The 72,089-nt window shown below is 46.0% G+C and overlaps 3 protein-coding genes across 4 annotated transcripts; 2 read left to right on the top strand and 1 right to left on the bottom strand.

Moving 5' to 3' along the window:
* Positions 1-13,292: 13,292 nt before the first annotated feature.
* LOC123077171 (glutamine-dependent NAD(+) synthetase) lies at positions 13,293-22,992 on the top strand. Of its 2 annotated transcripts, XR_006436472.1 has the most exons (16): positions 13,293-13,750; positions 13,849-14,066; positions 14,831-15,136; positions 15,681-15,904; positions 16,345-16,448; positions 16,954-17,088; positions 18,154-18,322; positions 18,961-19,096; positions 19,632-19,770; positions 20,299-20,475; positions 20,665-20,832; positions 21,184-21,279; positions 22,043-22,171; positions 22,255-22,535; positions 22,669-22,691; positions 22,775-22,992. XR_006436472.1 is itself a non-coding variant. In XM_044499387.1 (15 exons), exons 2-14 carry the CDS (start codon positions 13,873-13,875, stop codon positions 22,489-22,491), a joined length of 2,214 nt encoding a protein of 737 aa, XP_044355322.1. In that variant the 5' UTR covers positions 13,294-13,750; positions 13,849-13,872; the 3' UTR covers positions 22,492-22,535; positions 22,669-22,992. The 2 variants fall into 2 exon arrangements, 1 of the variants encoding a protein (XP_044355322.1); XM_044499387.1 differs by having other exon boundaries at positions 13,294-13,750; positions 22,669-22,992.
* A 5,819-nt stretch (positions 22,993-28,811) lies between these two features.
* Positions 28,812-32,855, top strand: LOC123077170 (glutathione hydrolase 3). The gene is made up of 3 exons (XM_044499386.1): positions 28,812-29,423; positions 31,205-31,959; positions 32,075-32,855. Exons 1-3 carry the CDS (start codon positions 28,959-28,961, stop codon positions 32,742-32,744), a joined length of 1,890 nt encoding a protein of 629 aa, XP_044355321.1. The 5' UTR covers positions 28,812-28,958; the 3' UTR covers positions 32,745-32,855.
* Positions 32,856-36,004: 3,149 nt separating this feature from the next.
* Positions 36,005-37,009, bottom strand: LOC123077169 (BTB/POZ and MATH domain-containing protein 1-like). Its single transcript, XM_044499385.1, has one exon. It carries the CDS (start codon positions 37,007-37,009, stop codon positions 36,005-36,007), a length of 1,005 nt encoding a protein of 334 aa, XP_044355320.1.
* Between the last annotated feature and the right edge of the window lie 35,080 nt (positions 37,010-72,089).

The raw sequence follows: 72,089 nt of genomic DNA, 5'->3' as shown, positions 1-72,089 counted from the left end.
CCTCAACATGCAACAAAGAGTCACTCCAAAGTCACTAATAGCGGAGAACAAACGAAGAGATTATTGTAGGGTACGAAACCACCTCAAAGTTATTCTTTCGGATCAATCTATCATAGAGTTCGTACTAGAATAACACCTTAAGACACAAATCAACCAAAACCCTAATGTCACCTAGATACTCCAATGTCACCTCAAGTATCCGTGGGTATGATTATACGATATACATCAAACAATCTGAGATTCATCTATTCAACCAACACACAGAACTTCAAAGAGTGCCCCAAAGTTTCTACCAGAGAGTCAAGACGAAAATGTGTGCCAACCCCTATGCATAAGTTCACGAGCGGAACCCGCAAGTTGATCACCAAAACATACATCAAGTGGATCACGCGAATATCCCATTGTCACCACAGATAAGCACATGCAAGACATACATCAAGTGTTCTCAAATCCTTAAAGACTCAATCCGATAAGATCACTTCAAAGGGAAAACTCAATCCATTACAAGAGAGTAGAGGGGGTGAAACATCATAAGATCCAACTATAATAGCAAAGCTCGCGGTACATCAAGATCGTACCATCCCAAGAACACGAGAGAGAGAGAGAGAGAGAGATCAAACACATAGCTACTGGTACATACCCTCAGCCCCGAGGGTGAACTACTCCTTCCTCGTCATGGAGAGCGCCAGGATGATGAAGATGGCCACCAGTGAGGGTTCCCCCCTCCGGCAGGGTGCCGGAACAGGGTCCCGATTGGTTTTTTGTGGCTACAGAGGCTTGCGGCGGCGGAACTCCCGATCTATTCTGCTCTCCGATGTTTTTAGGGTATATGGATATATATATATAGGCGAAAGAAGTCGGTCAGGGGAGCCACGAGGGGCCCACGAGGGTGGGGGGCGCGCCTCCCTGCCTCGTGGCTTCCTCGAAGCTTCCCTGACGTCTACACCAAGTCTCCTGGATTGCTTCTGTTCCAAAAATAACTCTCCCGAAGGTTTCATTCCGTTTGGACTCCATTTGATATTCCTTTTCTTTTGAAACACTGAAATAGGCAAGAAAACAGCATTTTGGGCTGGGCCTCCGGTTAATAGGTTAGTCCCAAAAATAATATAAAAGTGTATAATAAAGCCCATAAACATCCAAAACGGGTAATATAATAGCATGTAACAATAAAAAATTATAGATACGTTGGAGACGTATCAAGCATCCCCAAGCTTAATTCCTGCTCGTCCTCAAGTAGGTAAATGATAAAAACAGAATTTTTGATGTGGAATGCTAGCTAGCATATTTATCAATGTAATATTCTTTATTGTGGCAAGAATATTCAGATCCATAAGATTCAAAATAAAAGTTTAATATTGACATGAAAACAATAATATTTCAAGCATACTAACAAAGCAATCATGTCTTCTCAAAATAACATGGCCAAAGCAAGCTATCCCTACAAAATCATATAGTCTGGCTATGCTCTATCTTCATCACACAAAATATTTAAATCATGCACAACCCCTATGACAAGCCAAGCAATTGTTTCATACTTTTGATGTTCTCAAACTTTTCCAACCTTCACGCAATACATGAGCGTGAGCCATGGACATAGCACTATAGGTGGAATATAATGGTGGTTGTGGAGAAGAGAAAAAGGAGAAGATAGTCTCACATCAACTAGGCGTATCGACGGTCTATGGAGATGCCCATCAATAGATATCAATGTAAGTGAGTAGGGATTGCCATGCAACGGATGCACTAGAGCTATAAGTGTATTGAAGCTCAACAAAAGAAACTAAGTGGGTGTGCATCCAACTCGCTTGCTCACGAAGACCTAGGGCATTTTGAGGAAGCCCATCATTGGAATATACAAGCCAAGTTATATAATGTAAAATTCCCACTAGTATATGTAAATGACAACATAGGAGACTCTCTATCATGAAGATCGTGGTGCTATTTTGAAGCACAAGTGTGGTAAAAGGATAGTAGCATTGCCCCTTCTCTCTTTTTCTCTCATCATTTTGTTTTTTTTTGTTTTTTTGGGCCTTCTCTTTTTTATGGCCTCGTTTTTCTCTTTTTTTTTTATTTGGGCTTCTTTGGCCTCTTTTATTTATTTATTTATTTTCGTCCGGAGTCTCATCCCGACTTGTGGGGGAATCGTAGTCTCCATCATCCTTTTCTCACTGGGACAATGCTCTAATAATGATGATCATCACACTTTTATTTACTTACAACTCAATACTTAGAACAAAAAAATAACTCTATGTGAATGCCTCCGGCGGTGTACCGGGATATGCAACGAATCAAGAGTGACATGTATGAATGATAAATGGTGGCCTTGCCACAAATACAATGTCAACTTCATGATCATGCAAAGCAATATGACAATGATGAAGCGTGTCATAATAAATGGAACAGTGGTAAGTTGCATGGCAATATATATCGGAATGGCTATGGAAATGCCATAATAGGTAGGTATGGTGGCTGTTTTGAGGAAGGTATATGGGTGATATATGATACCGGCGAAAGGTGCGCGGTATTAGAGAGGCTAGCAATGGTGGAAGGATGAGAGTGCGAATAATCCATGGACTCAACATTAGTCATAAAGAACTCATATAATTATTGCAAAAATCTATTAGTTATCAAAATGAAGTACTACGCGCATGCTCCTAGGGGGATAGATTGGTAGGAAAAGACCATCGCTCGTCCCCGACCGCCACTCATAAGGAATACAATCAATAAATAAATCATGCTCCGACTTCATCACATAACGGTTCACCATATGTGCATGCTACGGGAATCAAAAACTTTAACACAAGTATTTCTCAAATTCACACTACTCACTAGCATGACTCTAATATTACCATCCTCATATCTCAAAACAATCAAAAGGAATCAAACTTCACATAGTATTCAATGCACTTTATATGAAAGTTTTTATTATATCCCTCTTGGATACCCATCATATTAGGACTAAATTCATAACCAAAGCAAATTACCATGTTGTTTAGGACTCACAAAATAATATAAGTGAAGCATGAGAGTTCATCTATTTCTTCAAAATAATTCCACCGCCGTGCTCTAAAAGATATAAGTGAAGTACTAGAGAAAACAACAAACTACTCTGAAAGATATAAGTGAAGATCAATGAGTAGTCGAATAATTATGCAACTATGTGAAGACTCTCTAATAGTTAAGAATTTCAGATCTTGGTATTTTATTCAAACAACAAGCAAAAACAAAAGAAAATAAAATGACGCTCCAAGCAAAACACATATCATGTGGTGAATAAAAATATAGCTCCAAGTAAAGTTTACCGATGAACGAAGACGAAAGAGGGGATGCCATCCGGGGCATCCCCAAGCTTAGGCTCTTCGTTGTCCTTAAATATTACCTTGGGGTGCCTTGGTAATCCCCAAGCTTAGGCTCTTGCCACTCCTTATTCCATAGTCCATCGAATCTTTACCCAAAACATGAAAACTTCACAACACAAAACTCAACAGGAAACTCGTAAGCTCCGTTAGTATAAGAAAATAAATCACCACTTAGGTACTGTTGTGAACTCATTCTAAATTCATATTGGTGTAATATCTAATGTATTCCAACTTCTCTATGGTTCATACCCTCCGATACTACTCATAGATTCATCAAAATAAGCAAACAACACATAGAAAACAGAATCTGTCAAAAACAGAACAGTCTGTAGTAATCTGTATCAAACGTATACTTCTGGAACTCCACAAATTCTGAAATAAATTGTTGGACGTGAGGAATTTGTCTATTAATCATCTTCAAAAATAATCAACCTAAAAGCACTCTCCAGTAAAAAATGGCAGCACATCTCGTGAGCGCTAAAGTTTCTGTTTTTTACAGCAAGATCATAAAGACTTCACGCAAGTCTTCCCAAAGGTTCTACTTGGCACAAACACTAATTAAAACTTAAAACCACATCTAAACAGAGGCTATATAGATTATTTATTGCTAAACAGGAGCAAAAATCAAGGAACAAAAATAAAATTGGGTTGCCTCCCAACAAGCGATAACGTTTAACGCCCCTAGCTAGGCATGATGATTTCAATGATGCTCACATGAAGGATAAGAATTGAAACATAAAGAGAGAATCATGAAGAATATGACTATCACATTTAAGTCTAACCCGCTTCCTATGCATAGGGATTTTGTGAGCAAATAACTTATGGGAACAATAATCAACTAGCATAGGAAGGCAAAACAAGCATAACTTTAAAATTTTAAGCACATAGAGAGGAAACTTGATATTATTGCAATTCCTACAAGTATATATTCATCCATCATAATAATTTTCAGTAGCATCATGAATGAATTCAACAATATAACCATCACATAAAGCATTCTTTTCATGATCTACAAGCATAGAAATTTTATTACTCTCCACATATGCAAAATTCTTCTCTTTCGGAATATTGGGAGTATCATAAAAGACTCGAATACTATAAATTGTTTCCACATTAAAAGAGTAATGTTCAGAAAAAGGGTACTCATAATCATGAGAAGTTTTATAAATATAATCATCACTACCTTTTATAGCATAAGTATCATCACAATAATCATCATAAGTAGCAACTTTGTTCTCATCATAATCAATTGAAACCTCTTCCAAGATAGTGGAATCATTACTAAATAAAGTCATGACCTCTACAAATCCACTTCCATAATTATCACAAATAAGATTCAACACCCTCCAAAATAGTGGGATCATTACTTCCTAAAGTTGACACTCTTCCAAACCCACTTTCATCAATATAATCATCATAAGTAGGAGGCATGCTATCATCATAATAAATTTGCATATCAAAACTTGGGAGACTAAAAATATCATCTTCATTAAACATAGCATCCCCAAGCTTGGGACAAACATTAATTTCAGCAAATATATTCTCAAACATGTCATTCTCATCAAACATAGCATCCCCAAGCTTGGGCCTTTTCATATCATAAGCATAATCACTCTCATCATTAATAGTAATAGGAGCAACATCATTAGGGAGGGATACCTTTTCACCTTTGCTTCTTCGTCTTTTCTTTTTCTTCTTCACATCATGTGTGGGTTTAACCCTCTTTTTTGAGCTCCTTATTGATGAGATTGGTTGAATAGAAGGCTCCTCCTCGTTACCTGATTCATCATAAGAAATAATAGGAGGATATTGGGAAGTCTCTTCCCTTTCGTTAGTATTCTCTTCATATTCTATTTGTTTTCTTGTCTCTATGTAATTGGCAATATAAGCATTTTCAATGCAATTCACCGCACAATACATAAAAGATTCTTCTAGATCAATATCGAGGAATTTCTCAAGGTTATATTCTGGAATATGCTTAGTTATACATTTCATTTCTTCATAACCCAAAAGCAAACTAAGTTCATTATGATGTGCAAGGGAAATCAAGTCATCACAATTTTTGGACACGATTCGATCATGAAACAATTTGCATTGGAGATTTAAATGACCATGTTCATTGCAAAGTTCACAAGTATGGTGAAGAAATTTTAAATTTTTAGCACAAACATCTAGCCTTTCTTGCAACCATTTAGTTTCCAAATACTTATGCCTCTTGCAAAATCTATTTTCCCTAATTGGTGTGTACTTGCAAGCTCTATGTACTCCACAAAAGTTGACATGCTTATAAGAGACATTTTCATCATGACTGGTGCAATCATCATTAGTACTATGGATATTCAAGGAGTTCATACTAACAACATTGCAATCATGCTCATCATTCAAAGATTTAGTGCCAAACATTCTAATGCATTCTTCCTCTAGCAATTGAGCACAATTATCGGAATCCTTATTCTCACGAAAGATATTACAAAGATGAAGTGTATGAGGCAAACTCAATTCCATTTTTTTGTAGTTTTCTTTTATAAACTAAACTAGTGCTAAAACAAGAAACTAAAAAATTCGATTGCAAGATCTAAAGATATACCTTCAAGCACTCACCTCCCCGGCAACGGCACCAGAAAAGAGCTTGATGTCTACTACGCAACCTTCTTCTTGTAGACGTTGTTGGGCCTCCAAGTGCAGAGGTTTGTAGGACAGTAGCAAATTTCCCTCAAGTGGATGACCTAAGGTTTATCAATCCGTGGGAGGCATAGGATGAAGATGGTCTCTCTCAAACAACCCTGCAACCAAATAACAAAGAGTCTCTTGTGTCCCCAACACACCCAATACAATGGTAAATTGTATAGGTGCACTAGTTCGGCGAAGAGATGGTGATACAAGTGCAATATTGATGGTAGATATAGGTTTTTGTAATTTGAAAATATAAAAACAGCAAGGTAACAAGCGATAAAAATGAGCGTAAACGGTATTGCAATGCTAGGAAACAAGGCCTAGGGTTCATACTTTCACTAGTGCAAGTTCTCTCAACAATAATAACATAATTGAATCATATAACTATCCCTCAACATGCAACAAAGAGTCACTCCAAAGTCACTAATAGCGGAGAACAAACGAAGAGGTTATTGTAGGGTACGAAACCACCTCAAAGTTATTCTTTCGGATCGATCTATCATAGAGTTCGTACTAGAATAACACCTTAAGACACAAATCAACCAAAACCCTAATGTCACCTAGATACTCCAATGTCACCTCAAGTATCCGTGGGTATGATTATACGATATGCATCAAACAATCTCAGATTCATCTATTCAACCAACACATAGAACTTCAAAGAGTGCCCCAAAGTTTCTACCGGAGAGTCAAGACGAAAACGTGTGCCAACCCCTATGCATAAGTTCACGAGCGGAACCCGCAAGTTGATCACCAAAACATACATCAAGTGGATCACGTGAATATCCCATTGTCACCACAGATAAGCACATGCAAGACATACATCAAGTGTTCTCAAATCCTTAAAGACTCAATCCGATAAGATCACTTCAAAGGGAAAACTCAATCCATTACAAGAGAGTAGAGGGGGAGAAACATCATAAGATCCAACTATAATAGCAAAGCTCGCGGTACATCAAGATCGTACCATCTCAAGAACACGAGAGAGAGAGAGAGAGAGAGAGAGAGATCAAACACATAGCTATTGGTACATACCCTCAGCCCCGAGGGTGAACTACTCCCTCCTCGTCATGGAGAGCGCCGGGATGATGAAGATGGCCACCGGTGAGGGTTCCCCCCTCCGGCAGGGTGCCGGAACAGGGCCCCGATTGGTTTTTGGTGGCTACAGAGGCTTGCGGCGGCGGAACTCCCGATCTATTCTACTCTCCGATGTTTTTAGGGTATATGGATATATATAGGCGAAAGAAGTCGGTCAGGGGAGCCACGAGGGGCCCACGAGGGTGGGGGGCGCGCCTCCCTGCCTCGTGGCTTCCTCGAAGCTGCCCTGACGTCTACTCCAAGTCTCCTGGATTGCTTCCGTTCCAAAAATAACTCTCCCGAAGGTTTCATTCCGTTTGGACTCCATTTGATATTCCTTTTCTTCGAAACACTGAAATAGGCAAGAAAACAGCATTTTGGGCTGGGCCTCCGGTTAATAGGTTAGTCCCAAAAATAATATAAAAGTGTATAATAAAGCTCATAAACATCCAAAACGGGTAATATAATAGCATGGAACAATCAAAAATTATAGATACGTTGGAGACGTATCAGTGAAGGGTCAACGAATCAAACATCATATCACAGGTAATCCTATAAATGTTGAAACTAATGTTATTGAAACCGTAACCCCGGAGGAATACGTAAGAGACACTTTCCAGAATGTTTCAGACTCCGAAAAGGAATAGGTATGTGGTACGGTAAGTAAACCGACTCCAAAACAGTTCTAATGGCAATTTTTCTCCGTTTTGGAATATTTAAGAAAATAGGAAAATAAGAAGTAGTCCGGGAAGGACACGAGGCTTCCACGAGGGTGGAGGGCGCGCCCCCTTGCCTCGTGGGCACCCCGTGCGCTCTCCGGACTCCGTTTTCTTGCAGAATACTTCTTTTGGTCGGTAAAAATTCATTATATAATCTCCCGAAGGTTTTGACTACCGTACCATGCAAATATCCTCTGTTTTGTTTCGAGTTGTTTCTGTAGCAGGTTTGGAGCAAGATGTCATCTCAGGATTCCAACGGAGAGAGCTATGTCTCACATCTCGTTGCAGACCCAAAGACCTATGGGGATCTATCTCCTTGTGGTCGAACTACGAATGATGAGGAGGATGCTCATTTGTCGAGGATCAATGATTCGAGTTCGGAGGAGGAGGATGTCCCTCTACCTCAACCTGGGGATATGCACGTGAAGTTCAAAAAGTCTAGTCTTCCTAAGAGGGCTAAACTGTCTAACAACCGATCTATTCCTTCTCGTTTTCGGCAGAAAAGCAAAGGAGATTTATGTGAAAAAATCTTGAAGTTGGAATCGGAGGTCGATGATTTAAAGGAGGAAATTGCTCTTCTCAAGTATAATATTAAAAGGCTGAAGGCACAATTATCTTCATCATCACCATCCTCTTCACCTCCAAAGAAGGAGACATAATCACATGGGTATGGGCACTCCCCTTGGCAACTGCCAAGCTTGGGGGAGGTGCCCCGGTATCGTATCACCATCACACTCCTATCTTTACCGTTTTTCTTAGTTCGATCCTTTTGGTAATATCTTGATCTAGTAGAATAAAGTTTTAGTGTGATTTAGTTTTGAGTTTTGCCTTTTGATCCCTCTATGTAATCGAGTCCGTGAGCCATATATAATAAAGATTAGTGTTGAGTCAAGGGCTTGATTATCTTGCAATGATCTTGAGGAAATAAAAGAAAGGGAAAGAATAAAAAGAAATAAAGAGATCATATTGATCTTATGGAGAGTAATGACTTCACATATAAAGAGTATGATGAATAAAAGTTGTTGAGAGTGGACAAACATAGTTTTGGTCATTGTTGCAATTAATAGGAAGTAATAAAGAAAGAGAGGTTTTCACATATAAATATACTATCTTGGACATCTTTTATGATTGTGAGCACTCATTAAAATATGACATGCTAAAGAGTTGATGTTGGACAAGGAAGACAACGTAATGGGTTATGTTTTCTTATATCCGAAATAAAGTATATTGTCATGGATCATCCAACATGTTGAGCTTGCCTTTCTCCCTCATGCTAGCCAAATTCTTTGCACCAAGTAGAGATACTACTTGTGCTTCCGAATACCCTTAAACCCAGTTTTGCCATGAGAGTCCACCATATCTACCTATGGATTGAGTAAGATCCTTCAAGTAAGTTTTCATGTTGCTTGCAATAAAAATTGCTTTCTAAATATGTATGATCTATTAGTGTGGAGAAAATAAACTTTATACGATCTTGTGATGTGGAAGAAATAAAAGCGACGGACTGCATAATAAAGGTCCATATCACAAGTGGCAATATAAAGTTACGTTCTTTTGCATTAAGATTTCGTGCATCCAACCATAAAGCACATGACAACCTCTGCTTCCCTCTGCGAAGGGCCTATCTTTTACTCTTGTCTCTTACCTTATGCAAGAGTCTTGGTGATCTTCACCTTTCCTTTTTACATTTTATCCTTTGGCAAGCACCTTGTGTTGGAAAGATCTGATATATATATCCAATTGGATGTAAGTTAGCATGAATTATTATTGTTGACATTACCCTTGAGGTAAAAGGTTGGGAGGCAACACTATAAGCCCCTATCTTTCTCTGTGTCCGATTAAAACTCCATAGCCATAAGTATTGCATGAGTGTTAGCAATTGTGAAAGACTAAATAATAGTTGAGTATGTGGACTTGCTGAAAAGCTCTTATATTGACTCTTTCCGATGTTATGATAAATTGCAATTGCTTCAATGACTGAGATTATAGTTTGTTGGTTCTCAATGAAGTTTCTGATTCATACTTGACGTTGTGAATAGATTATTACTTGAGCATAAGAAATAATATGACAATATCCATATATGTTGTTGTTATAAGAATGATCATGATGCCCTCATGTCCGTATTTTATTTTTATCGACACCTCTATCTCTAAACATGTGGACATATTTATCGTTATCGGCTTCCGCTTGAGGACAAGCGAGGTCTAAGCTTGGGGGAGTTGATACGTCCATTTTGCATCATGCTTTTATATCGATATTTATTGCATTATGGGCTGTTATTACACGTTATGTCACAATACTTATGTCTATTCTCTCTTATTTTACAAGGTATACATGAAGAGGGAGAATGCCGGCAGCTGGAATTCTGGGCTGGAAAAGGAGCAAATATTAGAGACCTATTCTGCGCAGCTCCAAAAGTCCTGAAACTTCACGGAAGTTATTTTTGGAATTAATAAAAAATACTGGCGAAAGAATCCACTAGAGGGGGCCCACACCCTGGCCACGAGGGTGGGAGGCGCGCCCCCTGCCTCGTGGGCCCCCTGGCAGGCCTCCGGTGCCCATCTTCTGCTATATGAAGTCTTTCGTCCGAGAAAAAAATCATAAGCAAGCTTTCGGGAAGAAACTCCGCCGCCACGAGGCGGAACCAATCTAGGGCTTCGGCAGAGCTGTTCTGCCGGGGAAACTTCCCTTCGGGAGGGGGAAATCATCGCCATCGTCGTCACCAATGATCCTCTCATCGGGAGGGGGTCAATCTCCATCAACATCTTCACCAGCACCATCTCCTCTCAAACCCTAGTTCATCTCTTGTATCCAATCTTTGTCCCAAAGCCTCAGATTGGTACCTGTGGGTTGCTAGTAGTGTTGATTACTCCTTATAATTGATGCTAGTTGGTTTATTTGGTGGAAGATCATATGTTCAGATCCATTATGCATATTAATACCCCTCTGATTATGAACATGAATATGATTTGTGAGTACTTACGTTTGTTCCTGAGGACATGGGAAAAGTCTTGCTATAAGTAGTCATGTGAATTTGGTATTTGTTCAATATTTTGATGAGATGTATGTTGTCTCTCCTCTAGTGGTGTTATGTGAACGTCGACTACATGACACTTCACCATTATTTGGGCCTAGAGGAAGGCATTGGGAAGTAATAAGTAGATGATGGGTTGCTAGAGTGACAGAAGCTTAAACCCTAGTTTATGTGTTTCTTCGTAAGGGGCTGATTTGGACCCATATGTTTCATGCTATGGTTAGGTTTACCTTAATACTTCTTTTGTAGTTGCGGATGCTTGCAATAGGGGTTAATCATAAGTGGGATGCTTTTCCAAGTAAGGACAGCACCCAAGCACCGGTCCACCCACATACCAAATTATCAAAGTAACGAACGCGAATCATATGAGTGTGATGAAAACTAGCTTGACAATAATTCCCATGTGTCTTCGGGAGCACTTTTCTCTATATAAGAGTTTGTCCAGGCTTGTCCTTTGCTACAAAAAGGATTGGGCCATCTTGTTGCACCTTATTTACTTTCATTACTTGTTACCCGTTACAAATTACCTTATCACAAAACTATCTGTTACCGATAATTTCAGTGCTTTCAGAGAATACCTTGCTGAAAACTGCTTATCATTTCCTTCTGCTCCTCGTTGGGTTCGACACTCTTACTTATAAAAAGGACTATGATAGATACCCTATACTTGTGGGTCATCAGAGAGAAGAGGAGAGAGAAGAGAAGCGGGCTACTAATTAACAGCCGGTTGTAGCACGCACTCCTAGACACTATGTGAGAGAGGAAAGTGGGCCATGTTTCAACAAAGTAGTACATATTTGTATGTGATTATTGTACTTGCAGGCTATAAGGTAGATCCCGGCTATTAGAGTCTTGACTAGAGTTAATAGTACAAGGAAGCGGCTCGGGCGGAAACGCAAGCCGCCGCCGCCGCCCCCATCCTCTCCATCTGCTCCCCCGCCGCCGCCGGAGGACGCCAGCAGGCAAAGCCTGCTTGGCCGACCGCGGTGGCGGGGTTGTCTTCTCGCACTGAGATCCCTTGCGCGGGGAGCGCTCCAGCCGGCACGGCGCGGCGGCCCCGGACGAAGCGTCTAGGCGGCGGAGCTTGGGAGCTGGGGCGGCGGCCCCTGGTGCTGGTGGTGGTGCTGCCGAGGTGGCCGTGTGGGCGGCGCTGGGGCAGACCTGCGGCTGCGGCAAGCTCCTGCGATGGCGGATGGTGGCGACGGGGCAGATCGATCCCCTAGCTTGCTACGCGCGCCCCTGACCTCCTCCCCAAGATGGTGTACTGGTCTGCGGCAGCTGGTGTCGGATGGAGTCGCAGACTGGCAGTGGCCATGGTGGCAGCGGTCTATTTCCCCATGAGCTGCACCTGACGTCTTCCAAGATCCAACCTAGCTGCGGCCAGTCGCAAATATGCCTCATGCATGGCGGTCCTCATTTCTGGTAGCGCCCACCTCCCTCGATCTGTGTGGTCGCTCCGGCGTGGCGGTCGTTGAGGCAACGGTGGTCTTGGCATTGCTCCGGCCACGCGGTCTCTGGATTGTTGGGGCTGCGGTGATGTGCTGGATGGAGGAGGTGATTTAGATCCGATTGGCCGGATGGTGGCGTATGTAGATTGTTCGGCAGCGACTTCATACGGATCCACGACATCATCAAAAAGACTTCGGGAGGTTTTATCTCCTGATCCGGTGGATGACTTCAGTGGTGGGTTATAAATTATGGACAATGACTTGACGCAGAGGGTTGCTTGTGGAGTAGCGGCGATCCAATTGTAGCTGCTCGGATAGCGAAAAAGCGGTGGAGACAACACATGTGAGATTTGGATGGCGGTGCAATGTGCACCCGGTCTCGAGCTCCGGGGCGAAAGCCTAGGACAGACCCGAGTGGTTATTCCTGGCAATGGCGATGTTTTTTTTACGTCGTTACCTTGTTGGAGGCATTACTCGGATATGTTCGGACTGATTCTTCAGGGTGAAAACTTTGATACTGGCCTTTGTGGTTGGATCCGATGACGGTGTCGCTTCCTTCCTGAAGGCGTTGCTGTTGAAGATCCTTGTCATCCATGTGGTGTCAATGGTTGGTGCGGATATGGTCTTAGTTGTAGTTTGTCGATCGTTCATCTGATTGCTTTGGGGCTTATTTCTTATTTCTTTTTTTTTTGCACACCTGCACATAGCTTTTGGTCTTATGACTTCGCTAGTTACCGGTGTGTTTCTGTGTGTGTTGGGTTGGCTGTGTGCATCTTAGTTATGCAGAGGCCGGGTGTGTATTCAGTGTGATGTATCATCTTGATGCTCCTTTTAAGCCAATAAAATCCATCCTTTATTAAAAAAAAATATGACGTGGCAAAATCATATAGCCATCCGGCAGAGCAGCGCGGCCCTCTTTTTGGCGCCAGCGAATTTCCCGAGGGGCCGAACGGACCCGATGCCCAGAAAGCCTCTGGAATCCGATCCTCGGGAATCTCAGCGCCGCGATCCGTCCTGTTATCCAAACGCGACGATCCTGAGCACCGGAATCCCGTGAAAATTCCCCTCCAATGAACCCAAAGCCGGCCTGAATCCTTTCTTTCTTTCTTTACCCATATGTCCGTCAGAGGCCGGCCCTCTCTCTCCTTCCTCCTGCTCCGCCGCCGCCCCCCACCTCCACGCCAGCGGCCCCTCCCCCACAGGCCGGTCCTCGTCGCCCGGCCACCATCCTCGCGCCGCTCCACCTCACAACCGTAGGGTCGGGCCGTGCTCCACCGCCGACCCGCCTTCTCCTCCTCCTCCTCCTCCTGTCCAGGCCGCCGTCCGCCGGCCACTCCCTCCAGATCCGCCACTCGCCTTCTCCGGATCCAGGGGCCGCTTCACCCCTTTCCAGGTCGCCGGTGACCCACCCTCAGTATCCAATTCAACAGTGACTCAAGGTAAACTGCGATTCTCTGTAAATTCAGTTGCGATGTGTACTTCTTCAGTTAATCATATGGATTTGCTCTAGTGTTAACCTGCTTGTGCTTGTGTGTAGCCTGTTGGTTCGGGCGGCGGCAAGATGAGGCTTCTGCGGGTGGCCACATGCAACCTCAACCAGTGGGCCATGGACTTCGACACCAACCTCCGCAACGTCAAGGAGTCCATCACCCGGGCCAAGGCCGCCGGCGCCGTCGTCCGCATCGGCCCCGAGCTCGAGCTCACCGGATATGGCTGCGAGGACCATTTCCTCGAGCAGGACACCACCGCGCACGCGTGAGTGCTCCTTCCCCATAACCTACTTACTGATGATGAGTTGAAGAACCTGTGAGTTGTGCAAAACCTGTACTGCCATAACGGTGCTAGGAAACTGAATGAACTGTTAAACGTTAAGTCATACTCCTTAACACAGAATTCAGCTAGGAAGTTATGGCTCTCCACTGCTAGTTAACTTAATCTATGTATGGAAATCACTTGTAAATTATAATTGAGGTGGTTGGAGTTATATTTAGTCAATCACTAATTGGAAGCTTTTGTAAGGTTTTTATTTTCTCCCATAAACAGTATTTTCTTTAGCTTAATCTATGTATGGAAATCACTTGTAGATTATAATTGAAGTGGTTGGAGTTATATTTATTATATCACTAGTTAGTAGCTTCTTTAGGGAGTCTGTGGAAATCACCTGTGAACAGTAATTTCATTAATCTGTTTAGCTTTATTTATGTGTTTCATGCAAATTTTACCATATGCATACGGAGCTTGAATTTGTATGTCAACTCTTTTAGTGCTCATTGCGTACCAATTGGTAGTATTTAGTGCATCACTAGTTAGTAGCTTCTTTAAGGAGTGTGTGGAAATCACCTGTAAAGTAATTTCATTAATCTGTTTACCAATTGGTAGTTCTAAAGTGTAACAAACAATACCTACTCTCTCCCTGGTAATGATATTCTGCCTGCAATTTCACATTTTTATTAATGGAATATTTGCAAGCTTTATATTATTCTCTCTGTTAGTTACTCTTTTATATGAACAACCTGCAGATGGGAGTGCCTGAAGGACATTTTGTCTGGTGACTATACAAACGACATCTTGTGCAGCATAGGAATGCCTATTATTTTCAAGAGTGTACGGTACAATTGCCAGGTTTTCTGCCTAAATCGCAAGATAATTATGATTCGGCCAAAGATGTCCCTTGCAAATGATGGAAACTATCGTGAATTTCGATGGTTTTCTGCTTGGACATATAAAGATGAACTTGTGGACTTTCAACTCCCTATTGATGTCTCAGAGGTTATAAACCAGGAAACTGTACCTTTTGGTTATGGTTATCTGCAGTTTCTTGACGTGTAAGTACTAATTCTTAAATTGATTTTTTTATGACTCTGAACTTGTCATTTCAGGCTGATTCTGCCTTGGCTATCGTACCAGATAAAGCAATATTTTTGGATGTTTTAAACACCAATACTATCATTTGCAGCTAACATTTTGTAAATCAAGTTGGATATAGAATCTAAGTGCCTAGGATGTTCTTATTTTGGTAACTGTTAATTATATTCTAGGATAATTTTGAGCAAATATCTTTGCCTTTTCCTGCCTCTTTACAATATTCAGAATGCATCTCTAGTTCTTGACACTTAGCTAGTCCCATTATCTAATGTAAATGTGCTATTGCGCTATTTTTTTTTTTTGTAAATTTGTTATGACGTGTTTATGATTCTTTAGCATATATGCTCAAATTGCTCGTTGCTAATATGGTTTATGTTATCAAATATTCTTAATTAGTAATTGTATTTGTTATGTGATTGATGATCTGGCATTTCTTGATGATATTTGGACTGCTTAATTAACCTGATTCTATTATAGCTTTTCATGTTAGTTATTAATTTTCAGCTCTTTGGCTGCTGAAACCTGTGAAGAGCTATTCACTGCAAATGCTCCTAGGATTGACCTAGCATTTAGTGGCGTGGAGGTCTTCATGAATGCAAGTGGAAGCCACCATCAGTTAAGGAAGCTCAATCTTCGGATTGATTCCATAAAAGATGCAACCCGTTTATGTGGTGGTGTATACATGTATGCTAATCACCAGGGTTGTGATGGTGGCCGCCTTTATTATGGTATGCTAATATGTCGGTGTTTTCTCTATGTTTTTCTTAACATTAACCTCTCTCTTTGGACTTATAAAACTCCATAGTACTTAATTATTAGTTATAGTTCGATCTTTCGGTCTCCTGTTATTCGTTCCAACATTGAGAATGCAATCGATTGCGGGTCGCTTTGAAGGAAGTGCGTGTGATTCAAATTTCTGAAATGGTCCTTGGGAAATAACCTTTGTATTTGGATATACCCATCACATGTTGTTGACTGCGGTAAAATCACTGACAGGTGGTAAAAGTAATGTATTTTCCTAAAACTGAACTTCGAGTGATGTTTCAGTATTTTACTGAATCCAGCAGTAGTTATGTGCTAAGTTGTTTTTACGGATTCATGAATCGTATTTATCAGAGTTGTATGATTTGATTAATTTGTTCTAAGTTATCCTGAATGTTCTCACTAGATGGCTGCTGCTGCATTGCGGTAAATGGGGATGTGGTTGCCCAGGGATCGCAATTCTCATTGAAGGATGTTGAAGTTTTGGATGCTTTGATAGATCTGGATGCTGTAAGTTCTAGCTCCTTTGGATCTTAGATACAGTCTTATAATGCTGTTAGTGATTACTATTCTTCTTTGATTAAATAATTTCCATAACTGAAGGCTCTTGAATCAATATTAATGGCGGTATGAAAACATGTTCTATAGGAGTACTTGAAAATAGGGTAATCGCTACACTCACAGACAGACAATTTCTACACACTTCTGTAAATTTGTTTGCTTACTTTCTTTGTTTTTGCCTCTAAGAACATTTGCCACCAATCGTTTCATCATCATATGTTGTTCAGCAATTATTGGCATCTCCACTATGGGTAATTTTATTCTTGTGTTAGTTGAATTATTATTTTGTATAGGATTCTCTAAGGTCATAAATTTTTGGTTCTTCTCTTTCATATTTATTAAGAGAGCTTTTTTCTAGCCTATAAATTACTAGTTCTAGTAGATAATGATTCTTCTTCGACATAATTATATGGATCGAATTTTTGCATAACTGAACATTCTTTTGTGGAACCAGGTATCAAGTTATCGAGCATGTGTGTCTAGTTTTAGGGAGCAGGCAAGCCATGTAACAAAAGTACCTTGTGTTAAGGTGCAATATAAGCTTTGCCAAACATTTCGTGATGGAATGATTCCAACTGATCCAGTGGAGGTTAGTTTACGTTTCTTTTTCTGGAGCGCTGCAGTATATGATACTTTCTTTTTAACCATGTCCGAAAGTTCAGGAATTGTTTCTTTTTTAAGTTCAGGAATTGTTTCTTTTTTAAGTTCAGGAATTGCTTTAGAACCCATTGTATAGTAGGATCATGATACTATGAGCTTTATATTTCCAAGTATAATTATTTTGTGATTATTTGTCTAAAGCGAGCAAGGCTAACTTTCCGCGGGTGAAGTAATTTCATCGATAACCACTAAACGGTGCAGTGGTAGAGCCTCTCCACTTGTGGCCTGGAGGTACCAAATGATGGTACAGGAGAAACGAACTAGAGTTTAATACCACGTCGCGAACCACCTAGGCCCGGACATGCTTCAAATTAAGTGGGTTGCGATGTTGCACTGTTCTTTTTCCAGTTTTGCCTGGAGAAAACCGTATCATGATCCAAGCTAATCTACTAATGGGATCGCAGTCTGACAAGTGACAACCATACTAGAAAATTACAATATAAGTGCGTTACGTATCGCTTCGGCCTGGTAGAGTCGTAAGAACGCGATCCCGAAAGCCTCGTTTTAGACATCACACAAATTAGTGTAGGAGATGACAAAGCTTTGAAGTCATGTGGGCTAGACGGCTGGTGCGTTGTTAGTTATTAAGCTGCCTTCTTAATTTCAAAGTTGATTCGAAAGAGTAATTGTTGAGCTGGGTTAAGATATGGTCATATGGGTCAATAGACAACAGGGTGCCCAGTGAACTTTTTATGACTTATTAATACTCAGCGGCATTAGAATCCGGTGTTGCCATCTTTCTGTTTTTTTTTCTTTGTAGTACTTGGGGAAAAAAATCCAAAATGCGGACCAACCTGGGCACTGTTGGAAATTCCTATGGAAACTTTGACGATTCACAGTTTAGAGTCATAATATTTACCTGTGCAACCTGTTGCTTGTTTCGGCTGATACCCCCCCCCCCCCCCCCCTCTTTCGGTTATGTCGTCGGAGTTTGGAGGCACATACTGTGCAGATGCGAAGTTTTGACTAACCTTTTTTTTTATCATCTCTGAAGATTATGTATCACTGTCCAGAAGAGGAGATTGCATTTGGACCTAGTTGCTGGCTATGGGATTATCTTCGCAGAAGCCGAGCGTCAGGATTTTTGCTTCCACTTTCTGGTGGTGCAGATAGTTCATCCGTTGCAGCAATTGTTGGCTGCATGTGCCAGCTTGTCATAAAAGGTCAGGTCAAAAAGTCTTTTCTTAATTTTCCTCCATTAGCATAGTATTTTATAAAATGCTTTTAGAGATGTACTCTCTCCTTGCCAAATTATAGTGCATACTAGCAACAACTCACATTCCAAGGATGAGTTAAAACGGATTGTTTATGCTTCATGCATTGCTCATGGAGTCTCTGGGTCATAAATTTGGCAAGGAGGGAGTAGGTTACAGAACACAGTTAAATAGTTTATCTGCACACTGGATTTGCAACCATATGTGCTTAGAAAAGAAATAGGAGGAACTACATGCCCCTTGGTGCAACTATCAGCACTGATCCCTGTACATATTCTTAGCTGTAGCATTCTTATTATTTTCATTTCAGTAATAATAGGTTCCACTAAGACAACACTGCCTGAGTATAAGGCGTATTTTGTTTGTCCAAGTTCAAGTGTTCAATAGCTAGAAAATTCAAGATCATAATTTCTTTCCAACACGAATCGAACAATACCAAATTTATGTCACATAACCTACACATTATTATTATCGCATTAATTGTTGGTCAAAGCTTGAACTTGGAAGTTAAAATTTGCCTTATTTTTCTGAATGAAGGGAATACCTATTTATGAGACTAATTATCATTTAATACACCAAACATGCAGATATAGATAAAGGAGATGAGCAAGTTAAGGCAGATGCTGCGCGGATTGGTCAGTACAGAGATGGGGAGTTCCCCACAGACAGCAGAGAGCTTGCAAAACGTTTATTTTATACTGTTTACATGGGAACAGAAAACAGGTAATCTTTGGCTTAAGGATTCAGTTCTTTTCAGTGTACCCTTCTCTAGAGTATCATTCTTCCCATTTGACATGCATCAATGCATTCTCTTTGTAAATTGATTAACTTGATAATGATGATATGTACTGTGTTTTCTCTCAAGCCCTGCTCGGCTCGTATCATTTGTATTGTATCTCATGGAACTGAAACTAGCATTTCAGACATCCTTGGCACAATATTGTAAACTCCAACTTCAGTTCCATGAGAGTACTAATGAAATTTGCATTGTTGGACTGTTGGAGAGTCATCTCATGGAACTGAAGCTGGCATTGATCTCTGAAACAAGAACAATACAGTTTACTACCGAAATAGCTACCAGAATTTGACAAGGCATTGGACTTCTTCACATATGCCACTGATCGTTTCTTCTTTAATTTATATTTTTACTATTTCTCAATTTCTTCACAAATCAGTGTATATTATGCTTTGCATATACTTTGCTTTCCCACACAGTATATTTTTATTTTCCCTTATTCACAGTAATGTTTATCCACAGTTCTGAAGATACCAGATCACGCGCCAAAAGGCTGGCGGAAGAGATTGGTTCGTTCCACTTTGATGTACCTATTGACAGTGTAGTGTCTGCATTTCTTTCTTTGTTTGAAAGATTAACCGGCAAGCGACCACACTACAAGGTATTTTGATACTATGACATTCTAATCTACTAAAGAAATTGCTTAAATGGATTCTGCGAATATATATTATTTATTTGCAAGGACTGGGAAGATATATTCGACTTCAAATTTATCCCCATTTCACCAACATCTTGTTTATGCGGCTAACAAAGAATGTTGAACTGAAGTTCTTGTCTTATATCCTTAAGTGGTGGGTAAATGTTAACTGGTTGGATGCAAAATATCCCAAACTTAAGTACTCATCCATTCTGAAATAGTGAAATATATGAGCAGAGGAACATTTCTTTGTAACTACGGAAGTAGAAACGGAAAGAAACCATGAGCAAGTGCTATGTGGCATACAATTCTGAAATTTCATTTTCTAGTTTGAGAAACCAAATGTATTAGGTTAGATAACCTACAAAGCAAGAACTGTCATAATTCACGAAGTGACTAGGAACAGTAACATTCTTGCATTTGGTTCCTTGACATGCTGGAAGCTGTTGAGGTAAATTCTGATGATCAAATATGTATGCTAAAATAATTCAGGTTGACGGGGGATCACATACTGAAAATCTGGGATTACAAAATATCCAAGCTCGAATCAGGATGGTGCTGGCCTTTATGATGGCCTCTCTAATGCCATGGGTTCATAGCAAGTCTGGGTTCTATCTTGTTCTTGGAAGCTCAAATGTGGATGAAGGATTGCGTGGTTACTTGACGAAAGTAAGTTAAAAGTTTAACACGTGTCTGCTCCCTTTAGATATAATGTTCTCGCCCATGTTGGCCCTAGGAAACCAAGTATATATTTTCCTTCACGAATCCTTCATTGCAATCAGCACTTGTTGCGACTCTTTGATAGTCCGCAATGGCAACTAATGAGTAACGACAATATCTATTGCTTCGTTTGTTTAGTATGACTGCAGCTCAGCCGATATAAACCCCATTGGAAGTGTAAGTAAGCAAGACCTTAGGGCTTTCCTACGATGGGCAGCAGTTAATCTTCAGTATTCTTCATTGGCTGAGGTTGAAGCTGCACCTCCTACTGCAGAGCTTGAGCCAATCCGCACGGATTATAGCCAGGTGACCAAATGTCCAAATAATTCTATTCATTTCCAGTTTGGCTTTAGTTTGCTGACGGGAATTTGGTGTTCCCGGTGCTTTTGACCCTGCTCCTTTCCCCTCTCCGTATTGGTACTTTGAGTGCATTATAGCTTAAAATATATGTAGATGCTGCTTCTGTCTCGCGATTGGTAACAGAACATTGTTTAGCTCAATTGTTACATTGCGCTCAAATATTCCATTAGCATATTATCCATTCAGGTTTCAGTTATACTTGTGCATACTATTGTCTTAGCCAGCTGCTATCAACAAAAAATATACTAGGTATCTGTACTCAAGTATTCTCATTTGACCCTATTTCCATTTGTTTAGTTGGATGAAGTGGACATGGGGATGACATACGAGGAGTTATCGATATATGGGAGATTAAGGAAAATATTCCGATGCGGTCCTGTTTCGATGTTTCAGGTTGGTCTACAGCTGACTTGATTATTTTGTTTCCTAACCGAAAATTAGAATTCAAGATATCCTTTTGCAGCACACTTAAAATGTCTGTATGATGTTGAGCTTTTACTCGCCTGCATGTTTTTCACCTCTCCTCTCACTATTAGGGTGAATAGTAGATGGTAGAAAAGGTCTTTGTGAAGTAAAAAAACTGACACTTCCACAAACTTATTTTCATGCTTGAATAATAAAAACTTACCAATAGACATCAAAAGTCAATCTATGTAATAACAAGACTGGGAGCATCCGTTGTTGTTTCTCTGGTGTATATATGTGAGAAATTTTCACGACTTTTATGGGGTTTATTTTTAAGTTAGTTGTACCGTGAGCACCCAATACTTTCTCTTAATATGTGTTATGTATTGGACTGAGTTTGTGCAGTATGCTAGATTATGCTACTTTCCATCTACACAAGAAGTTTCAGTTTTTTAAAATTATTTTTAATGGTGCCGCCGTGTTTCTATTGTGTTTAGTAGTGTTCCCATTTCAGTAGTCTTACTATTGCAATGATAGTTGTGAAAAAAAAGTTGGATTGGATACAGGAAATAACTAATCCCTCCGATCCATATTAATTGGCGCTGATTTGGTACAACTTTGTACCAGATCAGCGCCAATTAATATGGATCGGAGGTAGTAGTTTATCTTAAAATTATCAGTGAAATTTATTGAATTTATTGTCATCAGTGCAAATATGTTTCCAGTTAAATGCTAACACATCTTGCTACAGAACCTCTGCCACAGGTGGTGTGGGCGACTATCCCCCTCAGAAGTGGCCGATAAAGTGAAGCACTTCTTCAAGTACTATGCCATAAACCGGCACAAGATGACGGTCTTGACACCATCCTATCACGCGGAGGTGCTCGCTTGTTTCAGTCTGTTGGCATAAGATCTGCCGCCTTCCGTTGCTATGACACTAATCTACTTTTTTTATTTTTGCAGAGCTATTCACCAGAGGATAACAGGTTCGATCTTCGGCAGTTCCTATACAACTCGACATGGCCGTACCAGTTTCGCAAGATTGATCAACTCGTGCAAGATATCGACAAAGATGGCAAATGGGTGGAAGATCGTCGTGCAGACTCGCAGCTCAGACAACGCGGAGCCGCTAGGCCTGCCCAGGGAGGTGGGATGGGGGTCGTGGCTGCGGGATCTGCCAATCCCAGTGTCGGGTTGTAACGAAATAGGACATGCCGACTTATGAAGTAGGTCATGCGAGCCAGGTAAACTTCTTCTAACAATAATCTCAGTGAAGCTTTTAACTCGTTTATTATGACCACGTCCTCTATGTAAACTTGATGTTTGGTGGTGCCTTGAGGTGGCTTCTTGGTGCTGATGGATACTTTGGCTTTGCAGGACTTTACTGCTGCAGGTTGGATAGTACTTCCTCTGTAAACTAATATAAGAGCGTTTAGATCACTATTTCAGTATTCTAAACGCTCTTATATTAGTTTACAGAGGGAGTACATTGCAAAACCAGAATAGTACATAGAATAATTGTCAAGGGGCAAACACAAGAGTTCCTCAAGGCATGGACGATTGATGTTTCTTAGTTTCTTCTCCCGGCCTCCCCCCGTGTCCTTTTAATTGCACTACTTTCAGTCAATTGAAGTTGTCTTGATTGCACTGTTCAAGTTAACAATGCCAATTACAGCGCCAACTAGACAGTAAGTTTGGTGAGATCTTGATTGTACAAGTAGTTTGCTGGCCACACATGTTGGAACCTAGAAAACCAAGACGAAACCGAAAGCCGAAGAACACGTCATGCCAATGTCACATGAGCAGCTAGGATGTGGCAAATGCTAGTAACGGAAGAACGCACCAGGTAAAAAGGACCAGGTAAATGGATCAGGGAACAGAGTGGGTCGCCTGCAAAGGGAGATTCTTTGAGCATTGGAGGGATCCACCAAATACAGTATCATGGAACATATCCCTGTTGGAAAAATGGTTATGGAGGCTGTTTAATGGGTCTGGAGCTTGGCATCCAACCCTCCTTTTTGGTCATGCTGGGGCTGGTTGGTAATGGGGAGAAGGCTAGCTAGCTTCTGGAATGACGTCTAGATATGCGATCATTTGCCTTGCAGATGCTTTCCCTAGGCAGACTCTTCGTCCACCACTCCAGGATCTGATCCTGATAAGCTGATATGGCTCTTGTCTCGAAATGGACAGTCCACCAGCAGGTTATATGGCGCAGGAGTTGTATGAGATCCTTTTGGCGCGAGACACTTTACATTTTTCTTGCACGGGCGCTCCCATCTCGGCGGCCTTCTAGGTTCTAGCTAGTGACACAGAGAGGCCGAAATATGTTTCCGTGTGTTCCGAATGGATGTCTCCGTCATTCATCATTATAATGACGGACAAGTCTTTTGCGCCTGTGTGTGTGTTGTTTCTGAAGGCGATGTGTTGGATACATTTTTTTTTCTGAAAAAAGGCGACGTGTTGGATACTCCGTCCGTAGAGAAACATAAGAGCGTTTAGATCGTTAATAAAATAGTGATCTAAGCGCTCTTATATTTAGGAAGGGAGGGAGTACATCATAGTACATGGAAGTTAACTTTTTTTTTTGGAACCTGTACATGGAAGTCATTGTTTGTGAAGGCGACGTGTTTCCTGGGAAGACCCAAACCAGATGGATGATGGCGGGGATCGTACAGCCATGCGTATCGCATCTTAGATGGGCCTTGCTGCCGTGACGAAACGGTGATGGATGCGCTCTGACGGCGACGCATGTGATTGCTGCCTTTGGTTTGTTTGTCCATAGGAGCTGCCTCGCTGAGTCTGTCCGGCCATGGAACCTCCGCGATTCCGTTCCGTCGGAGGCGTAAAAGAAGGTAACCGGGCGCAGAACGAACTCTACGCCCGCTGCACGTGTCTGGTCCTCCCAGATGCTGGGACGAGCCAACCGTTTCATCCTCTAGTCACGTAACGAAAGATAATTGCTGGCCTGGCGACGCTAGTCACGTGCGCGGTGTGCCAACCATTCCATCCATCCATCCATCCATCGATCATTACGCACGATCGGCTTCTCAAATCCGTTCGGATCGAAACGGGGCGTGGAGGCTTTGGCTGGCTGGAGACAGCGTCTGGTGCGATCCGCTGTTGCAATCTTGTCACCGTCGTGCGAGGCGAAATGTCGGCCAATAATTAATTAATTTCGTGTCGCCTGCTCCGCTCACCCAACCACCGGACTGTCAGCTGTCACACGCCGCCCCATCTTACTTAAGGACGCCCGCATGTCAGTGCCCCAATATCGCTGTACTCCAAGTTTCAAAGAAATTCTTTTTTGTTTCCTACGGGAATTTACGTACGTGACCTTTAAATACATATCTCTACGGTTTCATTACAAGAATACGGTACTACGGTGATTTGTGTTGTACGCAGACAAGACAAAATTCTGACCCAAATACAACAAGAAGTCGGTTCTCTCTGAAAAAAGAACAACAAGAACGTAAGGTCTATTTTGATTTATGCACAATATATATATATTTTCATTTTTTTAAACAAGGTAAACGACTTGCCATTTTCATTAACTAAGAAGGAGTGAGAATTGCCCGGTTAACTGACAGAAAACCGGGCTAAAACAGGTACAATCGAACCCACATAAAATGGGTATCACCGGTCAACCTGACCACCGATATGGAATCACAGAGCTACAAAGAGCAAAAGGCATCTGCCGAGCACTCGCAAGCGTCATTGTCATCACCGGCTACCTCCGAACGGGCGACTCCGACTTCACCGTAGACCTTCATCATCGAAGCCAACCCGCAAACAGCTGCACATAAACCATGGCGGCACATACCAACAGAAGGCCACACGCGCGAATAACCGACAGCTCCGACTCTAACGACGATCATCACAAGGAAAATATGCAGGACTTGCGTCGATCGTGCCCTAAAGAGCACGTCGGACACGCCGGGAAGATCCGACTACCGAAGCCCGAGCCGCGACCAGAGTTCCTCTCGACACCATCATCGTTGCCAAACAGAAATCAGCGCCCCCGAAAAGGCCGCCTCAGCAAACTACGCGGCGAAGATGCCGCAACCCACGTGACGAAGATGCCGCCATCCACCGGTCTCCCAGTCGTAGCCGGCTCCGAGATGATGGCCCCAAGAAGGAGAAAGACGCGAAGACGCCTCCATCGCCCAATCCAGCGGATCTGAGGTTTCCCTCCGGAGCTAAAGCCGTGGGGAGGAGGAGCGCACCTCAACGACGACGCTTCCAAGAAAGATCACGGCACCCGCGGGCGCCGCCGCCGTCAGCTCCGGTGGAGACCGGAGCAAGGATTTCTCCCGGAGATGTGCCGACCGCCCGCTACCACCGACCACCGCCAACAAACCACCACCCCTGCCGAGGCTGACCTCACTCCGACCACACTAGTAGAAAAAGGGCTTTTAGTCTCGGTTCATAAGGGCCTTTAGTCCCGGTTCTGGAACCGGGACTAAAGGGTTGTTACTAAAGCCTCCCCCTTTAGTCCCGGTTCTTATACGAACCGGGACTAAAGGACCTCCACGTGGCCGCTGCCTGGAGGTCCACCTTTAGTCCCGGTTGGTAACACCAACCGGTACTAAAGGAAATTTTATGATTTTTTTTATTTTCAAATTTCTGAATTATTTTAACCTCTAATCTCTAATCACCCCTCATCACTGCTCAATTTAACCTCTAATCTCTAATCACCCCTCATCATCCCAAATCATCTAACTTTCCGGACGGTCACCCATCCTCCCACTACTCCAGCCTGAGCACGCTTAACTTCCGGGTTCTATTCTCCCTCGTTTTCAAGTCTGCACTTGTTGTTTTCCTGACAATAGTAAGATGTCAATCCTATTAACCCTCAGGAATTTAGCTTGAGCATGAAGTCACACATTTCACTGTTTGAGTTTGAAACTATTGTTCTAAAAAACAATAATTATTTAGTAACACTAATATTTCTTGAATAAGTAGTTTGACCATAGTTTGACCAGATTTGACCAAAATTCAAAAAAACTGAAATAATTATTTAGTAACACTAATATTTCTTGAATAATTAGTTTGACCACAAACCCCATTAGTACCGGTTGGTGGCTCGAACCGGGGCTTAACCTTTAGTACCGGTTGGTGCCACGAACCGGTACTAATGGGCATCACACCCTTTACTCCCGGTTCGTGGCACCAACCGGGACTAAAGGTCCCATTTGAACCGGGACTAATCCCTGTACGGTGCCCTAGCCGCTCGAACCGGGACTAATGCTCACATTAGTCCCGGTTCGTAATGCAACCGGGATTAATGCTCTTTTCTGGCCGAACCAAAGCCCTGTTTTCTACGGCCATGGGATCCCACGATCCACTACGATCAGAAACGCACCACCCCCTGGCCGAAGCTGCCTTCCACCACCACAACACCACCACGGCCACCACCACCGCAACAACCAACACCACATCGCGAAGAGCAGCACCAGATCGAAGAAACAGCTCACGCCAGATGCAGATTGGAGCCGCAAGCGAAGCAGCAGAGCGGACGAGTAGGTCCACCGCCCACAGCACACCTCGCGCTGCGGAGCAGCACCCACCACGCCGGCTGGTTCCCGCGCCTGACGTACGCCTGCCGTCGTCGCGCCCGGCTGTCGATCTGTGCCCTGCGTGCACATCCGGAGCCAAGAGCCGCTGCGCGTACGGACGTCGTCCACGTCCAGGCCACCGGGAGCCCGGACCGAGGCCGCCGCCCCGGCGCCCCACCCTCAGCTGCCCGACACGGCCCACTCGAGCCCGACCGCAGCCGGGCCAGATCCGCACGCCGTCCCGCACCTGGCCTCGCCGCGCGCCAAGGTCGCCTCGCACCGCTCGGTCCAGCAGAGCACCGGCGCCGCCCCTCGGAGCCACCCTAAGCCGCTGCCGGCCCGACGCGCCACCACAAGGCCGGCCGTCCCGCGCCGCCCGGACGCCTCGTGGGGAGGGAAGAATCCCGCCGCCGCCGACGCACGCACGGGCTTCGCCAGGCGGCGGCCCCTGGCGGCGGCGAGGGAGGGGAGAGGCGAGGTGTGGGATGGCGGCGGTGGGGGGCTAGGGTTACGCCCGGGCCGCTCGCGGAGCGGCACGGGGTCGCACAGGATATTGTGGAGCCAACCCATCAATATTTTTTTGATTTATGCTAGGTATGAAAAATGCATATTGACGTACATTTTTATGTTAAACAAAAATAAATAAAGCAACTCATTTTTTGCAGTCAATGCTCCCTTTCTTTTGGGTGCTGATGGACCACAGAATCGTACTACTGCAAACATGCATAACCGATGATGCATCTAGACAGTTTTGCCGCCATGTACATAGAATTTATGAATACTCTGTGACATGGGCCGCGACGCTTGTTACGGCTTCCTGGTTTGTCACAAGGAAGTTAGGGGTTTCATCAAACCAACAGTCGGTCATATTTACGGTGCAAGCATACTTTGCACAGAGATGCGCCGAAAAGGTTTGCTGACATGTTTACATGCTAAACATCAACTAAAACATTACTAAGCTCTCTTATTTCTAACAGGATAAGAGCCACAATAGAACAAGTATTGTGGTGAATTTTTCAGTCTCATCAACTCCAGACAATCAACTTTCATTATCAGATGCGAGAGGCCCTGAATAGCATCAAACCGAACTCCATCCCGCAGCGAGAAAGCTTCAATAATCAGGGGATCTGAGATCCCCATATACGGCTTACACCACGAGCCCAACAAAGTTGTAGATGATGCATCTAGACAGTTTTGCCGCCATGTACACAGAATTTATGAATACTCTCTGACATGGACCGCGATGCTTGTAATGACTTCCGTACAGCCGGCGGCGAGACGTACCACCATGAGGGACGCCGGCTGAGAGAAAGAGGAGGAGGAATTGAGGCGTGGAAGGAAACCCTACTACTGCAACTATACAAGGGAAGGGGGTGCCGTCTCGTTACAAGCGTGACCTCGACAGTGACATCCATCCTCCCAGTTCCCTACAAACTTGGATTAGCTGGTCCTTTTGCTACGGCCACTCTGCTCCACTAATGGAAAAAACATCAGAGTATTTTTTTTCTTCTTTTCAGTTTGTAGTCACAAAAATGATACATTTTGACCCTTTTTTTAAGAAGAAAGGGATTTCTCACTGATTTCACTAACGAAACCGCAACAGGTTCCTAATACAAGCTACAACCTTTTCATTCGCAAAAAAAAAAAAAAAATACAATCTACAACCATCAGGTTCAAACATGGAACCTGAAAAGCACCAAGTACCTGTGCACCACTTATCTGCTTCCCTGTCCACAGTGAGAGCTACAAGAATACACTCGGCAAGAACGTGTCCACTAAATAAGTGTAGGCAATCCACAACCGGTGGCCTGGAGCAATTAAGCAAAGGTTGCAATTTTTTTAGTGGCGTATTGGATTAGTTCGGAAAGAATCCTTGCGATTACGTCTACCCTTCCTCTTCTGAATTTTTTATCCTTATATTTTTCAGTCTCTGATCGGGTCATATATGTATTCACAACGGAAAAACTGGCAATAAAAATGAGAGACTTGTTTGGCCAGTTGGAGGGAGCTATAAAATAATCTCAGGCCAGCGAAACAGAGCACCACGGCAGCGCGCACCGTGAGCTCTCACCATCCAAAGAATCCTCTTGGCCGTCCACGGAATCTCCGGCCATGGCCGCCCTGCAGAGCCCGCTGCTCGGCGGCGTCGGCGTCTCGCCGGACGCGAGCTCTCCGCGCCGCAGGGTCCGCCGTCCGTGTGCCGCGCTGGGCGTCGCCGTGGCGCTGCTCGCCCTGGCCGGCGTCCTGCTGCTGCTCCTGGGCTCCGGCGCCGAGCCTGCCGCCGATCGGGGCCGGAGCTCGAGGGTGTCTGGCGCGCGGGAGAGCCGGCACGAGGTGGAGTCCGGCGCGGCCGCGGTGGCCGCGGACGACGGGCGGTGCTCGGAGGTGGGCGCCGCGGCGCTGCGTGCCGGCGGGCACGCGGTGGACGCGGCCGTGGCGGCGGCGCTCTGCCTGGGCGTGGTGCACCCCATGTCGAGCGGCCTCGGCGGCGGCGCGTTCATCGTGGTGAGGGACGCGGCCTCCGGCGACGCCGTCGCCTTCGACGCCCGCGAGACCGCGCCGGCCGCGGCCACGCCGGTACGTCTACTCTACTATTACCACGTTGCAATCATTCGTGAGAGCGGCACGACAGCGAAAAGCGAGATTTTTTCGACCGTGCGTTCGCTCGCTCGCTCGTTCCGCCCGTGCGTATGGTCTGTGGGTCCCTTGCCAGCCGCTATGGTTTGGGCGGGAGGTCACTGTCTGGTGGACCCGTCGTGCTCGCGCTTGAGGTCACTGCACGGTGGGCCTTGCAATAGGGAACCGACTCGTGTCATCTAGCTCGTGCTCTTGCTTATACCAATGGAGTGGTAGCTCAATGAATATGACAGACACTATGCATCCACATTTAATTGTTATGACGACAAGGACTATGCATGTACTAGTGCTATGTCGAAGAAAAAAAAAGCAGTAAAACAGGTTTAGTTACAGCGAAAATGCCAAATGAAGACCGACCTTCATGGAGGCCTTAATTTAAAAAGACGGATGTATGATGTGTGTAAATTTTTTTTAAGGTCGAAATGTGTTAAAATGAGAGCTACATAAAGAATACAAATCTATGGTTTTTAGCATATGTATTGTCATCCTCAAAGTTCATAATTTTTTTTTGGTGCAATTCGCAATTCAAGATATTTCATCCTGAAAATTTACACACATACACATTACATCCTTGTATACATGTGTTTTTTTTTTCTTCTGTTTTTTTGAATTTGAAAAATTTCAGAATTAAGGCCTTCATGGAGATTGGTCTCCAAAATGACCTACTCTAGTTAGAGTGATTATAATAACTTTATAAGGATGGCAAAGCATTTACAGATTTACTCGTCACTCACATCCTAGCTGCCCAGTTTGTATGACTAAATTTGGCTTTAATTAGGTCCTCCCCTTAGCTGTAGTGAGTGTAGTAGTGTTTGGCCTATCCAGTTGACAGTATTTTCATCTCTACTTTTGGCTGAGATCTTAGAATCATCTCGTGCTCCACGAGTGACAGATCAACAAAAATGATATGTTAGCTTATGGGGTATCTTATCTGTAACAGTAAACAAATCAAGAGAAGGCTTTGCGATCTGCAACCCCCCTACCCTATCGCAAAGGAAAGAGAAAAGAAATTTATCAATGTGTAGCATGCCGTGTGATTGAACTGCAAAAATGTCTTACATTGTTGTACAAAGGGAGTACTTCACAACAATTAAGATTTTGCATTACTATTTTGCAGAAAGAAGATTTTTCATTATAACTTAAAATTCGCATTGATCGGTTGCTCGTGGTTAATCATATTGATTTGTGCTTAAGTACATAGTAATTACTAATTACTTGGCCAAGATAATTCTTCGCAAATAATTAGTCCTGTTAATTAGTTTCTGTAACTTACTGTCAGTTGTACAAGAAAGCCAACGCATGGATGAATGGCTAGCAGAAATTTGCATGGTCTTTTTTTTTTGCAAAAAAGAAGAAGAAATTTGTATGGTTTAATTAAGATTTTTTTTGTATAAAAAAAGGTCATCTCCCTAGCTGTAGTGGTTAGCCCATCGAGTTGAAAAATCCGCAACAACTCTAAACAATTTCTTATGAGAAGCCTTTGCGATCTGCCCACCTACCCCATTTCGAAACGAAGAGGGGAAAATAATAATATAACGTGCGTATTACAACAGCGATTTTGCTGAATTATGCAAGACTAATTGACCGGCCAGGGTGTGTGGGTGTGTGTTCATAGGAGTGAGTGTATGCGCGTGTATATGAGCGTTTGTTTTAAAAAAAATAAAAATTGACCGGCCATGCTAATTGCTGCTATCTGAAATTATGTGCAATGTGTTTACCAGATCATGTACGCGGCCGACCCGACGTCCAAGTTCAAGGGCGCGCTGGCCATGGGCGTGCCGGGGGAGCTCGCCGGCCTGCACGCCGCGTGGTCGCGCTACGGCCGGCTGCCGTGGAAGTCCCTCTTTGCGCCGGCGATCGCGCTCGCGCGTGACGGCTACACCATCGTGTCATACGTGGCCAATGCGCTCAAGGACGAGGAGGTCGACGTGCTTGCCGACCCCGGCCTGCGCGCCGTGTTTGCGCCCGGCGGGCGTCTCCTGCGCGACGGCGAGCTCTGCCGCAACCCGGCGCTGGCCGACGTGCTGGAGGCCCTGGCGGAGGACGGCATCGCGGCGTTCTATGGCGGCGCCGTCGGGGAGAGGCTCGTGGAGGACGTGAGGCGGGCGGGGGGCATCTTGACCGTGGAGGACCTGAAGGGGTACAAGGTGGGGGTTAGCAAGGCCATGGAAGCTGACGCCATGGGGTTCACCTTCCTCGGCATGCCGCCGCCGTCCAGCGGCACCGTCGGCTTGGCGCTGGTGCTGAACGTATTGGGTGGGTACAAGTCGACGGAGTTCCTGAGGGGGTTCCTCGGCGTACACCGGCTGATCGAGGCGGTGAAGCATATGCTGGCCGTGCGGATGGACCTTGGAGACCCCGGCTTCGTCAACGTCGCCGGCAACGTCTCCGAGATGATGTCGCCGGAGTTCGCGGACAAGATCCGACGGAGGATCGCCGACAACACCACCTTCCCTCCCGCCTACTACCTCGCAAAGTACGTACTTACGTTTGAACAAATTTATCGATGCCATTGCCGGTCATCAACACTTGTGCACGTATCGTCCCTTTGCACCGACAAGTGACATGTTTCGTGTATGTCGGTCAATCAGATGGAGCCAGCTGCGTGACAACGGCACGAGCCACCTGTGCGTGGTGGACGGTGACCGGAACGCGGTGGCGATGACGACGACGGTGAACTACTACTTCGGCGCGCACGTGCTGTCGCCGTCCACCGGCATCGTGCTCAACAACGAGATGGACGACTTCTCGGTGCCATCGTCCAACCCGACCCCGGACCAGCTCCCGCCGGCGCCGGCCAACTTCATCGCGCCAGGAAAACGGCCGCTCTCCTCCATGACGCCGGCGATCATCCTCAAGGACAGGCAGCTAGCCGGCGTGGTGGGCGCCAGCGGGGGCACCAACATCATCACGGCGGTGACACAGGTGTTCCTTAACCACTTCGTAGTGGGGATGAGCCCCCTCGCCGCGGTGCAGAGCCCCAGGGTGTACCACAAGCTGGTGCCCAACGTGGTGCGGTACGAGGACGCCACGATGGCCGACGGCGAGGTGATCGAGTTCAGCACCGAGGCCATGGAGTTTCTGCGGCGGAGGGGCCACGTGCTGGAGAGCACGTCGCCTGGGGCCGTGTGCCAGCTGATCGTGCAGGACTTGCTGGCGCCGGTCTCCGGTGGCGGTGGTGGCGGCGGCGAGAATGTGTTCCGCGGGATGCTGACGGCGGTGAGCGACCCGAGGAAAGACGGCAGCCCTGCCGGAGTATGATGGACATATTGTTCAGACGTGTCAGGTGTACATACGTTCAGACAGATTGTTCTGAACCCAACTTCTCAGTTTGACAGATCTTTCTGAATGTTACAAAGTATTTACATGTTATCACTTGTCACTCCCTTCAGCTTCAGCTGAGGGTTGAGCACATTAATAGAGAGATATGGTTGCAAACCCAGGGGTACATTCTTGCACAACATGCGACTATCCGAGTGAGGAAACTTGAATTGCCTCTGCACACTGAATCTTAAAAATCTCATCTTCAGACAGCTGAAAAGGACAGAACATCGCACCTGAATTGTTCCTGTGCACAATGCAATAATTTGGACGGCTTGATTCAGTGATATGTAAAGAAACGAAAAATAATGGAATCAGGGATATACAGCTAGCCACGAAGAGAATAATAACTGTACCAAAAGCAATTTACTATCAAGATGTTGAGGGAAAAATTCGTCGAGTTGATCTGGTCTCAAAGCACCTCCAACAGAGCCTTGAAGAAACTTCCCCAATAATGGTTATTGGGATCTTTCGAATTTACGAACATTTTGATTTTTTTAAACTTGTAAAAAGGGAAAACTAAAAAAGGAAAAGGAAAAAACAAATAAATAAATAACAAAAAAATCAGTTCATGATGCTTCTAGTGTTTGGGGTACCTTCTAGAAGGTTCCTAAAACAGGAACACCAATCCAATCAAGATGACCAAGAAATCTGGATGACCTAGAAATTCAATGCCATTGTGATAGTTGTGAATAGCCATCTACTACCTGGAAATAGGGTTTTCCAACATCTACTGAGTTCAAATTAAAAGGAAAACAAGCATCTACTGAGAGTGGCGTTGTGAAGGACTGGCTTCATGGAGCCTGTTTTTTCAAAAAATAATAATAATTGAAAATATATTTTAAAGTTTAGGAAATGTCAATTTTTTCTATAAATACATATGCATGTTCTTCAAGTATGTATAAAGTTTCATCAACTAATTTGATTATTTGCATGCTACAAAAAAGAAATGTAGGGAAAGACTGCGTACAATAGACCCAAAGTGGTCGGACCTTCCCCGGACCCTGCGCAAGCGGGAGCTACATTCACCGGGCTTTCTTTTTTTTCATGCTACAAAAAAGACAAATATCTAGTCCAAAATCGAGAAAGAAAAAGCCTATTTCAATCGATGTATTTATCTTTTTTTGTTTACATCACATATGAACATATATGTTGATGAAATATACCTTTAATTTCTAACCGGGAAGGCATTGTGTTGTGTTCTTGAATTGTAGACAAGTCCCAACACAAAGTAGACCAGACCATGTTTGATGTATAGGTGATTGCTTCGACATTCTGTTGCCTTACTAGTATGAGTGGTTTTTTGTATGGCAGAAGGATGGTGTCTCAGTAGGTCCGTCCTGTTATGAGTTATGACATATCAACAAGCAATATTTGGTGAATAGGGATACTGCAAAACTAGTGAGTGTCAAATTGTATAACCACCAAGAGGAACCCCTATAATTGGTTCACTTTCTTACTGTAAAATATCCACTATTGTTGGTGATCAAATATCTAGTATTTTTTTCTAGCTGCATCTTGAATCGATATCTACATACATGTGTAACAACATTCCATGTATGTGTCCTGCAAGCAGCAGCACCCGGTTGTTGATGGTGGCGTTCGGCGCCAAGATGAAGAACCTCGGCGTGCCTACCTTTGGGCGGGTTGTGATAAGGTGACCGGCGGAAAGTGCAAGGTTAACTGGGACCTCGTCTGCAAGCCCAAGATCTATGGTGGACTAGGAGTGCTCAACCTCCAGAAGTTTGCGACCGCGCTACGCTTGCGTTGGCTCTGGTACGAATGGGTTGATCCACCTAAGACTTGGTCTGGCTCAGGAACGCCTTGTACTAGCAACGACAAAGATTTCTTCGCCGCTGCCACACGGGTGTACATCGGAGATGGAAACAAAGCTAAGTTCTGGGAATCTCCATGGCTGGATGGCCTCCGGCCTAAAGACATTGCGCCAAAGATTTTTGAGTTGTCAAAAAAGAAAACATGCCTGGTCAGGAAAGCTCTTGACAATAACCTTTGGATCCACCAGATTGACACTCAGCATGGCTAACCTTGGTCCATATTCAGGAATTTGCAACCCTGTGTGGAGATGCTGGATGTTGTAACCCTCAACAAGGGAAGCCAAGACACCATAACTCAGAAGTTCACAAACAGTGACGAGTACTCCGCCTCCTCGGCTTACATGGTGCAATTTGCCGGTCTCTTCTTTTGTCCAATGAATGCTACAATCTGGAAGATGTGGGCTCCACCGTGATGCAAATTTTTTGCTTGGTTGATTTTCCAAAATCGTGTTTGGACAGCCGATTGTTTACTGCGGCGAGGCTGGCCAAGCTGCAATTTGTGCCCTCTCTGCAAGCAAGTGCAAGAATCTGCTGCTCACCTCCTACTCCAATGTAGGTTCACTGTCCGGATTTGGACCGAAATTTGCACCTGGCTTGCCATCCTTGACTCCTCGCCAATGTTTTGGCGTCATGAAGACTCAGTTAGAGATTGGTGGCGCAAGGCGGTTAATGGTGGAGGTGGCTGCAGGAAGGCCATCGCCTCCTTGATGATGCTTGTCTCGTGGGAAATCTGGAAGGAGCGGAACCTGGAAATAGGGTTTTTCGGCATCTACTTTGTTCAAATTAAAAGGAAAACAAGCATCTACTGAGAGCGCTGTTGTAAAGGACGGGCTTCAAGGAGCCTGTTTTTCAAAAAAAAAAAAGAGAAGTGAATATATATTTTAAAGTTTAGAAAATGCGATTTTTTTTCTATAAATACATATGCATGTTCTTCAAGTATGTATAAAGTTTCAACAACTAATTTGATTATTTGCATGCTACAAAAAAAAATATTCGGCCCAAAAACAACAAAGAAAAAGCTTATTTTAATCGATGTATATGTCTTTTTTGTTTACATCACATATGAACATATATGTTCATGAAATTTATACGTGTATACAACAAATATACTTTTTCAGAATTTTTTGAGGTGTGGAAAATGTATTTTCACTGAAAAAAAGAGAGCTCTATGGAGCTGTTTGGTTGGATCCATGCATGCTTGTAAGTTGTTATGTGTCGAAATCAGACTAAACATCAACAAAATTGACCAATGTATCGAAATCCAGCAGGGGGAATATAGTTGGGCTGATTTTGATCTTTAGCTGACCAAAATTGACAAGAAAGCAAAATAAGATTTTAACTGCTACTAGAGAGTAGAGACTATAGCTAGTCGTCGGAGCTGATGAAAGTTTTCAGCAGCTCCTTGGCCACGTCCGGGGTGGAGGCGAAATCGATGCAGTAATCCTCAAGCCCCTTGCAATGGTGACGGCGCGCCAGCTTCGCAGTGGCTAACACGTTATCTTTTGTCAAGGACTCGCACAACAAGTTCTCACACATGGCCTTCATTCTGGTCAGCCCAAACCGGCACGCCGCGGTGAGCATGTCCCCAGCCAGCAACCTGGTGCCATCTCCAGGAAGGAGCTCGTCGGTGTAGATAAAATGGAGCACGGCCTTGAAGACCGCAGCCTTCATGTCGTCGACCCGTACCACTTCGGCGGCGTGATCATCCTCCTGCTTGTTGTTGGTGGCCACCACCGCTTCGTGCAAGGCTGGTGCCCGCGCGGCGATGACGAGCTTGTGCGCGCGGATCTCGTTTTCTTCCTCGACTAGGAAGCTCAGGTCCGAGCCATTCTCGCTTGCCAGCAGCTGCTCGAGTTGCGTGGAGATTTCGGAGGGCGGCACTGTGACACTGACTCCAGCACCGACGACGGCGCTAGCCCGGCTAGTGTAGGGCTCCGGCTCCTTAGTGAGATCGACTTCGCAGCGTACGGTTAAGGATCCATCATGTACCACGTACTTTGATTTGGCATCTTTTAAGGAGATGAGCTTCTCGTAACCCCATGACCTAGATTCGCTAGTATGGTTGTGTGAACAGCCAGACACCTTCAACAACGACGTCCCGCTGGGGTCTCCGATCATGAAGCGGACGGACGTCTTCACGCAGGTGGTTCCTGCAGGAAGGTTCGACACCAGCTGGAGGAAGACGGAGACGTACTCGTCGTCGCCCTCCACCGTGGCATTCCCCGATGGGTACAACCGTATCCTCCAGTCGTGGCCACCGACCTTGAAAGTGGCAGATGTTGTTGCTTGGCTAACGCCATGGCTCCTCTGAACGGCGTTGAAGTTTGGGATCTTGAAGTCGTGCACGCCATGCACCACGCTCCGATGCATGCATGTAAGTTGTTATGTGTTGAAAACAGATTAAACAGCAACAAAATTGACCATTGGGATGCTTTTGATCTTTAGCTGATAAAAAGTTGATAAGAAATAAAATAAGATTCTTTTTTTTAGAATGAAGGCTCAAGAAGAGCCTGACATTGAATTAACAAAGCCATCAACCGGTCAGCATTATAGGACTGCCACTTACAACAAGAAAATACAGAGCGAAAATAAAGATACAAAAATAAGATTTTAACTGGTATCAGGGACTATAGCTAATCCTCCGAGGCGATGAAAGTTTTCAGCAGTTCCTTGGCCACGTCAGGGGAGGAGACGAACTCGATGCAGTAATCTTCAAGCTCCTTGCAATGGTGACGGCGCGCCAGCTTCACAGTGGCCAACACGTTATCTTTCGTCAAAGACTTGCACAACAAGTTCTCACACATGACCTTCATTCTCGTCAGCCCAAACCGGTGTTGGGGAACGTAGCATGCAATTCCAAAAATTTTCCTACGCCCACGCAAGATCTATTTAGGAGATGCATAGCAACGAGAGGGGGAGAGTGTGTCCACGTACCCTCGTAGACCAAAAGCGGAATCGTTAGTTTAACACGGTTGATGTAGTTGAACGTCTTCTCGATTCAACCGATCAAGTACCAAACGTACGGTACCTCCGAGTTCAGCACACGTTCAGCTCGATGACGTTCCTCGAACTCTTGATCCGTTAAAGTGTTGAGGGAGAGTTTCGTCAGCACGAGGGCGTGATGACGGTGATGGTGAAGTGATCCGCACAGGGCTTCGCCTAAGCACTACGACAATATGACCGGAGGAGTAAATGGTGAAGGGGGGCACCGCACACGGCTAAGAAACAATGGATGTCCTTTGGGGTGCCCCCTTGCCCCCGTATATAAAGGAGGGAGAGGGAGGAGGCCGGCCTAGGCGCGCCCCCAAGGGGGAGGAGTCCTACTAGGACTCCAAGTCCAATTCGCACCCCTTCCTTCTTACGGAGGGGGGAAGGGGGAAGGAGAGGGAGAGGGAGAAGGAAAGGGGGGCCGCGCCCCCTCCCCTTGTCCAATTCGGACTCCCAATGGGGGGGGGGGGGCGCCACCCCCTTCTGGGCTGCCCTCTCTCCCCCCTACGGCCCATGAGGCCCATTACTTTCCCCGGGGGGTTCCGGTAACCTCCCGGTACTCCGATAAATACCCGAAACACTCCGGAACCATTCCGATGTCCGAATACTATCGTCCAATATATCAATCTTTACCTCTCGACCATTTCGAGACTCCTCGCCATGTCCGTGATCTCATCCGGGACTCCGAACAATCTTCGGTCACCAAAACACATAACTCATAATACAAATCGTCATCGAACGTTAAGCGTGCGGACCCTACGGGTTCGAGAACTATGTAGACATGACTGAGACACATCTCCGATCAATAACCAACAGCGGAACCTGGATGCTCATATTGGTTCCTACATATTCTACGAAGATCTTTATCGGTCAAACCGCAATGACAACGTACGTTATTCCCTTTGTCATCGGTATGTTACTTGCCCGAGATTCGATCATCAGTATCTTCATACCTAGTTCAATCTCGTTACCGGCAAGTCTCTTTACTCGTTCCGTAATGCATCATCCCTTAACCAACTCATTAGTCACATTGCTTGCAAGGCTTATCATGATGTGCATTACCGAGAGGGCCCAGAGATACCTCTCCGATACTTGGAGTGACAAATCCTAGTCTCGATCTATACCAACCCAACAAACACCACTACAAAAAAAGACACATCCGTGACATTTTGAGCCGAACGATTTTTTTTCCTGTCATGCTTATGACACTTCTACGACGATAATTGTGACAAAACCCGGTATCATCATAGATGTGGTGGGCTCCTACTTCTATGATAAAAAATCATGACAAAAAATGGGCTTTTCGTCCAGGGCGGGCCGGAGATGCAGCTGCATGACATTCTTTGGGCCGCCCATGACAGAAAAAACCGTGGTAGAAGCAAGGGCGAGGAAAATATCGGGGAGTTCCCGGTTACGGTGGGTGGTCGGGGGCCGAGCGATGCGCGTTTCTCTCGTACGTACGCGTGTGTGTGCGAGGCGTTGCGCTCTAACTGAACCCGAGCGAGGCGTTGGGCTCTAACTGAACCGGAGCGATTGCACTGCAGGCTACGCGTTACTGAACCCGAGCGATCGATCGATCCCTTGTTGTTAAATGAACCCGAGTGATTCCTTCGCTACTGCTGCTAACTGAAGCCGATCGATGCTGCCTCTGGATGAACAGTGAGAGTTGTTGGGGGGGGGGGGTTGGATGAACAATTCCCGATGGGGGGTTGGATGAACACGACCCCGTGGTAGTAGAGGCCGTTGCCGCTGGATGAACAGGACCTCGATCGATCGAGCCGGTGGATGAACAGGACCCCGTGGAGGGCTGGATGAACAGGACCCCATGGAGGGCTGGTTGAATACACTACTAGGAAAATGCTTATACACAGTAGCTTAGTAGTAGCGTTGTAAAATAGTAACCGCTGCTGCTAATTAGCAGTAGCGCTTTTCCTAGGAAGCGCTACTAGTAACCCCGTAGTAGTAGCGCTGGGAAACAAAAACACGCTACTACTATGAGGGACCAGACGAGGCCACCGACGGTAGATGGAGTTGTAGCACTATACAAGAACCAGCGCTACTACTAAAAGTTTAGTAGTAGCGCTTTTTTTTATTGCACCGCTACTGCTAGTGGGCCCTCCTTAGTAGTAGCGCTTTCCTTGGAAAGCGCTACTACTAAGTCCAATAGCAGAAGCGCCTTTTACAAAGCAGCGCTACTGCTAGTTGCGGCTGGTGCCACCTTTTCCACCCCCTTCCCCTCCCTCTCCCCCACTTTGCCCTCTCTCCCCTCCTTTTCCCTCTCCCCTCTCCACTCTAGCTCCACCATTGTTTCTCTTCTTCTCTCTTCCTCCTACCTCTCTTCTCTCCTCATTAATGTCACCCTCCTCCATAAATGGCCTCTCTCTTTCTCCTACACCTCTCTTCTCTCCCCCATTAATGCCCCCATCCACCATAACCCCTCTCCATTAGTTAGCTAGCTAGATCCACCTCTCCCCCCAACAACTAGATCTAGCTAGCTATTTAGCCAACCACCCTCCTCCACATCATCTAATTAACCGCGTGCTCTCGGTCTCTCTCGGGATATATATAGGTGAGTAAAAAGTTGTTCATTTCAAGAATATGGGAATATGTGTGTTTGGGATATATATATATATATATATATATATATATATATATATATATATATATATATATGTGGAGAGATTTGTGCTAGTGACATGCCCTCGAGTTGCTTATGTTTTGCCAAAATGTCGATTTATTTCCGTTTCGGTGAATTTCGAGCAAACTCATATGTCCTATTTTTAGGCAAGGTCATGCCAAAATTATATATATATGACTTTGAAGCATGCATTATTTATTTCATAACCCTTTTGCTTGTTATACCGTGCAGTCGGTCATGAAGGTGAGTGGATGGAAGATGGAGCGGTACATGCAATCCGCGGTGATGGACATGTATGCAAATAATCGGACTAGGATTAGATGTCCGTGTGCAAGATGCAAGGAAGGAGTCCTTTATGACCCTTTTGATCGTGGCACTTTGAAGGCGCACCTGCTGATGAATGGTTTCATGGATGGCTATACTCAGTGGATAAGTGAAGAAGAAGAAGATGATGAGGACGTCCACATGGCAGGGAATAACGACATGGGGCTAGACGAAGAGATGACCGATCGACAAGAAGACGATGGCGCCGGACATGCCGGCGGGGAAGAGTACGGAAATGACGACGGCAGCGGAGAAGATTCCGGACACAGCGAAGAAGAGTCCGGACATGGCGGAGAAGAGGCGGCGGTCACGCCGCAGTCTTCGACGCTACTAAGTGCAGTCGTGCATGACCCTCATGTTCGAGACCTCCTTCGCAAGAGTACGACTAGCGAGAGAGCTGCTTCTAGAGAGGAGGCCAAGCTGGTGCAACTTGAAGTAGACTCGAGGACTCCATTATATGACGGTTGCTATCCCGAGGTGACCCGCTTGAGTTTCACGCTCGAACTTCTAAAGACGAAGGCCAAAAACAAATGGACAGACAAAAGCCTCGATGATCATTTGAAATTTCTACATAATAAGGTTCTTCCCGCGGGGAACCTGTGTCCTACTAGTGTCGAGGAGGCCAAGAAAATCGTTTGCCCTTTTGATTTGCCGCACATTAGGTACCACGCATGCCACCATTTGTCCAGTGTGCAATGCTTCTCGATACAAGAAGGCAGGAAAGAAAGCTCCTCAGAAAGTTGTATGGTACTTTCCGATCACTCCCCGTCTGCAGCGGTATTTCATAGATCCTAAGGAAGCAAAGCTCACGCGCTGGCACGCGGAGAGGAAGAAGCCTGACGATGGAGATGATCCGAGGCTGAGACACCTCGTAGATGGTAGCCAGTGGAGAGCAATCAACGCCATATATGGATTTGCTGCAGAAGATCCAAGGAACATCGTGCTTGGTGTGAGTACCGAGGCATGAATCCGTTTGGAAACCAGAACACCAACCACATCACATGGCCCGTGTTTGTATGGATGTACAACCTCCCCCCATGGAAGTGCATGAAGACAAAGTACATACACATGAGCATGCTGATTCAAGGGCCGAAACAACGGGAAATAATATTAACCTGTATATGGGGCTTCTGCAAGAGGAGCTAGACACGTTATGGAAAACACCGGCATGGGCATGGGACGCCAGCAAAGGAGAATATTTCCATATGAGAGCGGCGCTGATGACGACGGTGCACGACTATCTCGGTTACGGGTACATGACAACCCACAAGTATAGGGGATCAATTGTAGCCTCTTTCAATAAGTAAGAGTGTCGAACCCAACGAGGAGCTAAAGGTAGAACAAATATTCCCTCAAGTTCTATCGACCACCGATACAACTCTACGCACGCTTAACGTTCGCTTTACCTAGAACAAGTATGAAACTAGAAGTACTTTGTAGGTGTTGTTGGATAGGTTTGCAAGAATATAAAGAGCACGTAAATAAAATCTAGGGGTTGTTTAGATAAAGACACAACTAAATTAGTTTTAGTAAAGTGCTTTTTGTCACGAGAAAGTTATTTGTCCCTAGCAATCGATAACTAGACCGGTAATCATTATTGCAATTTTATTTGAGGGAGAGGCATAAGCTAACATACTTTCTCTACTTGGATCATATGCACTTACGATTGGAACTCTAGCAAGCGTCGGCAACTACTAAAGATCATTAAGGTAAAACCCAACCATAGCATTAAAGTATCAAGTCCTCTTTATTCCCATACGCAAACAACCTACTTACTCGGGTATATGCTTCTGTCACTCACGCCACCCACCATAAGCAAATCATGAACATATTGCAAACCCTACAGCGGGGATCCCTCACACTTGCGCGACACGGAGAGCACCATAGGACAGCACCAATAATAAAACATGCAACTCAAACCAATCACGATCATCAATTAACCCATAGGACAAAACGGATCTACTCAAACATTATAGGATAGCCATACATCATTGGGAAATAATATATAGTGTTGAGCACCATGTTTAAGTAGAGATTATAGCGGGTAAGAGAGGGGATACACCGCTGCATAGAGGGGGGGGGAGAGTTGGTGATGATGGCGGTGAAGTTGTTGGTGAAGGTTGCGGTGATGATGATGGCCCCCGGTGGCACTATGGCGCCACCGGAAGCGAGGGGGAGAGAGCCCCCTCCTTCTTCTTCTTCCTTGACCTCCCCCCTAGATGGAGAAGGGTTTCCCCTCTGGTCCTTTGTCTCCATGGCATGGGAGGGGCGAGAGCCCCTCTGAGATTAGATCTGTCTCTCTGTCTCTCTCTGTTTCTGCGTTCTGGGATTCTGCCCTTTCACCGTTTCTTATATATCCGGAGATCCGTAACTCCGATTGGATTGAAACCTTCGCCAATATTTTTTCCCGAAAATTAGCTTTCTTGCGGCCAAAGAAGAGTAGCAACTGCCTTACGGGAGGACCACGAGGGTCAGGGGCCCGCCCAGGGGGCAGGCGCCCCCCTGCCTCGTGGCCCCCTCGGGCACCTTCTCGCGTTGATTCTTCTTCCCATATTTCACAATTATTCCAAAAATATTCTCCGTCCGTTTTTATTCCGTTTGGACTCCGTTTGATATGGGGTTTCTGCAAAACATAAAACATGCAACAAACAGGAACTAGCACTGGGCACTGGATCAATATGTTAGTCCCAAAAATAGTATAAAAAGTTGCAAAAGTATATGAAAGTTGTTTAATATTGGCATGGAACAATCAAAAATTATAGATACGACGGAGACGTATCAGTACACCTCAGTCCATGTGTGCCACGTATACTGCGGATGCACGAGGTGCATGGATGTTACAACGTCTCAGCAGCTTACGTCAACGAAAGATGGTGGGTCCAGGAAAATTGTGTACATGGGGCATCATAGATGGCTCGAGAAGGATGACCCGTGGAGAAAGCGTGGAGATCTTTTCAATGGGTTGGCTGAGCTTCGAGGACCTCCACGTAAGAGGAGCGGCGCCGAAATCGATGAGCTGTTGAGAAACTGGGAACAATGCCCCGCGCCGGGAAAGATCAAAAAGGCGCCGGAGCCGCTGCTGAAGGTATGGAAAACGAGGTATGTTTTCTGGGACTTGGAGTACTGGCCCAATCATGACACACCTCATTGCCTTGATCCAATGCATATCACAAAGAATGTCCTCGAAAGCTTGCTTGGCACACTGATGAACATGCCGGAGAAGACCAAGGATGGGCCGAAGGCAAGGAAAGACTTGGAAGATTTGAAGATCAGGAAAGATCTCCACCGTAAAAGGTTGATGGAGGAGACGGAGACGGAGACGGAGGAGGGGGAAAGGGGCATAAAAGTCAACAAGAAGGAGGAGAATTATTGCCCCCTTCTTGCTTCACCTTAAGTGCGAAGGAGATCGATCAATTCATCAAGTGCCTGATGGGAATCAAAGTCAGTTCCGGTTACTGTGGGAAGATAAGCAGATTTCTAGACCCCAAGAAGAAAAGGTTCAGCGGGATGAAGTCTCATGACTGTCATGTGATGATGACGCAGATACTCCCGGTTGCCATTAGAGGGATAATGGAGAAGCACGTCCGTGACACGCTTACTGGTCTCTACAACTTCTTCCACGTTATATCTCAAAAGTCCATAAGTGTGAAGCAGCTCCGAAGGCTACAGGAAGAGATCGTTGTCATACTATGTGAGCTTGAGATGTACTTCCCGCCCGCGTTCTTTGACGTCATGGTGCATCTGTGTGTCCACATCGTGGATGACATCATCAACCTCGGGCCGACATTCCTTCACAGCATGATGCTGTTCGAGAGGATGAATGGGGTCATCAAAGGATTCGTTCGTAACATGTCCCGTCCGGAAGGGAGCATCGTCCAGGGGTATCTGACGCATGAGTGCGTCTCCTTTTGCGAGAATTATATAAGCGTCGGAGACCCTGTTGTTGGTTTGCCCGTCAAGAAGCACGATGGGAAGCTCGAAGGAGATGGTCACAACAACGGCCGGAGGGAATTGCACGTGGACTACTCGGATAGACGGAACGACTTTGACAGGGCTAACTTAGTAGTGCTACAACACCAGATGTGGTAGATGATTATGTGGCATAGCACAAAGAAACCATCGCAAAGAAGTACCGTGATAAGGGGATGCTCAAGACGGACGACGAAGTTACTGTAGAGCACAACGCCACTTTCTTGCGCTGGTTTAAACAGCAAGTTCTTGAAAATCCCCGGAAGAGGGCAGTTCGGACGGATTGCTCATACACGCCTTAGCACATGGCCCTGCGCCCAAGCTCGTGACCTATCAGTCCTACGTTATCAATGGGTACACGTTCTGCACGGAGGCCAAAGACATGGACAATGATTACCAAAACTCTGGGGTGACAATTCAATGCGTGACTGACGCCAACGGCACAACTGAGAGATTCTACGGAAGGGTCGAAGAGATCTGGGAGCTTGACTATGCTGGAATGCACGATGCGACGATGTTCCATGTCAGATGGGCCAAGGACGTCGTAAGAGAAAACAAGTATTTCACCACCATGTCTATACCCGACGCGAAGAGCACTCCCGTGAACTTTAACATCATCGCCAAAAATGAGCCATGGGTACACGCTAAGCAAGTGACACAATGCTTCTTCATAACCGACCCGGCCAATCCCAGCCGTGTTCTCTTGAGGAGAACCAAAAGGAGCAGCGTCGGAATGGATGGTGTAGCCAACGAGGAAGACTATGACCAATACGGCAACCCGATGAGGGAAGATGACGATGACGATGAAGCATACGTGAAAAGAAGAAACAATACTACATTACCTAAGAAAGATCGTAATCCATGGCTCCGGAAAAGTCACAAGGAGGGGCTCAATTACTCGGGAACGAACAAGAAAGGGAAGAAGCTCAATGTGAAACATCGTCGACCCAGCTGATCAGAAACCTATAGCTATATATATGTATCTATTTTGTGTACGCACTTAAGTAACCGTTATCGGTCAACTGATATGTTACCACCACATGCATAGTTCCGGTGATATGCGCGCAGTGGGGGAGAGGGAGATGCCGGCGTCGGGAGAAAAACAAAAACAAAAGGGAGAAAGCAGTACAAAAGAAAAAGGAAAGTAAACAGAAAAGAAAAGGAAAATAATAAAATAAAATAAAACAAAAAAATAGAAAAGAAAAATAATAAAAATTGGAACAGTTAGCAGCAGCGCTGGACTAACAACCAGCGCTTTGTTCTAGAGAAGCGCTACTACTATGTGCCATTAGCAGTAGCGCTGCTTTGTTCTAGAGAAGCGCTACTACTATGTGCCATTAGCAGTAGCGCTGCTTTACAACCCAGCGTTATAGCTAAGTTAGCTATAGCGCTGGGTTGTAAAGCAGCGCTACTGCTATTTTGAGTTAACCTCAAATTTGGCCAACCGCCAAGTCCCAATTCTCCCCCGGCCACTCTTCCCACACCCTCTTCCCCCCACTCTGTCGCCGCCGCCGTCGCCCTCGCTCCATCCGTCGCCCTCGTGCCGTCCGTCGCCCTGCTCGCCCTCGACCGCCGGCCGTCGCCCCCTGGCCGCCATCGACCTCGTCGCCAGCCGTCTCCTGAGCCCGCGCCGTCGACCACAATGCCGCCCCGCCTCTCCCTTGCCCCTGCGGCCGCCCTCGACCTTGCCGCCCATGTGCCCGCCGTCGACCTTGCCGGCCCTCGCCCCGTGCCCGCCCTCAACACTGCCGCCCTCTCCACCGCCCCGTAAGCCTCTCCCTCTCCTCTCCCCTGCCCTCCTCTCTCTCTCTCTCTCTGCTCTCTCTCTCTCTAATTTGGATGTATGAACCCTAGCTAGGAGATGTAGCAGAGAGAGAGAGAGAGGAGATGTATGAACCCTATGAACCCTAGTTTAGTGCAATTTTGTTTAGGGCAATTTACTTTAGGAAATTTAGCTTAGTGCAATTTAGTTTAGGGCAAATTTGTCTAGGGAAATTTAGTTTAGGGTATATAAAATACCTATAAATTTATAAAAAATAGTAGCAAATTGGTTTTTGTAGGTATGAAAAACAGTAGCTAAAATTTATAAAAAACAGTAGCTAATTAGTTTTTGTAGGTATATTAATTAGCTATAAAAAATAGTAGCAAAAATTTATAAAAAACAGTAGCTAATTAGGGCAGTAGCAAATATAGCTAGGGCCACTCAAAAAAAAAACCAGTAGCAAATAAAACCCTAGATGATGTTTTAGGAGCATATAGCCTATACAATGTTGCTGTTTTTAACACTTGGTTAATTTGCTAAGTCCTGGAAATTTGTCATATGATGTTATATGAACTTGTGCCAATTGTCAAAAAATATCTGAGTGGCCTATGTTTTGCCGGAATGTTGATTCATTTCCATTCCGGCAAATTTCAGGAGCTCCATATGTCCACTTTTTAGCAAAGGTCATGCCAAATTTCCGTGATTTTCTGCATGACTTGTGCTAGAAACTATGACATATGGAGTACCCGGAATTTGCCGGAAGGGGAATGAATCAACATTCCGACCAAATATAGGCCCCTTTTTTCTTTTCATTATATCTTTTATTTACAATTGTTGAATAGGAAACATGTCTACCGACGCCGAAGTCGCGGGTGGTTCTGCTCGCCTCGAAGACCCCATCGAGGCAGCAAATCACTATTTCGATTACCTGGACCAACACCAGATGGGGTCGCATGGTGGCGGCAGTGGAACCAACCCCGACACTGGCACCGGCACCGACACCACCCCCGAGACCGGCAACGATGTTGTCGTAGCAGGTAAAGCACCGCGAAGAAGAGGACACGAAGACGAAACGAGCTTGGCATCGGACAAATTGTGGTCACGGAGATGCACCCCAGGAAGTTTGAGCCAACGACGCCGGAGGAAGCACGCTCGTGCTGGGGCAATCAACTTGGATGCATCCTCAGGGAAACCGCCAACATCAATGACAAGAGGTTGAGGCAGATACCACATATGGAGAATATGCTCTTAAAGAAGTTGCACAATAGGTTCTTGTTCCCCGGCCGCAATGAAAAAGAATATGAAGATCCGTGGAAAGACATCGCCATGACAAAGATAAACGACAAGGCGATGGTGACGTTCACCAATGACTTGTCCGCCTGGAAAGTTCGGGTGAAAAAAGCGATTGCGAAGAATGAACCGTGGTCCAAGATTCATGCTGACAATCCGTCAATAATGGAAGAGGACTTTGCAAAATTCAAGGAGAATTGTGCTAAAGAAGAAGTCAAGGCAAAGTCGGAGAAAATGAAGGCGCTCCAGGCCAGGAACACGCCTCCCCACCGCCTCGGAAGCCGTAGTTACGAGGGGAAGAGGGCCGTATGGGCCAAGGAGGACGCCGAACGTGAAAGTCACGGAATCCCAAACCCCTTGGCGGAGTTCACCGACCCACTAGAGCATGATTGGATCAGGGCTTGGTACAAGTGGGACAAAGAAAAAAAAGCTCTTTTACACGGAACCGACCACGAGGGACTTCATGAGACTTCTGGTAATTGTTATATTACCATATTATCATATTATAGCTTCCAATCAATTCGACTGCAAGTTTTGTCACATTAGTAAACCATCCACGTTCCTTTTGCAGAAAGAGCAGCACCAAAAGGCAGCCGAAAGCGACGAGTCGTCACAGTCGTCGGCGAGGCCCAAGTGGGACACCCCATTCAACCGGGCCCTGAACATACTGAAGAAGGTCCCGGTGGACAAGCTGCCGTCCTATGGACGTGTGCACGGCGTCGGAGATGGCGCCTCGTGGAAGACGTGCTACCACGAGGAGCCAGAGGAAAGAAAGAAGAGACGCTCCGTCGTCACTCAGCAGAGCATTGACGAGAAGGTCAAGATTGCGGTCGATAAGACCAAAGTAGAGACGAAAGAAGAGTTGCTCGGGGCCGTCAATGCAGCGGTCACTGATGCGGTGGTCAGCTTGCTTCCGGCACTTTTCGATTTCACGAAGAACAATCCAAATGCACGGCCGGAGGACTTTCCCCTTCCCAGCTTTGTCGGGAGCAATTCGGCGAACACCAGAGCACCAGCACCTGCTCAATGCAACCGCAAAAGGTCCCGCTCCTGTTCATAGCAGCCCGACCTCCGTCTCTTGCATGCTCGGTGGGCCTTCATCACTGGCTGAGCTCGACGCCCTCACGGTAATTACGCGTCATACCCTTTTCACCAGCATGTCTATAGTCTTCCGTTTCAGTTGCCTTTCGGATGTTTGACGTCATAGACATGTCTCCTTCATAGGCCGACGACACCCTGTGCACCGTACTCTACGACATCAAGGGCCAGAAGGTGGTCGTGGGAAAGGTAATGATCGTGAAGCCGAAGGACCGCATGTTCCACAACCGAGAGATGCCCGATGGCGTCTTCAAGGTTAACGTGGCCAGTGTCTTTGTGGGCTTCGAGGATTTGCCTCTTCCGGTACCAGTCGATGACAACAAGACCCCTAAGATGATTGGCGCATGCAAGGGCTGGTTCTTGCCTTGGCCGAAGTCTCTTCTTCGTCTCGAGGCACCCAGTATCACGCCAACGCCACCTTCTCAAGAAGGTATGAAGTCCACCCCACCTACCACATTACCTGCACCTGTCGTGGCGAGTGATAGCGGACGACGCGAGGGAGAGTCTCCATTAGTGCTAGATGATGTAGCCCCCGCTGTTAAAGAAGCAAATGTTGATGATGACATGGAGGATGATGATGTGGACCCAGACCAGTATTTCAATACCGCCTATGATGATGGAGGATTGATGGCTCAGGACGGCGAAGACTCAGGCTATGAGCGTGGAGATGATGACTTGATGCTGCCTGATTTGTCGGAGCCGGAACGTCCTAAGGTGGAATGCAAAAAGTCTCTCTTCAAGCGATCCTCGCAGGAGACGCCTCTAGATGCCGCCTGTACCCAGCAACCCCCCGAGGCCCGTCCACTGATTAGCCTGACGACACTGGGGTGGTGGTTAGGGAAGGTATGGTGGGCTCACTACCGCCACCCGCCAAGAAGCAAAGGAGGAGACCGGACAAGAAAGGCCCTAAAGGAGCCAGAGCTGCTTCAAGCAGCCAGCCGCCTCTGGAGCCCCGGGTGGTAGACAGAATACCTGTCGAAGGTAAGAAGCGTTTCCGTGTCGTCGGCGACCCGATCCTACCTGCCAAAGCGCTAGAGCACATACTGAACAATGATCTAAGGAGACTCCATGAAGATGTGCTGGCCAGAGAGAAAAACCTTTTGATCACGAAAAAACCTGGATACCCGCTTTACGCGGCTAAGGTGCCGGCTAAGAAGTTGTACGCCGAGAACTGGCCCGCGAATCAGTTTATCATGCGATTTGACTACATCTACGACATGTTCCACATGACCAAGCTGGATTTCCAGTTCATCCGCATGTATGCGCTGTATCTGAACTACTTCATCAGGGTCGAGAACATCAAATATATCTGCGTCGCGGACCCGTACTATATGCACGAGAGCTTCTTGGAAGTTTGCAAAGAGCACCGTGACTATGCGAGCAAGTACCTCGGCGAATTCTTGAACGCTAATATGGACAACACTTCTAGGAAAAGGGCTATAGATAATATGGACACTAATGGCGCACCACACATGTGGTGCGCCACTACTATATACTAATGGCGCACCATGTGTTGGTACGCCATTAGTGTACAAATACTAATGGCGCACCACATCCACGGTGCGCCACTACTAACAATTTTTTTTTCAAAACTAGTAATGGCGCACCAGGGGATAGTGCGCCATTACTAGTTTAACTAGTAATGGCGCACCACACCCTCGGTGCGCCACTACTAACAATTTTTTTAATTTTTTCTCAAAAATAGTAATGGCGCACCGAGGGGACAGTGCGCCATAGTAATGGCGCACCACACCCTCGGTGCGCCACTACTAACAAATTTTTTTATTTTTTTTCAAAGTTAGTAATGGCGCACCGTGAGTGTGGTGCGCCATTACTAACTTTGCCCAAAAATTCCACCGAATGCACCCCCCCTGTGGACCGCCTTTTCAGTTTTAGAAAAAATAAAAGAAAATGGTGGAAATGTCAAAAAAATAAAATAAAATAAGTTTCCCATGTGATATGTGGTCTAGTTGTTGGGAAAATTCACAAATATGAATTTTGAATTTGCAAAATCTCTCTGGAATTTGTAAAATGGGCATAACTTTTGCATACGAACTCGGATTAAAAAGTTTTTTATATGAAAAATCATCTACTCGAAAAGTTACGTACGATTTGAATCGGGGAACTTTGTTCAACATCTTCAAAATCCCCAAAAACCTAACAGAACGAAAGATACGAGGCTTTTAAGATCTAGAGGGTGGAAAATGAAAAAAAATTCAAACTTACTAGTGGCGCACCATTTGCTAGGTGCGCCACTAGTAACAGAAAAAAATTGGTTTCAAAAAAACTTTTTTTTTGGATTTTTTTTCAAAATATGATACGTAATATGACCGGGAAGTTTGAAATATTTTTTCAAAATTTCATCACACTCATGAACATGATCAAAGTCCTAGACATCAACAAGGTCTAATAGTATTGATATGATAGATATATCAACAAGTGCCTGTGAAGTGGGCTGGTGCTGGGGTTGGATAGAACTGCGAAGTTATGCGTGCTCGGGCTGGAGTAGTGTGAGGATGGGTGACCTTCTGGGAAGTTTGACCATGGAGTGTGATTTGACTTGAGATTAAGCATATTGGCTTGAGATTAAGCCATAGTGACCCGAGATTAAGAAAAAAAATTGTGAATTTTTTTTTAAAAAAATTTGAAAAAAAAATTCTGAAAAAAATTTGTTAGTAATGGCGCACTTCTATGTGGTGAGCCATTACTAAGTCAGATAGTAATGGCGCACCGTGGATATACTAATGGCGCACTCCCTGGTGCGCCATTAGTATACCAGATACTAATGGCGCACCTGTGGTGCGCCATTAGTAAAAAATTCTAATGGCGTGATGCTAGTGGCGCACCTGTAGTGCGCCATTAGTAGCCAAAACAGGTGCGCCACTAGCAGGCCTTTTCCTAGTAGTGCAAGGAAGCAATTCTCGTGCCTTATCATCCCATGTAAGTCATCCGCACATATCCTTTCGTAAGTGTTAATCATTCCTTTGCAAGCATGGAGGATAATTTGAGGTGTACTTAATTTGCGCAGTGGGGGGGGGCATCCTCATCGTTCTGTACCCGGAATACTCCCATGCTATGTACTTGGACTCATCGAAGAACATCAGGGAAAAGGATTACAAGCACATAAAGAGTGTTCTCGATAGTGCCCTGTTAACCTTCAGCCTGTCTGGTGGATATATCAAGGTGAAAAAGTACAGGGGTCGTGGCAGGCTGGCTTTCGGTCATAAGACCGACTTCTGATGCATCCAGCAACCGGACACCAGTAGGGCTGATGGATTCTACCTCATGCATCACCTGCTCGAGTACAGAAGGGATAGTCAACGCCTTCGCATGTCACCTACTGCCAACAATGCCGAGATTGTCAGCTAGGCCACAAGCATAGGAAGTACACCGGATCATCGAATCAGAGCTGAGTTTTATCACGTACAGTGTGAACTTGCCCAAGTGATCATGAAGCAGGTCCTCGAACCAACAGGGATGTTCTACCATGGGCCAATCACGCGGGAAGATGTCCGAGCACTGCTAGTCGCTCAGCGTCTGGACCTGAAGCCTTTCAAGAAGCTCGGGTGCTTCCTCCCTGACTATGAAAATTGGACCGCCGACATGGACGACTGATTGTTAATGACAATGCATGTGTCACTACTATCTTTTTCTATGGCAAAACTTTGAATTTATGCACGGCGAAACTATGTGATGTAACTAATTTGTGGTCCTGAACTAGCGTAGATCGCTCTAGTTAATTAGTTTGGGTATGAGGAACTTTGTCATTTATGTTTACTATTGGTTGCTTGTATTTTGCTCCTGGTTACCTCTTTGTTTTCTTAAGTACATTATGTTGCATATTATCGTTCAATTCATCAACTCACGATGCAGGTACATAGATCAGAGATGGCGAAGGGCTACTACGCTGTGTACGTTGGGAGGGTTCCAGGAGTCTACGACCACTGGGAAGCCACTCAGGCCCAGGTGCACAGGTACCCGGGTGCTAGCCATAGTGGGTTCGACAGCAGAGCCGAAGCGGAAAGTAGTTACTTGAGGTGGACACTCCAGCATGAGCAGGGGCGGGACCGCCGGTACTACATAGTCGCGCTCTTGCTCATGCTGATCGGTCTTCTCTTCTACATCATGGTTTAGATAGAGATGATGAAACTTGTGTGTGTGCCATGACCATGCAGTTGCACTTATTCGAGACATGACGTTATCGCACTTGTGTATCGTTATGTTTGAGATGTGATGATATTTGTGTTGAATGATGATGATGATGGTATGATGAGACTACTGTATGTCTATGTTGATGAGAATAGTGTATGTTTAGTATGATCTGATGAAACTATTGTATATAGCCTGTATAAATAAAGCACAAATACGTAGGGGGTGAGGGTTGGCGAAGGCAGGAACATTAGCAGTAGCGCTGGAAAGCACCTAGCAGTAGCGCTTGCTTAGCAGCAGCGCTTCATATGAACAAGCGCTACAGATAGTTATCAGTAGCGCTGGTCCCGGAAGCGCTACTGCTAACTACTTACCAGTAGCGCTGCCCGTACCAGCGCTACTGCTACAACTTAGCTGTAGCGCGCTAGCAGTAGCGCTCGACCCAGCGCTACTGCTATGCATATTTCAAGCGCTACTACTAGGGTTTTCCCTAGTAGTGATAATAGCCGGTGGAGGGCTGGATGAACAGTAGGCTGTGGAGGGGTGGTTGAACAGGACCCCGTGGAGAGGGCTGGTTGAACAGTAGCCGGTGGAGGAGCAGGCGGTGGAGGCTGGATGAACAGGAGCCCGTGGATGAACAGTCGTAGGTGGAGGCTGGAGGAGGTCGACGGTGGATGAACAGTAGCCCGTGGAGGCAGTCCACAGTGGATGAGCAGTAGCCCATGGAGGCAGTCGACGGTGGAGATGAACAGTATCCCGTGGAGTCCCGTTTTGTGGTACGCCACACCCCTCCCGATGAACAGTAGCGCTCCAACACAAGTCCATTCCTCCGTTTTGCGGTACGCCACACCGCTCGCGATCAACAGGACCCCGTTTCGACCGTAGGAGGCCCGTTTCCTCCGTTTTGCGGTACGCCAGACCCCTCCCGATGAAAAGGATCCCGTTTCGACCGTGGCCGGTCGAACACAAGGCCATTTCCTCTTTTCTGTGGTACGGCAGGCCTAGTTTCCATCGGTTGTTCCGTCCAAGCCGGTTGGCTCCCGATGAACACGACGACACATTCCGTTCCGACCCAGCTGGTTGCCTCCCCATGATCACGACGACAGCGCAGCTTCTCCATTCCGACCCAGCCATGTACACGAGCCCTGGCCGTACATATGCGCGAGTAGGCATTCAAGACCCCGCCCGTATGTACGTACGTGGCCGTAGTTTCTTTCTTGCACCCTGGCCGCTGTACGTACGTGTACATGCTACATGCGCGCCTCTACTACGACATGTGCACGCCTCTACTACGACACGTGCGCGCCTCTACTACGACACGTGCGCCCCTCTACATCGACCAATATGTACGTACACGTTCGCGACTAGAATGACAACGCTGCGTACGCTTCGACCAGGCGGGTCCCGACTGTGAGGCACTTCCTTGCGTGTGAAGATGTTGCTGGTGGGTCCCAGCAGTCAGGGGGCGAATCATTCTTTTTGCCCGTAATATGGACGCACTTCCTTGCGTGCGAAGATGTAGCTTGTGGGTCCCGGCAGTCAGGGGGAAACGTTTTTTTGCGAAATACGGTGGCCCGTCCGGTGGGTCCCTGCTGTCAGGTGGAGGAATCATTATTTTCCGTGTAATAAGGAGGCACTTCCTTGCTGCGGCCGTGGACCCAGCTGTTAGCCTCTCCACGTACAGTACTCTTCCGATGGAAGTCGGTCGTTGACCACATTGACCACGCCACGCCGAGAGCACCAAGGCGGTGGATGACGGCGAGGCCTAGGAAGGGGACGACGCGGAGCCGGGGAAGACGCGGCAGTGGATGCCCACCCGGAGAGGAGTACGAGGGATCACTGGTTCAGCTGCGGTGTGAGGCTATTGTCGCCTCAGGGCCTGGCCAGCGGTGGGAGTAGTAGGGGGCGGTGAGGCCTCCGCGGTAGCACAGCCGGCCACGGGAGGCAGGAGGAGGCGGCACGACCGGCGCTGCTTTGGGCGGTTGGAGCAAGAAGACCAGATGTTGAAGAAGCACTACGGCCGTTGGATGGACATCGTACGATCACTGGAGCTAGAATCGTTCATATTGACTAAGTTGACAAAGCCCTCCCTCCCCGTCAACTTAGTAGGCCCACATGTCAGCCTCCCACTAAGCTGTGTCCTAGCTAGCAGGGGGAGTATTCATTTTTTTGTGCGTAATAAGGAGGCACTTCCTTGCGTGCGAAGATATAGCTGGTGGGTCTGACCTGTCAGCGGGGGAAACGTTTTTTTTTGCGAAATACAGAGGCCCTTCTGGTGGGTCCCAGATGTCAGCTGGAGGAATCATTATTTTGCGCGTAATAAGGAGGCATTTCCTTGTGTGCAGCTGTGGACCCAGCTGTCAGCCTCTCCACGTAAAGTCCATGTCCGATGGACGTCGTTCGTTGACCACGGCACGGTGAGAGCACCAGGGCGGTGGACGACGGCGAGGCCTAGGAAGGGGACGACACGGAGCCGGGGAAGACGCGACAGGGGATGCCCACGCAGAGAGGAGTACGAGGGTTCACTGGTTCGGCTGCGGTGTGAGCCTGCCATCGCCACAGGGCCTGGCCAGCGGTGGGAGTAGTAGGGGGCGGTGAGGCCTCAACGGCAGCACATCCAGCCACTGGAGGCAGGAGCAGGCGGTCTCACCGGCGCTGGTTTGGGCGGCTGGTGCAAGAAGAGCAGCGATTGAAGAAACAGTAGGACCCTTCGATTCAAATCCAACGGTCACTGCTGCTAGAATCGTTTGTTGACTAAGTTGACAAAGCCCTGCGTACGCGTCAACTTAGTAGGCCCACAGGTCAGCCTCCGAACCGGTGCGGCCCAGTTGTCAGTGGGAGGAATCATTTTTTTCGCGTAATAAGGAGGCAGTTGATTGCGTGCGGCCAAGCCAGCGGAGGGTGTAGGGTGGGCCGGTGAAGCCTGCGCGGCATGACAGTGGGCCACAAGAGGAGGGAGCAGGCACTCCCGCCGGTGCTGGTTTAGGTGGCTGGAGCAGGAAGATCAGAGATTGAAGAAGCACGTCGGCCGTCGGATGGACATCCAACAGTCACTGCTGCTAAAATCGTGTGTTGACTGACAAAGCCTTGCGTAAATAAGTTAGCCTCGAAATTTGTGGCGTGTACAGCCCATTTGCTATTATTTTTTATAATTTTTACTCATTTTACAATTCATATGGAATTTATTGCAGTCCATTTTCCATTTTTAGAATTGCTGCTCATTTTCTGGTCAGTACCAGGGTTAAAAAATTGAACTAAAAATGTGCGAAATTTTGAAAATTCGCAATTTTTTGCTGGGGAACAAAATTTTCTTAATCCAAAAATTATTAGCCATACTAAAACAAATATAAAAATAAATTAGTACTATGTCATGTTAAAATCCAATGAAATATAAAATATCAGTGAAGAACAAAAACAAAAAAAGAAACTAAATTTCCCATTTACTTTTAACAGATACTGACCAAACTCTTTGGCCAGGCCGGAATGCATCTGTCCTTGTCTTGAAAGATTTGCAGCCCAATAAGTCAGAGAAAACAAATAGGCCTAGCTTGGGTATTCTTCAAAAAGAAATAGTGGCTTATCTATTTTCCGAAAAAACTGCTGGGCTGGTCATGTTGTTAGACGGGCCACAGAGACCGCACAACCCAGTTTATAGCCTGCTCCTCCGAACAAATCCTCAAAACAAAATTGTGCAATTCTATCGTTAATTGACTGTACGTTGAAAATGATGTGGGTCCCATATATCAGCAGGGTGGATTAGAGTAAAAAAAGGAGGGGTGCATCTGAGTAGTAAAAGAGGCGCTTTGCTTGTGTTCGGGAGTGGACCTGGTGGGTCCGTACTGTCATACTCACATCTACAATCCTCTCCCGATTCACTATGTTGACAGGGCCGGACGGCAGCGCTGCGGCAAGCGCACCAAGGCGGAGGATAAAGTGTTGTCGCCAATGTGTCGGGCTGGGTTGGACATTCTTATTGAAAAGTAAAAATGGACCGGAACTATTTACGACGTTTACTACGATTTGCATGGGTCCGCTGGTTGTAGGAAGAAAATGGTGGGAGAAAGAAGACTGGTCGCTATCTTTGCCTAAGAATTATATCGACTGAATGTAACGACACTATCATAGGAAATAATATCCTCCTGTTAAATCGTGAATTTAAAACACTATCATAGGAAATTTAGCTTTATTTATTTATTTACTTACTTATGTTTAGGGGACCATGAGCATGTACCTGGGCCGGATTCATGTGAGAGCCTCCCTTCCGGTTAATAATGGCTCCTCTATTGGGCTTTTGATACGTCCATTTTTCATCATGCTTTAATATTGATATTTATTGCATTATGGGCTGTTATTACACATTATGTTACAATACTTATGCCTTTTCTCTCTTATTTTACAAGGTTTACTTGAAGAGGGAGAATGCCGGCAGCTAGAATTCTGGGCTGGAAAAGGAGCAAATATTACAGACCTATTCTGTACAATTCCAAAAGTGTTGAAACTCCACGGAAGTTATTTTCGGAATTAATAAAAAATACTGGGCGAAGAAAGTACCGGAGGGGGGCCACCCACCATCCACGAGGGTGGGGGCCGCACCCTACCCCCCTGGGCGCGCCCTCTGCCTCATGGGCCCCCTGTCAGGCCTCCGCTGCCCATCTTTGGCTATATGGTGTCTTTCACCCAAGAAAAATCAGAAGGAAGCTTTCGGGACGAAACACCGCCGCCACGAGGCGGAACCTTGGCGGAACCAATCTAGGGCTCCGGCGGAGCTGTTCTGCCGGGTAAACATCCCTCCGGGAGGGGGAAATCATCACCGTCGCCATCACATTCGATCCTCTCATCAGGAGGGGGTCAATCTCCATCAACATCTTCACCAGCACCATCTCCTCTCAAACCCTAATTCATCTCTTGTATCCAATGTTTGTCTCAAAACCTCAGATTGGTACCTGTGGGTTGCTAGTAGTGTTGATTACTCCTTGTAGTTGATGCTAGTTGGTTTATTTGGTGGAAGATCATATGTTCAGATCCTTTATGCATATTAATACCCCTCTGATTATGAACATGAACATGGTTTGTGAGTAGTTACCTTTGTTCCAGAGGACATGGGAGAAGTCTTTTTATAAGTAATCATGTGAATTTGGTATTCGTTCGATATTTTGATGAGATGTATGTTGTCTCTCCTCTAGTGGTGTTATGTGAACGTCGACTACATGACACTTCACCATTATTTGGGCCTAGGGGAAGGTATTGGGAAGTAATAAGTAGATGATGGGTTGCTAGAGTGACAGAAGCTTAAACCCTAGTTTATGCGTTGCTTCGTAAGGGGCTGATTTGGATCCATATGTTTCATGCTATGGTTAGGTTTACCTTAATACTTCTTTTGTAGTTGCCGATGCTTGCAATAGGGGTTAATCATAAGTGGGATGCTTGTCCAAGGAAGGGCAGCACCCAAGCACCGGTCCACCCACATATCAAATTATCAAAGTAACGAACGTGAATCATATGAGCGTGATGAAAACTAGCTTGACGATAATTCCCATGTGTCCTCGGGAGGTTTTTCCTACATATAAGAGTTTGTCCAGGCTTGTCCTTTGCTACAAAAAGGATTGGGACACCTTGCTGCACCTTGTTTACTTTTGTTACTTGCTACCCGTTACAAATTACCTTATCACAAAACTATCTGTTACCGATAACTTCAGTGCTTGCAGAGAATACCTTCCTGAAAACCGCTTGTCATTTCCTTCTGCTCCTCGTTGGGTTCGACACTCTTACTTATCGAAAGGACTACGATAGATCCCCTACACTTGTGGGTCATCAGCCTTCATCAGTGGGCTGCATGTTATCAACAAGTGGAAAATGTGTTCCTACGAAAAATAGTATGCGCTATGTACGGTACAGGGCACTAAAGGATCGGACCATGCAACGACTTCCAAAACATTGTGTTTGTCGTTCTAACAACACATTTATTCAACCAACAGAGGAAATATACTATTGATTGTACATTGAAAACAGCAGGAGCATCAACTAGGGCTGGGGGTGCAACAGAAGCAGTAAGCAGGCCAGAAGAGTAAAGACGCAGCTCTCTCTTCCAAACCAAACATCAGCCGTCATTACAAAAGGGCTACCAAAAAAGAACAAGTGTATGCATCAAACTAAATAAAGATCCTACTACACCAATTGTACGCATCTAACTAACTGGCTCAGTTAGACGTTACTATTTATTAAGCTGTGGAGATTGGTGACGGCTTGAACCAGATGGGTGCCTGACGGGGGAAACTCCAGCCAGCAGGTCCAAGTCTGATACTTGCGACACTTTATCCTACTTTGGGCTGCAGAGCGTGGCGGCACATACCAGGGTATGGTGCATGCAGAGACGCATGGTACGCTGTGTACACACAGTTTTGCCTAATGAATGAAACCGCGCTGCCATCATGATCCTTGCCGTCGGTTATCTCCTGGTTAATCGGATTATTCACTCCGAGAAACAGAGAGCGTGTACCAAGGCTACTTACCAGCCCCCGGTAAAAAAATCCTAAAGGCCCAAAGAAGCTGGGATCCTGCTCAAAGACCTTGCAGTGATTGTGATTGTATTCCGCGAAACAACACGTCCGGTACGTGCGAACGATCATTAATCGTTCGCCATCGTCTGATCGAGCCAGGAACCACCTGCAACTGCCATGTCGCTTTTCTTTGAAAGGTTCTGGGATTAGGAAGGGTAGGCACACCAGGTGGCCTACAACATCATATCAAGTTGGAGTCAAATAAAAAAGGGCTCTTAATGAGTCAATCTTAAGAACAACATGTTATGGGCATGAATATTTTTCAGTAAATGTTGACAGTAATATAAGCAAGCCATCATGATATCACAGGAAAGTAACATACTGTTGTAACAGCCGTTTGTAGCGATGACTGGAGTAGGCCAGCAATACGTCCAGCCATAGAAGGGGTCGACAATGTAAATGAAGCCCTTGTGTTCAATGGCATAAGAGAACCATGGAGGATGTATGATCCTGCGATGGACGTGCAGATTTATCCACTTACCGCAGTGACCTGTCACATAGGCGAGACCGCGGTTGAAGGATGCAATTAGCCTGAAGTCCTTATAATTCGCAGATCTTGTGGGCACTTGGCAGATTACAACCTTAAGCAAATCAAACTTGGTATCATGTTGGCTACTATAAGATTCCGAGTATTCTGGGCCGTGGTGCCAAAGCAGTGCAGTGTTAATCGAAGGAAGGGGGATCAATCGCCGGGTGTAGACCTCCACGAGCATCCAGCTGCCGCCACCGTCAACGAGCACCATCCAAGACGTGTTCATGCCGACCCAGTACATACTGTTAATGTAGTTGAGGGTGACGGGGATCGGATCGCAGTCAAGAGGGTTGATGCTCGCCACCCTACGATCGTTATGCTGCGTGACACACCGTTTCTGAAGATCAGACGGCATCAGCAAGCAAGGAGCTGGCTAAAAAAGCTCCGGCCTGAGGGCTTTGAGTAAATGGTACAGCCCCGACGAGCACGCGGCGAGCGGCATGGTACTGAGATTGTGCACACGCAAAACAATGAGCTTGATTACCTCTGTGGGGAGCGAATTCCAGCCACTCTTTCGGCGGACGCTGCTCGGTTCTGCCATTGTTAGTGCTTGGGTTTCGGAAGAGGGGGGGGAGGCGCCTTAGCGGGGATGGAAGATTGGACAATTACGTGCGAATAAAGATGGGGAAGCGAATATGTGTTGTGGGAAGTGGACAGGTGACGATGACTACAGCACGCCGCTTGACTTACGAGACACGTACCAGTAGCGTAGGGTCATATCGATGCCAGACAACTTGCTTGAGTGATCACAGTACTGGTACTCCCTATAGTACCTACTACTACGCCCTAACTTGCTTGACTAGAGTAGTAGTGGAGCAGGACTCTACTCTACTACTAGCACCGGAGGATTAGTATATTCTAATCTAAAATAGTTACAAACTTCAATGCCCGAGCGTGGAACGACTACGAACCGCCATCGGTGCTAACTCCAATCCCCAGCAAACGTTCGCTGGCAGACATGGTAGTTGCAAACTCCCGCGACACAATTACAGTACATGTGTAAGGGTGGCAGTTTTGTCAAATACTATGGCTTAAAAACAGGCCACCATCGGATGGAAATCTGATGGTTACGTGGGATTCGCCATGATTGAGCTCGTGGCGAACAATCGCCAGATATCATTACTAAAAAAAGGTGAAAACACCCGGGGCTATAACTTGCACCGGCTGACCACTAACAATGATTTTTTGATCAAAGAAGGGTTTCCCCCCTTCCGATTTCCATTAAGGGAAACCAAGCCCGAAAGTCATTCGTGATACATCAAAGTATTCGAGAAAACAGGAAGCAAAAGACGAACTACCAAAGAGCTAGAAGAGCTCCGAACATCCAAGGACGACCACTAACAATGATACTAACATAGTTGTAAAATGGTCAAAGACCGTGTCTACGTGGTGTTTGGAATTATATGCAAAAAAACTAGCAAGATGCACATGCATTGCACGGAACATCAAGATGCATTTTTTTACAAAACACCTGTTGTGATTGACCCATGCAGGAGTAATCCCATGTGTAAAAACTAATGATATCTCGAGAATTTTATCGGAAACATGGTATCTCGACCATTTCATCAAAAAAATGATATCTCGAGGAAGATGATAAATAAGGTGTGGAGGAGTGGGGCGTGGAGGTGACTGGTGGTCGGACTGGGCGGAGGCATGGGGATGGATGGACGGCGCCGTCAGTGGCCACCATGCCAGATTGTTCCAGAGACTTCCTTTTTTAATTGCTCGGTAATGAGGTTGTGGGAGATAAGGATGAACGAGGCAAGCCCTTATTTGTAAATGTGGAGAGAGGTGCGAGTATCTTTTGTAAAATTGTCATAGTTTGCTTTCTATCCGTCAGATATAGATCGGACGGTCTATACTATAAGATGGCAGGCACACCATCATCACCAAATCGGTTTTTTCTCTACTCCTACTCCTACTCCTATATTACTTATACTTATATACTCCTATAAAAGACTCATTTGGTGATGATGGTGTGTCTGCCATCCGCCATTTCTGACCATTAGATCTGCATCTAATGGCTGTGATGTAAGTTGTGGTCTTTTGCAACAATTCCCACTTCTCTGCTCAAGTTTACACAAAACCCCTTAGTATCTTGAAACCAACCACATTCCTCCCTTACCTCATCAAAACAGCCCAAAGATGCTCGTGCATTGGACGGAACATCAATATGCATTTTTTTTACAAAACACCTGTTGTGATTGACCCATGCAGGAGTAATCCCATGTGTAAAAACTAATGATATCTCGAGAATTTTATCGAAAAACTGGTATCTCGACAATTTCATCGAAAAATGAAAGATGAGAGATAAGGTGAGGAGTGGAGCGTGGTGGTGACTGGTGGTCGGACTAGGCGGAGGCATCGGGATGGACGGCGCCGGCAGGCGGCACCGGCCACCATGCTAGATTGTTCCAGAGACTTCCTTTTTTAATTGCTCAGCAATGAGGTTGTGGGAGATAAGGACGATGAATGAGGCAAGGCCTTGTATGTAAATGTGGAGAGAGGTGCGGGTATCTTTTGTAAAATTGTCATAGTTTGCTTTCTATCCGTCAGATATAGATCGGACGGTCTATATTACAAGATGGCAGACACACCATCATCACCAACTCGTTTTTTAAGAGTAGAGATAAAAGACTCAGTTGGTGATGATGGTGTGTCTGCCATCCGCCATTTCTGACCATTAGATCTGCATCTAACGGTTGTGATGTAAGTTGTGGCCTTTTGCAACAATTCCCACTTCTCTGCTCCAGTTTACACAAAACCCCTTAGTATCTTGAAACCAACCACATTCCCCCCTTACCTCATCAAAACAGCCCAAAGAATATATTTGGAGTGAAACATAAGATATTTTTAGTATGTATATCAAAACTAAACTGTTTTCTTTCAAATGTGTGAATATGTATTATCTACTTTGGATCCGTTGCAACGGACGGGCTCATTGCTATAAAGGTTTATCTCCTGCATCATCCGCAACGAACACCTGGTGTACTAGTCTGGGCCAGATACTTGCAGCGCGGTGGCCTGAGTTCAAATTCTGTCCTAAACTGTAGCTTTATATTTTTTTAATATATACTTCTTTCGCTACTGTACTGGGAGTGGAACCCACAGAGTACTTAGAATACAAGATTAAGGATGGATTCGTTTCTTTCTAACTTTCTGTACGAATCTGTAGCCAGCCTGCAAGTAATGTACACTGTACTGACAGTGGAACCCACAGAGTACTTAGATTACAAGATTAAGGATGCAATTAACTTTTTATAGAGGGAGAATCATACACGCAATTAACTCAAATGGATTGGACGTGACTCTATTATTCTCCAACGGCAACCGACAAATTTCCTCGCGCGGGCCGGAGTAGGTTTCTCGATTTGCATGCGGGTTTAATGGAGGGGTTTGATGGAGGCGAGGAGGCGTGTTCAGCCGGGGGTGTAGCGGGCGGTGTAGTACTATTCGATTTGACATCTACTAGTATATTATAAAAAAGAAAGAAGAGTAGTAGAGATAGAGATAAGAGTAGAGATAGAGACTATAGGGAGGAGCACCATCTACTGCTTCGTGTGCTACTCCTGCGCTCCATTCGGCCGCCGCAACCTCCCCTACATGCACTCCCTCCTGCGCTCCATTCGGCGGGCGCTGTTAAAATTTGGGGAGCGCACTCTTGCGACTGCTGGCAGCGACGACTTCACCGACGACGACTTTTTCCCCGACCTCGGCAACCTCTTCCTCAACGACATGGGCGACAACCTCAACGCCAACAGTGCTGCTCCCGTTGCACCGTATGTGTTTCTGTCCTTCCTGTTTGAAATTGTGGTAGAATTCATGTTTCTAGTCTGTGTCCTACATTCGATCTGTTCATCTACTATGCTAGTCCACATGATTAGTTTAATCTCTGTTATAGCCGTCATGATTTAGTTTGTGCTTATTCAGACTAAATCTCGTAGTAACTTGCTCATATATTCAACTGGCGCACCGTCCCCTACAGCCACTCCCGTTTCATGGACGGCCTGGTCGATGCCTCCAAGGAGCACTTCGTCTACTGCTATGAGTGCCCGTTGCCATTTTGGGGCTCACCGGCGGACCTCGTGCATCACCTCACGCAGTCATCCGTCTATCACTACTGGCCCACGGTGAAGAACATCAAGTACGAGACGTGCTACCCGTTCACCGTGCCAGAGTCGCTGGAGGATCACCGCCGCCTGCTAGTCTCGGAGGAGGATGACAGCGTCTTCCTCTTGATCATGGGCACCAGCGAGGCCCGCGCAGGCCGCCGCCCCGTCTCTGTAGTGTGCGTCAGGGGCGACGCCGCTGACGCTGACACTGACACGAGGCCGATGTACGGGTGCGTTCTCACTGTTACTACCCCTCGGAGGTACGTGGGCGGCGACACTGGCTACATCAAGCTGACTAGGACTGTGCCGAGCTGGGACCTTCCCGCCGATGTGGACATGGAAGACGCATGGTATGATTTGGCCCCCGAACGTGGTGCATGGGGACTCCAAGGAGGTTCACCTGGACATATGCATTACCAAGTTAAATGTTGATCATTAGTCTTCGCTCAATGTAATCCGCTGTCTAAGCATGTGGAGACTTCCATGCATGATCTTGCTCTATTGGAGTATCGTGCATGAATAAAAGTGTATCCATTTATGGTTTAGTCTAGAATCTTCCATGTATGAAATTTTTACTACAGTACTGGTAAAAGACTTATGATGAACCATTTCTTACATCTCCTCTGCCCCCTTCCAAGTCATCTTGATTTAATCCCTCCGTCTAGGTGTATAAGGACATGGTTAATACTTAATAGTATGGCCAACTGTTGACTATATGAAAGTGCCATGTCATCTGTAGCCAACATGTATATCAATCGATACTCAAAAACTAATTCTTAAAGATCATTTCTTGCAAAGCACAATAAGTGTTATTTCTTCACAAGTTTTGGATGCAGGTTGAACAGTTGAACGCTTTTGTTTGCAAAAGATACTTTTTTATCTATTTCACCCGGATGTTTGTGAGCTCTAGAGATGAAATAATATCCGAAGAAACCTATCGATACCCATTACACATGAGATGACCCCCACATCCTTTGTCAAAATAAACAACTCCCCGATCAATGCATTTCACTGTTCCGTGCAACGCACGGGCACCTTACTATAGATTAGTACGACCAAAAATTGAACTAACATTATATATAGTACGATAAATGCTGATGCATGTCACCTAAAATTATATCATTGAAAACTATGTTCAAATACGAATCCAATGATATAGTTTTTGTTGACATGCACTAACATTTTGTCAGTTAAATATTCAGTCAAATTCAATGGGGGACTAATAAACCACGACCGATGTAGTACTACTGTAGAGGGCGGCGCTGCACGCGAGTCTCACCCCGCTCGTGGCGCGGCAGTAAAGTCGTCATATCACAAAACCCAACCACTCCCAGTAATAAGTGGCCTGGTAAAATAAACGGACAAGCAACCACCACATCCCTTCGTCTTTTTTGCATTTCATCTCTCTGCATTTACTTTCTCCGGTTCATCTCCCACACTCGATCCCTAGCTACTACTCCTGGTATCCCTAGCTACCACTCCTAGGGCCAGTTCTTTTGTCGGCTTAAAAAATAAGCCGTCTCTTCCTCAGCTTTTCCCATAAGACTAGTCACGGTGGAGAGTAACATTAAGGCGCCTCACTCATTTATTTGGGCTTCTAAACTACTACTAGTACCTCCGTCCTGGTTTATTCGTCACCATTGTAATTTGTGCTAAATTTTGACCAAAGATTTAACTGATAAAATGTTAGTGCATGTGACATATGCACGTACTTACAAAATGCGTACGGATACACAAGGTTTCCAAACTTTTCCTTTTACATACTTAATTAAGGACGCTAATAATTCCCGAACGTTCGGGATTTATCATTTGCGTCCCAAAACTAATGACATCGCCTTACGAAACTAAATTATATTCCTAATAAAAGCCACGACGCTCGCAGGAGCGCTTGCGGCGCGCCACAAGTGCCCTGGTGTGCGGCCGTTTCCCAGCGCGCCGACACAATGCCTCTTCCCCAGCCTCGCAACTCGCGAGGTGCTGATTGGCGGCTTGCCGGCGGGCGAGCGCGATCTCACCGGTGTGGTGATCCGGCGCCAAAAGGTACTCCTCCTCACTGGAAGCGTGCACCCGGTCCATGTACCACCAAGCGTAGATGAGGCGCTTTGGCCCGACTGCACTCAGGGCTTTGCCACGGGCATCCTCCGCCACCCTCACAGCCCTCGCACGAGCCTTCTGCCAAAGATCCAATTGCCTGACTCTCTCGGACGTGACATAGGCCTGCCAGGCAGCTTGCCCCGCTGCGCGCTTCTCTTCCTCGGCCTTCTTCTCCGCCTCTATTTTGGCGAGCTCTGCCGGAGGCAAAGCCTCCCACAAGGCGACATCCATTTCTTTCCAAAGCTCCTCAAGGCTGGGGGGCTCGGCGGACGGCGCGGCGTTCTCCTCGCAGCGGGGAGCCGACGCGTCCTCCGATGCGTGTGCTGGCGAGATTGGGAACGCCGACGCGTCCACCTCGACGCGTCGCGGCGAGGAGCGGAACACCGACGCGTCCTCCTCGACTAGTGGCGGCGAGGAACAGAACAGCGACGCGTCCTCGTCGACTACTGGCGGCGAGGAACGGGACGATGACTCATGACCGTCCGCACGGTGCAGCGAGGGGCGCCTAGGGCTTGGGAGGGGGGATGCCATGGTGGTCGACGTGAGAGGGAGGGGGAGGAGATAGTGATGAAGGTGAGCGTTCTTCCGAATGCCGTGGGAGGCGCAGTATTTATAGCGAGCAATGTCACACCTACGTAATATATGGACTGAGCTTCACCTTAACTGTAGGTCCAGTTGCGTCACTGACATGTGGGCCAGATGCCTATTGGGCCCACATGTCAGTGACCCAATGCACCTACAGTTAAGTAACTGAAGTAGCTACGTGGGCATATTTGTTGGAGTAAATTACGGGTGAGGGAAGGGGTGGAAATATTGCTGGTCACAACGGATTGGACGAGCGCGGGGGAGGAGAGTCATGCATGTAGATTTTTTCCACACGGGATGGAGTGCTGGGACTGCTGGAGGGAGAAGGAGAGTCAAGAAGGCGTTCAGATTTCAAGGTGCACTAAATTATTGCATGCGATGATTAAGGCTGGCCATAGTGGTGGTAATGTGGTACTCCCTCCTTTTCGGTCTATAGGGCTTAATTTGAAAATCTCTTCAACCAAGGTAGATGATGAATGGTGGAATTAATTCCGTAGTTTGCAAAAGTACTTAATTAGTACTCTCGTTTTTCTCAAAAATTTGTGTAAACCGATGCATTAATTACACCACATGCATGCATGAGCACTCTTATAAAAATCTCAGTTGGTGGTGATGGTATGTCTGCCTCTGGACAATGTGAGCGTTCGATCTACTTGGAACCAACGGTTGAGATGTGTGTGCATAGAGACATGGCCTTGCCACCAGAGGTACTGTATAGCAGATATTTACCCACCTCTGCCACTGTATAAAATACGGAACTACTCATTCCAGCCTCATTTCCTTTCTGGTTCATCTCCTTGCATTCTTGCCGGCGGCAGCGAAGGTTCCTGAAGACGGAGTCCAAACTCTAGAAACCAATACAAAAACTATTCCACCGCCTCTGTCTTGGTAAGAGTAGGTGAATTTTTTGAATCGAGGCCTTTAAACTAGAAGGGAGGTAGTGGTACTCTAATAGCTAACCTTGTTGTGATGACTAGATAGGACATGGCACGCACCTGGATGGAGGAACTAGTCTGCATTGTGCATTTAAGTTTTGTCTGAAGTCAATGTACCTCTACTTTGACCAAATTTATAGAAAAATGTACATCAACATTCACAATGTCAAATCAATATTTTTATACTCATTATAAAATGTAGTTTTTATACTCATTATAATCAGTATTGTAGATATTGATATTTTTAGTATAAATTTGGTCAAAAACTTCGCAAACGGTTGACAGAAGTAAAAAGGACCAGAAGGAGTATCATGCATGCGGAGTAGGCAAAAAAATTGCTCATTTATAGCCGGTCGAAGTCTCAAAGGGCGCGACCGCGCGAGGGAGGCGAAGGTCGTGGGAGGCGCGACGGTTGAGGGAATTAAGTGAAGTTACATCCACGAGCCGGCATGGCGTGCGAACAGGCAGAAGCTATACCGTCAGGCCTACGATATGGGTCTAGTAGACATGACATCTAGTGGGTCCCGCATAGTACTCGAGAACTCTTTGGGGGCTTGCAGCCGTTTACCCACCGGGCAAGCCAACAACCCCACGCCGTTCACACGCCCTACTCATCCCCGTCTTCTACCTTACAATAGTTCGCTCCCAGTCGTCCCGTCCTTTCACATTACAACAGTTCAACTTCTCCTAACCCTCCTCCAAAATCCATGCCTCCCAAATCTCCATGGTCACCGCTGAGTACCAGGTTAGAGCCATCACCAGCGATGAGTTCATCGTCATCTACACCCGTGGATCCGCGACGGTGAAAGGATGCCTTGCTCGCTTCAGAAGCATGTTCGAAAACTCAAAGGATGAGTGGGTCGCTGGGCTAGATGTTGAGTACACCACAGTCCTGGAAAGCGAGAAGATTCTAAAGGAGGCAGAGAAGAAGAAGCCCGCCGTGATCCAGGTTTGCGTACATAATGTGTGCTTGGTTTACCACATATGCCATGCCGACGTTGAGTGCCAGGATTTTAAGAACTTCCTCAAGGACGAAAGAGTGAAATTCGTTACCGTAGACTTTAGGAACGACAGGGATGTCCTGGGTCGGATAGGCCTTGTTGTAGGCCAGACCTTCGATATCTAGAAGGCAAGCCTGGTATCCTCCTCTCAGCCTTCAATGCTGACCCTGGCAGCAGCCATGATTGATCCTTCGTATGCTAAACTTAAGAAACCTCACCACGAGTTTCATCATGCATGGGAGTCGAAGACAATAGATGAAGATCACATCTTGTACGCAGCAATGGATGCCTACCTTTGTTTAAATAGCTACAAGGGTTGGCTGAAGAAGCAGAGCCCAGTGTCCGGTTCAAGCAAAGAAGCGGCGGCGAAGAGGAAGAGGAAGAGGGACAAGGACGAAGTCGAGGACATGGACTCGGACTCCGAGTAAGGTGGCAGTGCCATCGCTCTTGCTGGTTCTACTATAGTGTCAAATGGACTAGTTGCTTAGTTTTATTTCAGGGGTGTGTTGTGCTGAGCCCCCAGCAGAACTATGTTTATGTTCTTTCTCGTTATTTGAACTCTTTAATACGTACAGTAGTACTAGTACTATGTCTTACTACTGTTCTTCGTGCAGTTGGTACTACTGTTCATATCTTCGTGTTCCTACTGTACTTAATACGTTCGTACTAGTAGTATAATTTGGGTCAGTCGATTTGTGAAAGAAGTTCGACAGAGCGAAGGAAGAAGACGGCAGAGAAGCTACCCCGGTATCTATATTAGGGTGGCAGGGTGCCCATGATCTATCTTATGAGTGTTGGGTGTGGAATGCAGTTCGCCGGAAAAAATGGATCGTGCGCGGGGTTAAACGGATGGCGGGGGTGGGGGGAGCATGGCGGTGGCAAGCGGTTCAGGGGAGGGCGGAGCAGCGGCGGCAGGCGGTTAGGCGTGTGGCGGGATGAGAAGATGAACAGTGCATCAATTTCGGAGGTTGAAGAAGCCCTTCTAGCCATCCATGTTGCATCCAACGGCTCCCAAGAGTCGACTGACCCAAATTGCTCCTTCAGATTGCAGGATCCACGTGGCATTCAAGGTCTCGAAGGTAGATTCCACGTCTGCACCCGGTTTGCTGGTTCGGCGCGGGCGTGACCGGCTTCCGCCGCGACAGCCACCATGCGTGCCTCCTCCGCGCGGGCGAAGACGACAATGACGTGCTAGTTCCTCCTCGCCGGCGTGCTGGAGCACGCGCTCGTCCTCCTCTTCATACGCTGCGTGCATAGACATGGCTCCACCAGCTGCTCGCGTGCTTGGCAGCGTGACGGCATCGCGCAGACGACGTGAGCGGGCGAGCCTTCGGCTTCATGATACATGGATGGCGGCGACACGGCGGTGATGGGCGAGAAATGGTTGGCCGGAGCAGGCGGGCGCCGGCATGCGCAACGGCGACGGCGACATATTGATGAGTGCGCGTATGAGAGCTTAGTTTAGTTTTATATAGGGTTGGTCAAACTTAAAAGAAAACCGTACTAATACATGTAAACATTAGACTGAGGCAGCGCTTATATTAATCACCACAGCCACGATACAGAATCCTGTGCAAGCGCGTGAACCGTGGCCACGCGGTCGATCGAACGGTGCATCACCGTGTCACGCTCGAAGGACACCCACTGAACCTTTTTGTGTGTGTGAAAACAATCCTCGAATATTACTCAACTTTTTTTTCCTGGAAAGTTCTTGACGCTACAATATTTCCATATATTTGAATTTAGCTCCAGTTTGTGTTTATTTGGATTTGAACGTTTTAGGTGTGCCCTAGTTTTTTTAATACTGATTTTGTGCGAGAGAGAAATGTGTGTACGTTTCCATATGTGTGTTGTGGCGGAAGGGCAATGTGGAGACGGTGTGAGTGTGATAGAGACATAGAGAGGTGTGAATGTGCAAATGATCATGCATGAGTGAGACATAGACAGATGCCGATACGTTGTGTATACATGAGAGAACGGTTTTCTATTTGTACTTGTGTGTGTGAGAGAGAGGAGCATCCGTAACACAACAACCATCTCTCTCGATTCGTCCGTCCCTCGCACGATCGCATGTAACACATGCATCAACGCACACATTTTGACACCCTCACCCGGCCCCTGCCCACCTCAAGGCCCGCACATCGCTCTCTATCTCGCACGCACAATCTCTTCGTGAAAACCCTATTTAGCATGTAGCTTTCCGTCACATACACACACATTTCTCTCCATAGGTCTGATTTCTCTCAATACCTGACACACACACACACACACACACACACACACACTCCCCTCCCTCGAGCACACAATTCATCCCCATCCAAGGCTATATGGCGACCACTCTTGCTTGTTCTTCTCTGCACCCCAGCATGCACAACACCTCAACCTTCAAAGAGGGCATCGAGGAGATCGAAGACGGCGACCACACTGCACTAGAGAATGCGGGGCCATTTGGAAGCAGGATGATGTGACGACGGCTGACTGACTCCTCCCCCTCCCCTCTCTCTCCCGCACAAAATTACCAATCCCTCTCTCTCCCGCACAAAATTATCAACCCCTCAACCCACGAGATCCTTCCCCTCTCGTCCATGTTTTTCCAGTTCTCTCATCAAACCTGTTGTCTCTTCTCCTTCCACGTCTACAGAATCCGGATGCACACACATTTCACGTATATTACATGTCTCCATCTATCTCACAGACCTAACTTCTTCCTCTCTCTCTCTCTCTCTCTCTCTCTCTCTCGTTAGGTTTGTCTCCTACTGTCTTCTCCACATACACACAATCTTTACCGCCCTATCCGCTCCATCTGTGCAAGCTCTCTCTACACGTTTCATTCACACATTGGGATGTGTTGAAAATGTTGCTTTTATAATGGATGATGTAGAGTTATGGTTGGTTTTGTTGCATCCTACAAAGTAATAACTATGAAATGCATTTAGATTCTCATTTGATTGGGATTATGTGAGTTTGAGCATATTGTGAAGTACTATAGACCTCATATACATCTTGGAATTCAACAATGATTGTAACTATTGAATTGTATAGACCATTACATTCGAAGTCAGTAGCCTAATATATTTATTTCACAATTACAACAAATGATTAATTCACTACAAACTAAGAAAACAAATGTGTACTCCCTCCGTTTTTATTTAAGTCCGCGTATTAGCATTGGTCAAAGTCAAGTTTTGTAAACTCTCAGAAAGTTTATAACAAAAATATTAACATATACAATAACAAATAAATACCATTAGATTCATTATTGAATGTACTTTCACATCATACATATTTGTTATGGTAAATGTTTATATTTTTCTATAAACTTGGTCAAACTTTAGGAAGTTTGACTTCGGTCAAACCTAATATGCAGAGTTAATAAAATTGGAGGGAGTACTAGTAGTTACTAGTACTACTCGCTA

The sequence above is a fragment of the Triticum aestivum genome, chromosome 3D (assembly GCF_018294505.1).
Source record: "Triticum aestivum cultivar Chinese Spring chromosome 3D, IWGSC CS RefSeq v2.1, whole genome shotgun sequence".
In the NCBI taxonomy this organism is placed as follows: domain Eukaryota; kingdom Viridiplantae; phylum Streptophyta; class Magnoliopsida; order Poales; family Poaceae; genus Triticum; species Triticum aestivum.
Note: the sequence above shows the minus strand (reverse complement) of the source record. Positions and strands in the feature narration are given on the sequence as shown.

Coding starts and splice junctions, on each gene's coding strand:
- LOC123077170 (XM_044499386.1), top strand. CDS start 28,959: ATGGCCGCCCTGCAGAGCCCGCTGCTCGGCGGCGTCGGCGTCTCGCCG. Junction 29,424..31,204: donor CGCCGGCCGCGGCCACGCCG/GTACGTCTACTC, acceptor TGTGTTTACCAG/ATCATGTACGCGGCCGACCC. Junction 31,960..32,074: donor CCCGCCTACTACCTCGCAAA/GTACGTACTTAC, acceptor TCGGTCAATCAG/ATGGAGCCAGCTGCGTGACA.
- LOC123077169 (XM_044499385.1), bottom strand. CDS start 37,009: ATGCATCGGAGCGTGGTGCATGGCGTGCACGACTTCAAGATCCCAAAC.
- LOC123077171 (XM_044499387.1), top strand. CDS start 13,873: ATGAGGCTTCTGCGGGTGGCCACATGCAACCTCAACCAGTGGGCCATG. Junction 16,449..16,953: donor CTTTGATAGATCTGGATGCT/GTAAGTTCTAGC, acceptor TTGTGGAACCAG/GTATCAAGTTATCGAGCATG. Junction 19,771..20,298: donor GCAAGCGACCACACTACAAG/GTATTTTGATAC, acceptor AAAATAATTCAG/GTTGACGGGGGATCACATAC.